This window comes from Triticum urartu, chromosome 5A, assembly GCF_056163025.1.
Source record: "Triticum urartu cultivar PI428250 chromosome 5A, HENAU_Tu73, whole genome shotgun sequence".
Taxonomy (NCBI): Eukaryota; Viridiplantae; Streptophyta; class Magnoliopsida; order Poales; family Poaceae; genus Triticum; species Triticum urartu.
In genome coordinates this window covers 424,838,996-424,910,768 of record NC_141877.1, presented here as the reverse complement: position 1 = coordinate 424,910,768, position 71,773 = coordinate 424,838,996, and the positions used below count along the sequence as shown (strand labels likewise).

The 71,773-nt window shown below is 48.7% G+C and overlaps 3 protein-coding genes across 3 annotated transcripts; 2 read left to right on the top strand and 1 right to left on the bottom strand.

Annotated features, from left to right (window-relative positions):
- The first annotated feature begins 36,997 nt into the window (after positions 1-36,997).
- LOC125543471 (glutamate receptor 2.8-like) lies at positions 36,998-44,269 on the top strand. The gene is made up of 3 exons (XM_048706837.2): positions 36,998-37,406; positions 37,520-38,832; positions 42,688-44,269. Exons 1-3 carry the CDS (start codon positions 37,139-37,141, stop codon positions 43,969-43,971), a joined length of 2,865 nt encoding a protein of 954 aa, XP_048562794.2. The 5' UTR covers positions 36,998-37,138; the 3' UTR covers positions 43,972-44,269.
- An 848-nt stretch (positions 44,270-45,117) lies between these two features.
- LOC147971714 (uncharacterized) lies at positions 45,118-50,982 on the bottom strand. Its single transcript, XM_087522838.1, has 3 exons — positions 50,646-50,982; positions 49,247-49,465; positions 45,118-45,257 (listed from the first exon to the last, which is right to left on the bottom strand). Exons 1-3 carry the CDS (start codon positions 50,980-50,982, stop codon positions 45,118-45,120), a joined length of 696 nt encoding a protein of 231 aa, XP_087378964.1.
- Positions 50,983-54,426: 3,444 nt separating this feature from the next.
- On the top strand, positions 54,427-59,918 carry LOC125543472 (glutamate receptor 2.9). Its single transcript, XM_048706838.2, has 4 exons — positions 54,427-54,891; positions 55,649-56,934; positions 57,576-58,283; positions 58,969-59,918. The coding sequence occupies exons 1-4, from the start codon at positions 54,585-54,587 to the stop codon at positions 59,575-59,577; spliced, it is 2,910 nt and encodes a 969-aa protein (XP_048562795.2). The 5' UTR covers positions 54,427-54,584; the 3' UTR covers positions 59,578-59,918.
- Positions 59,919-71,773: the final 11,855 nt, after the last annotated feature.

The following is a 71,773-nucleotide window of genomic DNA, read 5'->3' as shown; positions in this document are numbered from 1 at the left end:
AAACATCTTCTTCTCTCGACGAAGCAATTGACTGCACTGGTCTCTCTCCCATGGCTAGGGACGCCCACATTTGCTTCCTCCTGGTATGCTTCATTGCCTCCCTTGTGTTGACCTCGCGGCCACACCGACGGAGGTCAAAGTGGGGCTCCCAAATATGAAAACATTTTTAAAAGTTTGGAACATTTGAAAAAACACTCAGAGTTTTAAAACGCAAACATTGTTAATAGATTTTTTATCATTTTTAAAAGTCAAGCATTTTTTTGAAATTCCCAAATATTTTATGAACTAACTTTTCTTGAATAATTGTTTTAAGCTAAAAAAGAATTTTGAACTCCTGAACAGTTTTTGCAATCATGTTTTTCTCTATAAAAAGTAGCCTGATTTTTTAGTATTTTTGAATTTTTATTTTATTTTTTGGAAAAGTAAAGATAAAACAATATAGAGAAAATAGCAAAAACGGTCAAAAAAAAGTTCCCAAAACCGCCAAGAACCCTCTAGAAGATTCCTCAAACCGGGCACGTGTGCTACCTTATGGGGCGTGCCATATTCCTGTTCAGTTGTGTCACCCATCTTTATAGAAGTTGGAGATCTAGCTAGCGCTTTATTTCTTTTGTTATTTAACATGTAATATGACCAACTATGGTTTGCACATATCTATGCTAAGCATGTTTGTACGATTGCCGTGACCGAAAGATTGATCAGTGAGACCCCTGGCTGCCAGGTGGCTGACTGCCCAACAAATGCTTTCAGTTGAATAAAGCTCACAATTTTCCTTGCAAAAAAAGTCTCAGCGCCGTTTCTACGATAATTTGTCACAAAGAGTGTCAAATGGAGAAACATAAATATGCGGCTTGGAAAATTGAGAGTAACAAACTGAGGGGTACCCTTTTGCGGGAGCCCTTCGAGGGTAATTTTTTATGGGCTGCGTGCACATCACTTGGCACCCTCAGCCATCGCCATGTGTCTTGTGCCGGACGCTCACTCCGGATTTTAATTTTGTACGTATTTTCTGGTTTTAGATGTGTTTTTTCCTTTTTTGGGTTTCCGGTTTTCGCCAGCTTTCCCTAGATTTTGAAGAAAAAATCTGACTTTTTTTGCACGAAAAAACCCATTTTATTTCTTCCCGCAGAGGCACATATTTGCTTTCGCTTGTAAAAAAATATAGTTTTTTTTCTTTCATGAGAGACATAGGTTTGCTTTTTGTGAAGGCACATATTTGCTTTCACGAGAACCACAAACTTACTTCTCGTGAAGACATAGATTTGCTTTCGCGATAGTCATATATTTGTTTCTCATGAAGGCAGAACTATGCCTCTCGAAAAAAACGAAAAATTTGATGAGAGGCACATGCTTGTTTTTTGTGGAGGTACATATTTGCTTCTTGTGGAGGCACATGTGTGCTTCCACGAGAGGCACCGTGTCTCTCGAAAAAGGAAACAGAACACGTTTTTTTTGTTCCACGAGAGGTATAGATTTCCTTCTGTGAGAATCATAGTTGTGCCTCTCGGAAAGGGAGAAAAAGTAAAAAAAATGTTTCTGACAATGACTTTTTCCTATCGGTTCTTTTTGGGTTTTTTCATGAATAAATGTTCCTCAAAACCTATTAAAATGGACATATAGTTCTCAAGATCTCGACGTGAATGCACATATTACCTTCTGTGAGAATCATAGTTGTGCCTCTCGGAAAAGGAGAAAAGGTAAAAAAAGGAATGTTTCTGACAATGACTTTTTCCTATCAGTTCTTTTTGGGTTTTTTCATGAAAAAATTGTTTCTCGAAACCTATTAACATGGATATATAGTTCTAAAGATCTCAACGCGAGGAATCCAACGGTGAAGATGATTTGATATTTTGACACACGGTTCAAGAGATAATATGTTTTAAGAAACGATTCTACAATAAATGAAAAAACTCACAGTCACAGGTTGCCACTTGTCAGCACCTGAGGAGGTTGGAGTGGCCTTTGCAAGGGATACCCCTTACTCGAATCCTATTTGACCGGTTAGCGCCAAATAGTGTGTACTTGGTACCGGGCGCACACCCCCCTGCTCACTAGATTAAATGGGCTGCCGACCCATTTCTCCCCCGCACCGGTTTTTGTTTAGTTTTCTTTTTTTCCTTTATATTTTCTTTTTTGCTTTTTTCCATTTTCATGACCTTTCTACATATTCGTGAACCTTTTTCAAATTCGCTTCAAATTTATGAATATTTCTTAGATTCATGAAAAAAATTTCACATTCATGACCTTTTTCAAATTCATGTACTTTTTTATTTTGAATTTGTAAAACAATTGCGTTCGTTATCTTTTTTAATATTTTTTTTCTAATTCATGATTTTTCCATATTCGTCAACTTTTCTTTGTTTTTCATGAATTTTCTTTTAAGTTCGCAAACTTTTTCCATCTTTTCAAATTCATGAATGTTTTCAAAAAATTTAATTCCTGTTCAAATTTATGAAAAAAAATCAAGTTCATGAAACCTTTTTAGGAAAAGCTTACCTTCAGCCGACCGATCCCACGCGAGCGTCCGCAGCTTTGTGTCCGTCCGATCGACTGTTGATCAGACGAACGAGAGCAACCCGCTCGTGCACCCATGTTTTCTGCAACTAACTAGGCTCTTGTTGCTTTTCCTGCACCACAACAAAGTGGTTAGTTGTAAACCTGGACCTACTCCCCCGCCGCACGTCCTTTCTCCCTTTCCTTCCCTTTCTCTCATCTCCCCATCTCCCTCTCGCACGAACCACCACTCGAAACCGCCATGGCCACCGCGGAGCACCAACATGGACTCGCCGAGCAGCCGAGGTACCGCCGCACCGCCACATCTAACTACGCCGCCCCTGTGAGGTCACCGGTGCTGGGTTGCTGGCCCGAAGCTCCACGGAAAGGATCGGGCCCGTCATCGCCGGACTCCACCACCGCCACCGAGCTTTGCATGGCCGTCGCTGCCCAATCTGCTCGTCCCCAACCCTTCTCCACACCGCGTCTGTCGGAGTAATGGGCCACGGGTAGGCCAACCCGAAGCCCACAACCTTTCAAGACATCGGGGCAGGCTGCGCCCCTCAAGACCACAGGGCGAAGAGCCGCCTCCTGGGGAGTCTACGGCAAGACGGCCGACTGCCCGCTCACGGCCGAGTCCCAGGGGCGACTTCCAGAGAAGCTGGCTTTGGGGAGTCGGCCGGCGACTCCAACAGACCGTGACCTCATCGAGGGGGACGGGGCAGGGGCGTAGCTACAATGAAGCCCACTCCCCGCCCCTTACCAAGGGCAGGCATGGCTATAGCGCGTCGTACTAGGGAAGATCTCCCTGCGGCGTGGCACTGTTGCCCAGCCGGCCCTGACATCAGCATCATTGCACCTGGTCCTGCGCCCACGATGGCTTGTCTGTACGGCCTGGAGGCAGCAGGGCCCACCAGTCAGCGAGACCTCGGGAGACGGCGGGAGAACCGCCAGTCGGACCCGTCGGGAGTCGGCGCGGGGGAGTCGGCCGAGCCCTCCCCGGGGCCCACACGCCATTAATCAAGAAGAGATGGGGAGTGGCCACAGTGATCGCCCGCCAGGCGGCGGGGCTGTTGCCACAACCCCATGACCGAGCTTGCGTCATCAGGAGCACGGCTACAGTAATCAGCAGCCGGCAAGACCCGCCCGCGGCGGACGCGGCCTGTCGGCTCCGTACCAGACCAGTCGGCGGGCCCCAGCAGTCGGCGGAGAAGCCGGAGGTCGGAGGCACTGACGGCTGGGGCCGCGCCCAGTCGAATTACCATTGTACCCCTGGGGGGTAGGCCTATATAAACCCCCCAGGGCACCCATGCAAAGGGTTGGATCCCAGTAGTTCTATACCACACAAGATAGAGGGAGAGAGCTAGCCTTGCCCTCTCCCACCACCAGACCCAGCTCAAGGAGCAACCGTGTAAACACTTGACCATAGTGATCATGCGGAGACCCCGTAGAGCAGCAGTAGGGGTGTTATCTCCCCGGAGAGCCCCGAAGCTGGGTAAGATTCGCCGGCGTGCATGTCTTCATCTCATCCCGTTTCCAGGCACCGGTGACATTCTACTCGCCCCCACCATGATAAGCCATCCATTGGCATATGTCGCACCCAACCCCCGACATTTGGCGCCCACCGTGGGGCCTGGTGCACCGTCGTCCGGGGATCTGTTCTGGACAGGAACCCTTTTCCTCCCTGGCGAGCGCAGCCAGCCAGGCATGATGGGGAACGTAGCAATAATTCAAAATTTTCCTACGTGTCACCAAGATCTATCTATGGAGTCATCTAGCAACGAGGGAGGAGTGGATCTACATACCCTTGTAGATCGCGCGTGGAAGCGTTCAAGAGAATGGGGTTGATGGAGTCGTACTCGTCGTGATCCAAATCACCGATGATCCTAGCGCCGAACAGACGGCACCTCCGCGTTCAACACACGTACGGAGCAGCAACGTCTCCTCCTTGTTGATCCAGCAAGGGGGAAGGAGAGGTTGATGGAGATCCAACAGCACGACGGCGTGGTGGTGGAAGTAGCGGGATTCCAACAGGGCTTCGCCAAGCGCTGTGGGAGGAGGGAGATGTGTCATGGGAGGGAGAGGGAGGCGCCAGGGCTTAGGTATGGTTGCCCTCCCTTCCCCCCACTATATATAGGGCCAAGGGAGAGGGGGATGGCGCAGCCTTGCCCCTTCCTCCAAGGAAGGGTGCGGCCAAGGGGGGGAGGAGTCCATCCTCCCCAAGGCACCTCGGAGGTGCCTTCCCCCTTTAGGACTCTCCCCTCCTCTTGTCCCTTTGGCGCATGGGCCTCTAGGGGCTGGTGCCCTTGGCCCATATAGGCCAAGGCGCACCCCCTACAGCCCATGTGGCCCCCGGGGCAGGTGGCCCCACCCGGTGGACCCCCGGGACCCTTCTGGTGGTCCCGGTACAATACCGGTGACCCCGAAACTTGTCCCGATGGCCGAAACAACACTTCCTATATATAATTCTTTACCTCCGGACCATTCCGGAACTCCTCGTGACGTCCGGGATCTCATCCGGGACTCCGAACAACTTTCGGGTTACCGCATACTAATATCTCTATAACCCTAGCGTCACCGAACCTTAAGTGTGTAGACCCTACGGGTTCGGGAGACATGCAGACATGACCGAGATGACTCTCCGGTCAATAACCAACAGCGGGATCTGGATACCCATGTTGGCTCCCACATGTTCCACGATGATCTCATCGGATGAACCACGATGTCAAGGACTTAATCAATCCCGTATGCAATTCCCTTTGTCTAGCGGTACGATACTTGCCCGAGATTCGATCGTCGGTATCCCGATACCTTGTTCAATCTCGTTACCGGCAAGTCTCTTTACTCGTTCCGTAACACATCATCCTGTGATCAACTCCTTGATCACATTGTGCACATTATGATGATGTCCTACCGAGTGGGCCCAGAGATACCTCTCCGTTTACATGGAGTGACAAATCCCAGTCTCGATTCGTGCCAACCCAACAGACACTTTCGGAGATACCTGTAGTGTACCTTTATAGCCACCCAGTTACGTTGTGACGTTTGGCACACCCAAATCACTCCTACGGTATCCGGGAGTTGCACAATCTCATGGTCTAAGGAAATGATACTTGACATTATAAAAGCTTTAGCATACGAACTACATGATCTTGTGCTAGGCTTAGGATTGGGTCTTGTCCATCACATCATTCGCCTAATGATGTGATCCCGTTATCAATGACATCCAATGTCCATGGTCAGGAAACCGTAACCATCTATTGATCAACGAGCTAGTCAACTAGAGGCTTACTAGGGACATGGTGTTGTCTATGTATCCACACATGTATCTGAGTTTCCTATCAATACAATTCTAGCATGGATAATAAACGATTATCATGAACAAGGAAATATAATAATAATCATTTTATTATTGCCTCTAGGGCATATTTCCAACAGTCTCCCACTTGCACTAGAGTCAATAATTTAGTTCACATCGCCATGTGATTAACACTCACAGGTCACATCGCCATGTAACCAACATCCAAAGAGTTTACTAGAGTCAATAATCCAGTTCACATCACTATGTGATTAGCACTCAATGAGTTCTGGGTTTGATCATGTTGCTTGTGAGAGAGGTTTTAGTCAACGGGTCTGAACCTTTCAGATCCGTGTGTGCTTTACAAATCTCTATGTCATCTCCTAGATGCAGCTACCACGTTCTATTTGGAGCTATTCCAAATAACTGTTCTACTTGGAGCTATTCTAAATTGTTGCTCCATTATATGTATCAGGTATCTCTACTCAAAGCTATCCGGATAGGTGTTAAGCTTGCATCGACGTAACCCTTTACGACGAACTCTTTTACCACCTCCATAATCGAGAAAATTCCTTAGTCCACTAGTTACTAAGGATAACTTTGACCGCTGTCTTGTGATCCATTCTTGGATCACTCTTGTACCCCTTGACTGACTCATGGCAAGGCACATTTCAGGTGCGGTACACAGCATAGCATACTGTAGGGCCTATGTCTTAAGCATAGGGGACAACATTCGTCCTTCCTCTTTCTTCTGCCGTGGTCGAGCTTTAAGTCTTAACTTCATACCTTACAACTCAGGAAAGAACTCCTTCTTTGACTGATCCATCTTGAACACCTTCAAGATCATGTCAAGGTATGTGCTCATTTGAAAGTACCATTAAGCGTTTTGATCTATCCTTATAGATCTTGATGCTCAATGTTCAAGTAGCTTAATCCAGGCTTTCCATTGAAAAACACTTTCCAAATAACCCTATATGCTTTCCAGAAATTCTACGTCATTTCTGATCCATAATATGTCAACAACATATACTCATCAGAAATTCTATAGTGATCCCACTCACTTCTTTGGAAATACAAGTTTCTCATAAACTTTGTATAAACCCAAAATCTTTGATCATCATCAAAGCATACATTCCAACTCCGAGATGCTTACTTCAGTCCTTAGAAGGATTGCTGGAGCTTTGCATACTTGTTAGCATCTTTCAGGATTGACAAAACCTTCCGGTTGTATCACATACAACCTTTCCTCAAGAAAATCGTCGAGGAAATAATGGGTTTTTGACATCCTATCTGCAAGATTTCATAAATGATGCAGTAATCGCTAATATAATTCCAACAGACTCTTAGCATCGCTACGAGTGAGAAAGTCTCATCGTAGTCAACTCCTTGAACTTGTCGGAAAACATCTTAACGACAAGTCGAGCTTTCTTAATGGTGACATTTACCATCATTGTCCGTCTTCCTTTTAAAATCCATATGTACCTAACAGCCTTACGACCATCAAGTAGTTTTCCCGAAGTCTACACTTTGTTTTCATATATGGATCCTCTCTCGGATTATATGGCCTCGAGCCATTTTGGAATCCAGGCCCACCATCGCTTCTCCATAGCTCGTAGGTTCATTGTTGTCTAGCAACATGACTTCCAAGACATGATCACGTACCACTCTGAAGTAGTACGCATCCTTGTCATCCCACGAGGTTTGGTAGTGACTTGATCTGAAGTTTCATGATCACTATCATAAGCTTCCACTTCAATTGGTGTAGGTGCCACAGGAACAACTTCCTGTGCCCTGCCACACACTGGTTGAAGAGACGGTTCAATAACCTCATCAAGTCTCCACCATCCTCCCACTCAATTCTTTCGAGAGAAACTTTTCCTTTGAGAAAGGACCCGATTCTAGAAACAATCCCTTATTGCTTTCAGATCTGAGACAGGAGGTATACCCAACTGTTTTTGGGTGTACTATGAAGATGCATTTATCCTCTTTGGGTTCGAGCTTATCAGCCTGAAACTTTTTCACATAAGCGTCGCAACCCCAAACTTTTAAGAAATGACAGCTTAGGTTTCTCTAAACCATAGTTCATACGGTGTCATCTCATCGGAATTACGTGGTGCCCTATTTAAAGTGAATGTGGTTGTCTTTAATGCCTAACCCATAAACTATCGTGGTAATTCGATAAGAGACATCATGGTATGCATCATATCCAATAGGGTGCAGTTATGACGTTCGGACACACCATCACACTATGGTGTTCCAGGCTGTATTAGTTGTGAAATAATTTCCACAACGTCTTAATCTGTGCCAAACTCGTAATTCAGATATTCATCTCTATGATCATATCATAGATATTTTATCCTCTTGTCACGACGATCTTTCAACTTCACCCTGAAATTACTTGAACCTTTCAATAATTCAGACTCGTGATTCATCAAGTAAATATACTCAACATCTACTCAAATCATCTGTGAAGTAAGAACATAACGATATCCACTACATGCCTCAGCACTCATTGGATTGCACACATCAAAATGTATTACTTCCAACAAGTTGCTTTCTAGTTCCATTTTACTGAAAACGAGGCTTTCAGTCATCTTGCCCATGTGGTATGATTTGCATGTCTCAAGTGATTCAAAATCAAGTGAGTCCAAACGATCCATCTGTATGGAGTTTCTTCATGCATATCTACCAACAAACATGGTTCGCATGTCTCAATCCTTTCAAAAACGAGTGAGCCCAAAGATCCATCAACATGGAGCTTCTTCATGCGTTTTATACCGATATGACTTACGTGGCAGTGCCACAAGTAGGTGGTACTATCATTACTATCTTTTGGCATGAACATGTGTATCACTACGATCGAGATTCAATGAACCATTCATTTTAGGTGCAAGACCATTGAAGGTATTATTCAAATAAACAGAGTAACCATTATTCTCCTTAAATGAATAACCGTATCAGGATAGACATAATCCAATCATGTCTATGCTCAACGCAAACACCAAATAACAATTATTTAGGTTTTAATACCAATCTCGATGGTAGAGGGAGCGTGCGATGCTTGATCATATCAACCTTGGAAACACTTCCAACACATATCGTCAGCTCACCTTTAGCTAGTCTCCGTTTATTCCGTAGCTTTTATTTCGAGTTACTAACACTTAGCAACCGAACCGGTATCTAATACCCTGGTGCTACTAGGAGTACTAGTAAAGTACACATTAACACAATGTATATCCAATATACTTCTATCGACCTTGCCAGCCCTCTCATCTACCAAGTATCTAGGGTAATTCTGCTCCAGTGGCTGTTCCCCTTATTACAGAAGCACTCAGTCTCGGGTTTGGATTCAACCTTGGGTTTCTTCACTAGAGCAGCAGCTGAATTGCCGTTTCATGAAGTTTCCCTTTGTTCCCTTGCCCTTCTTGAAACTAGTGGTTTCACCAACCATCAACAATTGATGCTCCTTCTTGATTTCTACTTTCGCGGTGTCAAACATCGCGAATATCTCAAGGATCATCATATATGTCCCTGATATATTATAGTTCATCACGAAGCTCTAGCAGCTTGGTGGTAATGACTTCGGAGAAACATCACTATCTCATCTGGAAGATCAACTCCCACTTGATTCAAATGATTGTTGTATTCAGACAGTCTGAGCACAAGCTCAACAATTGAGCTTTTCTCCCTTAGTTTGCAGGCTAAGAAAATCGTCGGAGGTCTTATACCTCTTGACGTGGGCACGAGCCTGAAATCCCAATTTCAGCCCTCGAAACATCTCATATGTTTCGCGACGTTTTAACACGTCTTCGGTGCCCCAACTCTAAACCGTTTAACTGAAATATCACGTAGTTATCAAAATGTGTATGTCAGATGTTCGAAACATCCACAGACGACGTTCGAGGTTCAGCACACTGAGCGGTGCATTAAGGACATAAGCCTTCTATGAAGCAATGAGGACAAACCTCAGTTTACGGACCTAGTCCGCATAATTACTACTATCAACTTTCAACTAAATTTTCTCTAGGAACATATCTAAACAGTAGAACTAAAGCGCGAGCTACGACATAATTTGCAAAATCCTTTTGACTATGTTCAGGATAAACAAGTTCATCTTATGAACTCCCACTCAGATAGACATCCCTCTAGTCATCTAAGTGATTACATGATCCGAGTCAACTAGGCCGTGTCCGATCATCACGTGAGACGGTCTAGTCAACATCGGTGAACATCTTCATGTTGATCGTATCTTCTATACGACTCATGCTCGACCTTTCGGTCTTCTGTGTTCCGAGGCTATGTCTGTACATGCTAGGCTCGTCAAGTCAACCTAAGTGTTTGCATGTGTAAATCTGTCTTACACCCGTTGTATGTGAACGTCTGAATCAAACACCCGATCATCACGTGGTGCTTTGAAACAACGAACTGTCGCAACGGTGCACAGTTAGGGAAACACTTTCTTGAAATTATTATGAGGGATCATCTTATTTACTACCGCCGTCGTTCTAAGCAAATAAGATGTATAAACATGATAAACATCACATGCAATCAAATAGTGACATGATATGGCCAATATCGTATTGCTCCTTTTGATCTCCATCTTCGGGGCTCCATGATCATCATCGTCACCGGCATGACACCATGATCTCCATCATCATGATCTCCATCATCGTGTCTCCATGAAGTTGTCTCGCCAACTATTACTTCTACTACTACAGCTAACGGTTAGCAGTAAAGTAATTACATGACGTTTATGTTGACACGCAGGTCAAACAATAAATAAAGACAACTCCTATGGCTCCTGCCGGTTGTCATACTCATCGACATGCAAGTCGTGATTCCTATTACAAGAACATGATCAATCTCATACATCACATATCATTCATCACATTCTTCTTGGCCATATCACATCACATAGCATACCCTGCAAAAACAAGTTAGACGTCCTCTAATTGTTGTTTGCATGTTTTACGTGGCTGCTATGGGTTTCTAGCAAGAACGTTTCTTACCTACGCAAAAACCACAACGTGATATGCCAATTGCTATTTACCCTTCATAAGGACCCTTTTCATCGAATCCGATCCGACTAAAGTGGGAGAGACAGACACCCGCTAGCTACCTTATGCAACTAGTGCATGTCAGTCGGTGGAACCACTCTCACGTAAGAGTACGTGTAAGGTCGGTCCGGGCCGCTTCATCCCACAATGCCGCCGAATCAAGATTGGACTAGTAACGGTAAGCATATTGAACAAAATCAACGCCCACAACTACTTTGTGTTCTACTCGTGCATAGAATCTACGCAATAAACCTGGCTCATGATGCCACTGATGGGGAACGTAGCAATAATTCAAAATTTTCCTACGTGTCACCAAGATCTATCTATGGAGTCATCTAGCAACGAGGGAGGAGTGGATCTACATACCCTTGTAGATCGCGCGCGGAAGCGTTCAAGAGAACGGGGTTGATGGAGTCGTACTCGTCGTGATCCAAATCACCGATGATCCTAGCACCGAACGGACGGCACCTCCGCGTTCAACACACATACGGAGCAGCGACGTCTCCTCCTTGTTGATCCAGCAAGGGGGAAGGAGAGGTTGATGGAGATCCAACAGCACGACGGCGTGGTGGTGGAAGTAGCGGGATTCCAACAGGGCTTCGCCAAGCGCTGTGGGAGGAGGGAGATGTGTCATGGGAGGGAGAGGGAGGCGCCAGGGCTTAGGTATGGTTGCCCTCCCTTCCCCCCACTATATATAGGGCCAAGGGAGAGGGGGATGGCGCAGCCTTGCCCCTTCCTCCAAGGAAGGGTGCGGCCAAGGGGGGGAGGAGTCCATCCTCCCCAAGGCACCTCGGAGGTGCCTTCCCCCTTTAGGACTCTCCCCTCCTCTTGTCCCTTTGGCGCATGGGCCTCTAGGGGCTGGTGCCCTTGGCCCATATAGGCCAAGGCGCACCCCCTACAGCCCATGTGGCCCCCGGGGCAGGTGGCCCCACCCGATGGACCCCCGGGACCCTTCCGGTGGTCCCGGTACAATACCGGTGACCCCGAAACTTGTCCCGATGGCCGAAACAGCACTTCCTATATATAATTCTTTACCTCCGGACCATTCCGGAACTCCTCGTGACGTCCGGGATCTCATCCGGGACTCCGAACAACTTTCGGGTTACCGCATACTAATATCTCTATAACCCTAGCGTCACCGAACCTTAAGTGTGTAGACCCTACGGGTTCGGGAGACATGCAGACATGACCGAGATGACTCTCCGGTCAATAACCAACAGCGGGATCTGGATACCCATGTTGGCTCCCACATGTTCCACGATGATCTCATCGGATGAAACACGATGTCAAGGACTTAATCAATCCCGTATGCAATTCCCTTTGTCTAGCGGTACGATACTTGCCCGAGATTCGATCGTCGGTATCCCGATACCTTGTTCAATCTCGTTACCGGCAAGTCTCTTTACTCGTTCTGTAACACATCATCCCGTGATCAACTCCTTGATCACATTGTGCACATTATGATGATGTCCTACCGAGTGGGCCCAGAGATACCTCTCCGTTTACACGGAGTGACAAATCCCAGTCTCGATTCGTGGCAACCCAACAGACACTTTCGGAGATACCTGTAGTGTACCTTTATAGCCACCCAGTTACGTTGTGACGTTTGGCACACCCAAATCACTCCTACGGTATCCGGGAGTTGCACAATCTCATGGTCTAAGGAAATGATACTTGACATTATAAAAGCTTTAGCATACGAACTACATGATCTTGTGCTAGGCTTAGGATTGGGTCTTGTCCATCACATCATTCTCCTAATGATGTGATCCCGTTATCAATGACATCCAATGTCCATGGTCAGGAAACCGTAACCATCTATTGATCAACGAGCTAGTCAACTAGAGGCTTACTAGGGACATGGTGTTGTCTATGTATCCACACATGTATCTGAGTTTCCTATCAATACAATTCTAGCATGGATAATAAACGATTATCATGAACAAGGAAATATAATAATAATCATTTTATTATTGCCTCTAGGGCATATTTCCAACAAGGCACGCCAGACGAAGTTTGCGTCGACGTGCTGCATGGCGTTGAGATCGCCTGCGCCGCCAGCTCCTTGGCCGAACTTGTCGGCGAGGTCTGCCTTTCCGACGAACCTGCGTCCGACGCAGGCACGGGCGGCCCCGAAAACCTCCTCACGGGCCTCCTCGATCAACTCCACGTTTCCGGTGAGCCTGCCGTAGACTTGGAGTCCGTAGGCTCCACCGACCCGATGCTGGTCGACTCCGACTGAAGGAAATATGCCCTAGAGGCAATAATAAAGTTATTATTTATTTCCTTATATATCATGATAAAAGTTTATTATTCATGCTAGAATTTTATTAACCGGAAACATAATACATGTGTGAATATATAGACAAACAGAGTGTCACTAGTATGCCTCTACTAGACTAGCTTGTTAATCAAAGATGGTTATGTTTCCTAACCATGAACAAAGAGTTGTCATTTGATTAACAGGATCACATCATTAGTTGAATGATCTGATTTACATGACCCATTCCATTAGCTTAGCACCCGATTGTTTAGTATGTTGCTATTGCTTTCTTCATGACTTATACATGTTCCTATGAATATGAGATTATGCAACTCCCGTTTGACGGAGGAACACTTTGTGTGCTACCAAACGTCACAACGTAACTGGGTGATTATAAAGGAGCTCTACAGGTGTCTCCAAAGGTACATGTTGGGTTGGCGTATTTCGAGATTAGGATTTGTCACTCCGATTGTCGGAGAGGTATCTCTGGGCCCTCTTGGTAATGCACATCACATAAGCCTTGCAAGCATTGCGACTAATGAGTTAGTTGCGGGATGATGGATTACGGAACGAGTAAAGAGACTTGCCGGTAACGAGATTGAACTAGGTATAGGATACCGACGATCGAATCTCGGGCAAGTAACATACCGATGACAAAGGGAACAACGTATGTTGTTATGCGGTCTGACCGATAAAAGATCTTCGTAGAATATGTAGGAGCCAATATGAACATCTAGGTTCCGCTATTGGTTATTGACCGGAGACGTGTCTCGGTCATGTCTACATTGTTCTCGAACTCGTACAGTCCGCACGCTTAAGGTTACGATGACAGTTATATTATGAGTTTATGCATTTTGATGTACCGAAGTTTGTTCAGAGTCCCAGGTGTGATCACGGACATGACGAGGAGTCTCGAAATGGTCGAGACATAAAGATTGATATATTGGAAGCCTATATTTGGATATCGGAAGTGTTCCGGGTGAAATCGGGATTTTACCGGAGTACCGGGAGGTTACCGGAACCCCCCAGGAGGTATATGGGCCTTAGTGGGCCTTAGTGGAAGAAGAGTAGAGGCGGCCAGGGCTGGGCCGCGCGCCCCTCCACCCCTAGTCCGAATAGGACAAGGAGAGAGGGGGTCGGCGCCCCCCCTCCTTGTCTCTCTCTCTTTTCCCACCTCACGAATCCTATTCCAACTAGGAAAAGGGGGGGAGTCCTACTCCCGGAGGGAGTAGGACTCCTCCTGGCGCGCCCTATGATGGCCGGCCGGCCTCCCCCTCTTGAACCTTTATATACGGAGGCAGGGGCACCCCATAGAGACACAAGTTGATCCACGTGATCATATTCTTAGCCGTGTGCGGTGCCCCCTTCCACCATAGTCCTTGATAATATTGTAGCGGTGCTTAGGCGAAGCCCTGCGATGGTAGTACATCAAGATCGTCACCACGCCGTCGTGCTGACGGAACTCTTCCCCGACACTTTGCTGGATCGGAGTCCGGGGATCGACATCGAGCTGAACGTGTGCTAGAACTCGGAGGTGTCGTAGTTTCGGTGCTTGATCGGTCGGGCCGTGGAGACGTACGACTACATCAACCAAACGCTTCCGTTGTCGATCTACAAGGGTACATAGATCATACTCTCCCCTCTCGTTGCTATGCATCACCATGATCTTGCGTGTGCGTAGGAAATTTTTTGAAATTACTACGTTCCCCAACAGTGGCATCCGAGCCTAGGTTTTATGTGTTGATGTTATTTGCACGAGTAGAACACAAGTGAGTTGTGGGCGATATAAGTCATACTTCTTACCAGCATATCATACTTTGGTTCGGCGATATTGTTGGACGAAGCGGCCCGGACCGACATTACGCGTACGCTTACGCGAGACCGGTTCTCCCGACGTGTTTTGCACATAGGTGGCTTGCGGGTGACAGTTTCTCCAACTTTAGTTGAACCGAGTGTGGCTACGCCCGGTCCTTGCGAAGGTTAAAATAGCACCAACTTGACAAATTATCGTTGTGGTTTTGATGCATAGGTAAGATTGGTTCTTGCTTAAGCCCGTAGCAGCCACGTAAAACTTGCAACAACAAAGTAGAGGACATCTAACTTGTTTTTGCAGGGCATGTTGTGATGTGATATGGTCAAGACATGATGCTAAATTTTATTGTATGAGATGATCATGTTTTGTAACCGAGTTATCGGCAACTGGCAGGAGCCATATGGCTGTCGCTTTATTGTATGCAATGCAATCGCGCTGTAATGCTTTACTTTATCACTAAGCGGTAGCGATAGTCATAGAAGCATAAGATCGGCGAGACGACAACGATGCTACGATGGAGATCAAGGTGTCGCGCCGGTGACGATGGTGATCACGACGGTGCTTCGAGGATGGAGATCACAAGCACAAGATGATGATGGCCATATCATATCACTTATATTGATTGCATGTGATGTTTATCTTTTATGCATCTTATCTTGCTTTGATTGACGGTAGCATTATAAGATGATCTCTCACTAAATTTCAAGATAAAAGTGTTCTCCCTGAGTATGCACCGTTGCCAAAGTTCGTCGTGCCCAGACACCACGTGATGATCGGGTGTGATAAGCTCTACGTCCATCTACAACGGGTGCAAGCCAGTTTTGCACACGCAGAATACTCAGGTTAAACTTGACGAGCCTAGCATATGCAGATATGGCCTTGGAACACTGAGATCGAAAGATCGAGCGTGAATCATATAGTAGATATGATCAACATAGCGATGTTCACCATTGAAAACTACTCCATTTCACGTGATGATCGGTTATGGTTTAGTTGATTTGGATCACGTGATCACTTAGATGATTAGAGGGATGTCTATCTAAGTGGGAGTTCTTGAGTAATATGATTAATTGAACTTAAATTTATCATGAACTTAGTCCCTGATAGTATCTTGCTTGTTTATGTTAATTGTAGATAAATGGCCCGTGCTATTGTTCCGTTAAATTTTAATGCGTTCCTTGAGAAAGCAAAGTTGAAAAATGATGGTAGCAATTACACAGTCTGGGTCCGTAACTTGAGGATTATCCTCATTGCTGCATAGAAGAATTACGTCCTGGAAGCACCGCTGGGTGCCAGGCCTGCTGCTGGAGCAACACCAGATGTTATGAACGTCTAGCAGAGCAAAGCTGATGACTACTCGATAGTTCAGTGTGCCATGCTTTACGGCTTAGAATCGGGACTTCAACGACGTTTTGAACGTCATGGAGCATATGAGATGTTCCAGGAGTTGAAGTTAATATTTCAAGCAAATGCCCGGATTGAGAGATATGAAGTCTCCAATAAGTTCTATAGCTGCAAGATGGAGGAGAACAGTTCTGTCAGTGAGCATATACTCAAAATGTCTGGGTATAATAATCACTTGATTTAGATGGGAGTTAATCTTCCAGATGATTGCGTCATTGACAGAATTCTCCAATCACTGCCACCAAGCTACAAGAGCTTTGTGATGAACTATAATATGCAAGGGATGAATAAGACTATTCCCGAGCTCTTCGCAATGCTGAAAGCTGCGGAGGTAGAAATCAAGAAGGAGCATCAAGTGTTGATGGTCAACAAGACCACTAGTTTCAAAAAAAAGGGCAAAGGGAAGAAGAAGGGGAAGTTCAAGAAGAAAAGCAAGCAAGTTGCTGATCAGGAGAAGAAATCGAAGTCTGGACCTAAGCCTGAAACTGAGTGCTTCTACTGCAAGCAGACTGGTCACTGGAAGCGGAACTGCCCCAAGTATTTGGCGGATAAGAAGGATGGCAAGGTGAACAAAGGTATATGTGATATACATGTTATTGATGTGTACCTTACTAGAGCTCGCAGTAGCACCTGGGTATTTGATACTGGTTTTGTTGCTAATATTTGCAACTCGAAACAGGGACTACGGATTAAGCGAACACTAGTAAAGGACGAGGTGACGATGCGCGTGGGAAATGGTTCTAAAGTCGATGTGATCGCGGTCGGCACGCTACCTCTACATCTACCTTCGGGATTAATATTAGACCTAAATAATTGTTATTTGGTGCCAGCGTTGAGCATGAACATTATATCTGGATCTTGTTTAATGCGAGACGATTATTCATTTAAATCAGAGAATAATGGTTGTTCTATTTATATGAGTAATATCTTTTATGGTCATGCACCTTTGAAGAGTGGTCTATTTTTGATGAATCTCGATAGTAGTAACACACATATTCATAATGTTGAAGCCAAAAGATGCAGAGTTGATAATGATAGTTCAACTTATTTGTGGCACTGCCGTTTAGGTCATATCGGTGTAAAGCGCATGAAGAAACTCCATACCGATGGACTTTTGGAACCTCTTGATTATGAATCACTTGGTACTTGCGAACCGTGCCTCATGGGTAAGATGACTAAAACACCGTTCTCCGGTACAATGGAGAGAGCAACAGATTTGTTGGAAATCATACATACAGATGTATGTGGTCCGATGAATGTTGAGGCTCGTGGCGGATATCGTTATTTTCTCACCTTCACAGATGATTTAAGCAGATATGGGTATATCTACTTAATGAAGCATAAGTCTGAAACATTTGAAAAGTTCAAAGAATTTCAGAGTGAAGTTGAAAATCATCGTAACAAGAAAATAAAGTTTCTGCGATCTGACCGTGGAGGAGAATATTTGAGTTACGAGTTTGGTCTACATCTGAAACAATGCGGAATAGTTTCGCAACTCACGCCACCCGGAACACCTCAGCGTAATGGTGTGTCCGAACATCGTAATCGTACTTTACTTGATATGGTGCGATCTATGATGTCTCTTACAAATTTACCGCTATCATTTTGGGGTTATGCTTTAGAGACGGCCGCATTCACGTTAAATAGGGCACCATCAAAATCCGTTGAGACGACACCTTATGAACTATGGTTTGGCAAGAAACCAAAGTTGCCGTTTCTTAAAGTTTGGGGCTGCGATGCTTATGTGAAAAAGCTTCAACCTGATAAGCTCGAACCCAAATCGGAGAAATGTGTCTTCATAGGATACCCAAAGGAGACTGTTGGGTACACCTTCTATCACAGATCCGAAGGCAAGACATTCGTTGCTAAGAATGAATCCTTTCTAGAGAAGGAGTTTCTCTCGAAAGAAGTGAGTGGGAGGAAAGTAGAACTTGACGAGGTAACTGTACCTGCTCCCTTATTGGAAATTGGTACATCACAGAAACCTGTTTCTGCGACACCTACACCAATTAGTGAGGAAGCTAATGATAATGATCATGAAACTTCAGAACAAGATACTACTGAACCTCGTAGATCAACCAGAGTAAGATCCGCGCCAGAGTGGTATGGTAATCCTGTTCTGGAAGTCATGCTACTAGATCATGATGAACCTACGAACTATGAAGAAGCGATGGTGAGCCCAGATTCTGAAAAATGGCTTGAAGCCATGAAATCTGAGATGGGATCCATGTATGAGAACAAAGTATGGACTTTGGTTGACTTGCCCGATGATCGGCAAGCAATTGAGAATAAATGGATCTTCAAGAAGAAGACTGACGCTGACGGTAATATTACTGTCTACAAAGCTCGACTTATCGCAAAAGGTTTTCGACAAGTTCAAGGGGTTGACTACGATGAGACCTTCTCACCTGTAGCGATGCTTAAGTCTGTCCAAATCATGTTAGCAATTGCCGCATTTTATGATTATGAAATTTGGCAGATGGATGTCAAAACTGCATTCCTGAATGGATTTCTGGAAGAAGAGTTGTATATGATACAACCGGAAGGTTTTGTCGATCCAAAGGGAGCTAACAAAGTGTGCAAGCTCCAGCGATCCATTTATGGACTAGTGCAAGCCTCTCGGAGTTGGAATAAACGCTTTGATAGTGTGATCAAAGCATTTGGTTTTATACAGACCTTTGGAGAAGCCTGTATTTACAAGAAAGTGAGTGGGAGCTCTGTAGCATTTCTGATATTATATGTAGATGACATATTACTGATTGGAAATGATATAGAATTTCTATATAGCATAAAGGGATACTTGAATAAGAGTTTTTCAATGAAAGACCTCGGTGAAGCTGCTTACATATTAGGCATAAAGATCTATAGAGATAGATCAAGACGCTTAATTGGACTTCCACAAAGCACAAACCTTGACAAGATTTTGAAAAAGTTCAAAATGGATCAAGCAAAGAAAGGGTTCTTGCCTGTGTTACAAGGTATGAAGTTGAGTCAGACTCAATGCCCGACCACTGCAGAAGATAGAGAGAAAATGAAAGATGTTCCCTATGCTTCAGCCATAGGCTCTATCATGTATGCAATGCTGTGTACCAGACCTGATGTGTGCCTTGCTATAAGTCTAGCAGGGAGGTACCAAAGTAATCCAGGAGTGGATCACTGGACAGCGGTCAAGAACATCCTGAAGTACCTGAAAAGGACTAAGGCTATGTTTCTCGTATATGGAGGTGACAAAGAGCTCATCGTAAACGGTTACGTTGATGCAAGCTTTGACACTGATCCGGACGATTCTAAATCGCAAACCGGATACGTGTTTACATTAAACGGTGGAGCTGTCAGTTGGTGCAGTTCTAAACAGAGCGTCGTGGCGGGATCTACGTGTGAAGCGGAATACATAGCTGCTTCGGAAGCAGCGAATGAAGGAGTCTGGATGAAGGAGTTCATATCCGATCTAGGTGTCATACCTAGTGCATCGGGTCCAATGAAAATCTTTTGTGACAATACTGGTGCAATTGCCTTGGGAAAGGAATCCAGATTTCACAAGAGAACCAAGCACATCAAGAGACGCTTCAATTCCATCCGGGATCTAGTCCAGGTGGGAGACATAGAGATTTGCAAGATACAAACGGATCTGAATGCAGCAGACCCGTTGACTAAGCCTCTTCCACGAGCAAAACATGATCAGCACCAAGGCTCCATGGGTTTTAGAATCATTACTGTGTAATCTAGATTATTGACTCTAGTGCAAGTGGGACACTGAAGGAAATATGCCCTAGAGGCAATAATAAAGTTATTATTTATTTCCTTATATATCATGATAAAAGTTTATTATTCATGCTAGAATTGTATTAACCAGAAACATAATACATGTGTGAATACATAGACAAACAGAGTGTCACTAGTATGCCTCTACTAGACTAGCTTGTTAATCAAAGATGGTTATGTTTCCTAACCATGGACAAAGAGTTGTCATTTGATTAACAGGATCACATCATTAGTTGAATGATCTGATTGACATGACCCATTCCATTAGCTTAGCACCCGATCGTTTAGTATGTTGCTATTGCTTTCTTCATGACTTATACATGTTCCTATGACTATGAGATTATTCAACTCCCGTCTGCCGGAGGAACACTTTGTGTGCTACCAAACGTCACAACGTAACTGGGTGATTATAAAGGAGCTCTACAGGTGTCTCCAAAGGTACATGTTGGATTGGCGTATTTCGAGATTAGGATTTGTCACTCCGATTGTCGGAGAGGTATCTCTGGGCCCTCTTGGTAATGCACATCACATAAGCCTTGCAAGCATTGCGACTAATGAGTTAGTTGCGGGATGATGGATTACAGAACGAGTAATGAGACATGCCGGTAACGAGATTGAACTAGGTATAGGATACCGACGATCGAATCTCGGGCAAGTAACATACCGATGACAAAGGGAACAACGTATGTTGTTATGCGGTCTGACCGATAAAAGATCTTCGTAGAATATGTAGGAGCCAATATGAACATCCAGGTTCCGCTATTGGTTATTGACCGGAGACGTGTCTCGGTCATGTCTACATTGTTCTCGAACCCGTAGGGTCCGCATGCTTAAGGTTACGATGACAGTTATATTATGAGTTTATGCATTTTGATGTACCGAAGTTTGTTCGGAGTCCTGGATGTGATCACGGACATGACGAGGAGTCTCGAAATGGTCGAGAAATAAAGATTGATATATTGGAAGCCTATATTTGGATATCGGAAGTGTTCCGGGTGAAATCGGGATTTTACCGGAGTACCGGGAGGTTACCGGAACCCCCTGGGAGGTATATGGGCCTTAGTGGGCCTTAGTGGAAGAAGAGTAGAGGCGGCCAGGGCTGGGCCACGCGCCCCTCCACCCCTAGTCCGAATAGGACAAGGAGAGAGGGGGCCGGCGCCCCCCTCCTTCTCTCTCTCTCTTTTCCCACCTCACGAATCCTATTCCAACTAGGAAAAGGGGGGAGTCCTACTCCCGGAGGGAGTAGGACTCCTCCTGGCGCGCCCTATGATGGCCGGCCGGCCTCCCCCTCTTGAACCTTTATATACGGAGGCAGGGGCACCCCATAGAGACACAAGTTGATCCACGTGATCATATTCTTAGCCGTGTGCGGTGCCCCCTTCCACCATAGTCCTCGATAATATTGTAGCGGTGCTTAGGCGAAGCCCTGCGACGGTAGTACATCAAGATCGTCACCACGCCATCGTGCTGACAGAACTCTTCCCCGACACTTTGCTGGATCGGAGTCTGGGGATCATCATCGAGTTGAACGTGTGCTAGAACTCGGAGGTGCCGTAGTTTCGGTGCTTGATCGGTCGGGCCGTGGAGACGTACGACTACATCAACCAAACGCTTCCGTTGTTGATCTACAAGGGTACGTAGATCATACTCTCCCCTCTCGTTGCTATGCATCACCATGATCTTGCGTGTGCGTAGGAAATTTTTTGAAATTACTACGTTCCCCAACACCGACACCGCGTCGGTCGACGCGTTCCCCACCAACGTGGTGGTCTACGACGAACCCCTCCCCAACGTGGAGAGCGACGGAAGCACCGTCACCGAGGTGCTGGTCATCAGTCATGACGAGTTCCCTGGCGGAGGGGCGCCTGACTCGCTCGGCGCGGCGCTGCAAGACCTAGTTGCGCCCATTCCAGAAGATGCTGACACAGAGACGTTAGAAGCGCGCCGCCTTCAGCTTGTTGAAGGCGTGAAGAAGCTGGCTAGCATGAGACGCTTGTCAGAAGCTTACCGGCGGGAGATGGATCGCGCTGTTGGCGGCTCGCCGGCCCCGGCAGGGCCCAACCGCCTTGGCGCGGTTCAGCAGCACGGCGTAGCCATCGCCAGCCTGTTTGGGGCTAGCCGCCCCGTGTATGCCACGCCAGCGAAGAACATCCAAGCCGCTCAGGCAGCGGCGGATGAGCTGGACAATTTCGAGGGCGAAGAGCGCCGCCTCATGATGGAGCGAGTCCAGCGGCTCCTCGACGCGGCCGCCACGCAGAACGAGGCCAGCTGCCGCACGGAGGCGCCGCAACGGCCAACCGACGACCCGCGCCGAGATCAAGGCGCGATGTCTCGGATGCCGATTGGCGGTGCCCGAGAAAGAAAGGACAAGGAGCCGGCTGTCAGCCACAGTCGAACTCGGATTACCATAGAGCGCGACCGAGACGGCCGCCCGAGAGCAGTGGAACGACGGGATGACTGTCCACCTCCTCCTCCCCGCAAGGAGAGGCGAGTCTCCCCGCCGCCTGTTGACCATCCGACTCTCGGTGACCGCCTTGGCCGCCGAGAGGAAGTTGGAGAGAATGACGCCCGCCACCGGATCGACCGACTTCACCGGTCCCTGGCGCTGGAAGAAGAAGATGAGCTGGGTCCGCCTTGTTTCGGGCCCTGCATTCGGGACGAGCCCTTTTCCAGAGGGTTCACGCTCCCAAGAGACACGTCCAAGTATACCGGCTCCGTGAAGCCGGAAGACTGGCTAGTCGACTACTCCATGGCTGTCAGCATAGCAAACGGCAACAAGCGTGTCGCCGTAAAGTACGTTCCGCTCATGCTCCAGGGCACAACCCGGACATGGCTGAACAGCCTAAAGCCCCGCAGCATCAATAGCTGGGTCGACTTCACTGAAGCATTCATCCGCAACTTCACCAGCACGTACAAGCGTCCTCCCAAGCCTCATCAACTCTCCTTGTGCGTGCAAGGTCCTGATGAGTCAACTCGCGACTACCTCATGCGTTGGGCTGAGCTTCGAAACTCCTGCGAGGGCGTGCATGAGGTGCAAGCCATCGAGTACTTCACAGCCGGGTGCCGAGAAGGCACCCTCCTCAAGCACAAGCTCCTCTGCGACGAGCCAGAAACCCTCGACGAGCTGCTGATCATAGCGGACAAGTACGCTACGGCCGACTCCTCCATGAAGACGAAAATTCAAATCAGCACGACTGGCAAAGTAGCTCCTCCGGCTCCAAGAACTCCGGCGGCGGACGCCGGCCGGCGACAACAAGCGCAAGGCCCCGCAGCCAGCTTCCAACAGCCGGCAGGTCGCGACCGTTGAAGCCCAGCAGCCAGAAGAGCAGCTTCCGCCCAAGCGACAGAAAGGCGGCAAGCCGAACTGGTTGCTGGCCTTCTCCTACGAGCAGACCTTGGATGGACCTTGCAAGTTCCACAGCGGCGCGAAGCCGTCGAATCACACCACCCGGAAGTGCCACTAGCTCACCAGGATCGCCAAGGGAGACGGCCTCCTGCCACCCCCGCCTGCTGGGCAGGCGCCTCCGCCTCCGCCCCAGCAGCCGGCAGTCGGGCCAGTCGGCGCAGTACAAGACGAATACCCTGAAGAGCACGGAGTCTACGTGGTGTTCACCAGTGTGGTTGATGATCGACGCAGAAGGCGGCTGCAGCGACAAGAGGTGAACGCAGTAGCCTCAGAGACGCCAGAGTTCATGCACTAGTCTGAGAGGCCCATCAGCTCGAGCAGGGCTGACCACCCAGAAGTGATGCCGAGTCCGGGCTCCTACGCCTTGGTCCTGGACACCACCTTTGCCACGGACAAATGGGCCGCGCGTTTCTCGTGAGTTCTGATAGATGGGGGCAGCAGCATCAACATCCTGTACAAGGACACCATGGAGAAGTTAGGAATCAAGCAGAGACAGCTTCAGAACAGCCGGACTGTGTTCCACGGCATTGTTCCTGGGCTTTCCTGCTCACCAATCGGCAAGATCCTGATTGACGTCCTCTTTGGGGACAAAGATCACTTCCGAAGAGAGTCTGTTTGGTTTGAGGTAGTGGACCTTGAGAGCCCATACCATGCGCTACTTGGCCGGCCCGCCTTGGCCAAGTTCATGGCGGTCCCCCACTACGCCTACCTCAAGATGAAGATGCCCAGTTCCAGGGGAATTCTGACTGTGGCCGGCGACTACCGGAAGTCGTCCGCTTGCGCGGCCGAGAGCAGTCGGCTGGCCGAGTCCCTGGTGATTGCAGCCGAGAAGCGACTCCTTGAGCGAGTTGTGGCGATGGCCGGCAAGCAGCCGGAGATATCGCCCGACCCAAAGGAGTCGGAAGCCGAAGGTTCGTTCAAGCCGGCCAAAGAGACAAAGAAGATACCCTTGGAACCGGAGCACCCAGAGAGGTACGCCGTCGTAGGTGCAAACCTCGACAGCAAATAGAAAGGCGAGCTCGTCGATTTCCTCCATGAGAATCGGGACATCTTCGCATGGTCTCCCAAGGACATGCCAGGTGTACCGACGGATTTCGCCGAGCACAAGTTACACGTCCGATCTGATGCAAAGCCGGTCAGGCAGCCCCTGCGCCGCTTATCAGAAGAGAAGAGAAGAGTTGTCGGAGAAGAGATAGCCCGACTCCTAGCAGCCGGCTTCATTATGGAAGTTTTCTTCCCGGAGTGGCTGGCAAATCCCGTCCTGGTGCTAAAGAAGAACAAGCAATGGCGAATGTGTATTGACTACATGAGCCTCAACAAGGCCTGCCCCAAGGACCCGTTTGCTCTGCCGAGAATTGATCAGGTGATAGACTCCACAGCCGGATGCGAGCTGTTGAGTTTCTTGGATGCATACTCAGGATATCACCAGATCAAGCTGAACCCGGCTGACAGATTGAAGACCGCCTTCATCACGCCGTTTGGAGCATTCTGCTACCTCACCATGACGTTCGGCTTGAGGAATGCCGGCGCCACCTTTCAGCGTTGTATGCAGAAGTGCCTCCTCAAGAAGCTCGGCAGGAACACCCACGTTTACGTGGACGACGTGGTGGTGAAGACGGAAAAGCGAGGAACATTGCTGGAAGACCTCAAGGAGACCTTTGAGAACCTGCGCCGGTTCCAGATCAAGCTCAACCCTGAGAAGTGTGTCTTCGGAGTACTAGCCGGCCAGCTGCTAGGTTTCCTGGTCTCTGAATGCGGCATAGAATGCAACCCAGTAAAAATCAAGGCCATCGAGAGAATGGAGGTACCTAGCCGACTGCTGGATGTGCAGAAGTTCACCGGCTGCTTGGCGTCCATCAACCGATTCATCAGTCGCTGGGCGAGAAAGCTCTCCCCTTATACCAAATCATGAAGAAGACCACTTTTTTGAGTGGAACCATAAGGCGGACGAAGCTTTCCACCAGTTGAAGAAGATGCTGACTACTCCACCCGTCCTGGCGGCTCCGACTCCCAAGGAACCTATGCTCCTGTACATCACCGCCACCAGCCGAGTAGTCAGCACAGTCATTGTAGTAGAGTGCAAGGAGGAAGGCAAGGCGCTACCTGTCCAGAGACCAGTATATTACCTGAGCGAGGTACTGTCGACCTCCAAGCAGAACTACCCCCACTACCAGAAGATGTGCTATGGCGTGCACTTTGCTGTCAAGAAATTGAAGCCTTACTTTCAAGAGCATCCAATCACGGTGGTCTGCACGGCTCCACTTGCCGAGATCATCGGTAGCCGAGATGCCTCTGGTCGAGTGGCCAAGTGGGCCATAGAGCTGGCTCCTTACACCATCTACTACCAGCCCCGCACCGCCATCAAATCACAAGCACTGGCCGACTTCCTCGTCGACTGGGCCGAGACCCAGTACCTGCCTCCAGCGCCTGACTCCACCCATTGACGGATGCACTTCGACGGCTCCAAGATGCGCACCGGCTTGGGAGCCGGCGTCGTCCTCACCTCTCCCAAAGGCGACAAGCTCAAATATGCACTGCAAATCCATTTTGCCGCCTCCAACAACGTGGCCGAGTACGAGGCGCTCATTCACGGGCTCCGGCTTGCCAAAGAACTTGGCATCCGCCGGATCTTGTGTTATGGCGACTCGGACTTAGTGGTCCAGCAGTCATCTGGTGACTGGGACGCGAAAGACGCGAACATGGCGAGCTACCGTTTCCTCGTGCAGCAACTCAGCGGGTATTTCGAAGGGTGCGAATTCCTCCATGTGCCAAGAAACGACAACGACCAAGCAGACGGCTTGGCACGAATCGGCTCTACCCGCCAAGCAATACCATCTGGCGTCGCCCTTCAACGCCTCCTCAAGCCGTCCGTCAAGCCTTCACCAGAATCAGACTCCATTTTTGTGCCGGCTCCTCCCGAAGACGGCAGATCTAACTCCAGAGTTCCGGCAGTCGGAACGGGGACTTTGGCGGGCGACTCCAAAGCTACCACAGTCGAGCCCGGCCCGGGGACTGCGGTGACGGACTCGAAGATTCCAGAACTCGGCCCAAGGACCGAGCCAGTCGGCCTAGGGACTTCATCAGCCCAGCAAGTGGCTGTTGACTCCAGCCCGCCGCCTCCCAGCCCAGCCGCCCTCGTCCAAGTCGCAATTCTGGTAGTCGAAGAAATAGCAGCACCCTCATGGGCCCAGCCCATCCTCAAATTCCTGGTGAACAAAGAGCTACCAACTGATGAGACCTCAGCTCGACAAGTACAACACCGGGCAGCGGCCTATACCATAATCAACAGAGAGCTGGTCAGGCGCAGCATCACTGGTGTCTACCAGCGCTGCATAGAGCCAGAGCAAGGCCAGGCGATCCTCAAAGACATCCATCAAGGCGAATGTGGCCACCATGCGGCTTCAAGAGCACTCGTCGCCAAAGCTTTTCGGCACGGTTTCTTTTGGCCGACTGCCTTGGAAGAGGCCAAGGAGTTGGTCCAAAAATGCAAAGGGTGCCAGAAGTTCAGCTCCAAGCCGCACCAGCCGGCTTCCGCGCTCAAGACCATCCCCATTGCTTGGCCTTTCGCAGTTTGGGGTCTAGACATGGTGGGACCATTCAAAACAGCACGAGGTGGTCTAACTCACCTACTTGTCGCAATGGACAAGTTCACCAAGTGGGTGGAAGTGAAGCCAATTAAGAAACTGAACGGTCCGACTGCCGTGACCTTCATCACCGATATCACAATTCGGTACGGCATACCACACAGTATCATCACCGACAATGGCACAAATTTTGCCAAAGGCGCCTTGGCCCGTTTCTGCGCAACACAGGGCATCCGACTGGACCTAGCGTCCGTCGTCCACCCGCAGTCAAACGGCCAAGTGGAGCGAGCAAATGGCCTCATCCTGTCCGGCATCAAGCCTCGGTTGATCGAGCCTCTGGAGCGCTCGGCTGGCTGCTGGCTCGACGAGCTGCCAGCCGTCCTTTGGAGTCTACGCACGACTCCAAACAAGTCAACCGGCTTCACGCCCTTCTTCCTCGTCTACGGTGCCGAAGCCGTCATCCCAACGGACATAGAGTTCGACTCCCCACGAGTCACCATGTACACCGAGGAGGAAGCAGAAGACGCATGACAAGACGGCGTCGATTTGCTGGAAGAGGGCCGGCTGTTGGCACTCAGCCGGTCCAGTATCTACCAGCAGAGCCTGCGCCGATACCACAACAGGAAGGTCAGGCCAAGATCTTTCCAAGAAGGCGACCTTGTACTCCGGCTGATCCAGCAAACAGCCGGCCAGCACAAGCTGTCGCCGCCTTGGGAAGGCCCTTTCATCATCAGCAAAGTACTAGGCAATGACTCCTACTACCTGATCGACGCTCAGAAGCCCCGAGCACGCAAGAGGGACGACTCCGGCAAGGAGACAAAGCGGCCATGGAATGCAAATCTTCTCCGAAGATTTTACAGTTGATGCAGTATGTACCACGCTACCTTTTGCATTAAAGTACCAAGACTCCGGGCCCACCGAGACGAGCTCGGGGACTGCCCTCTTTTGTTTGTATGATAAAAGTTATGCCTACAAGTATGTTACTCTTTGTCATGCCGCTTGGCACCAGGCTCGACAAGTCGGCCCGGGGACTTGCCGCCTTGCACTATGAAATGCTTCCTGCAGCCGGACAAGTAGTGTGTAACACCTAAGCCGTCTTCTGTCAGAAGCCGCAGCTCGCAGAGCGACTGTACGGTGGGCAGAGGTAAGGTAGAATGGGTGCTCGCACAAAAAATGGCTAAGGACTCAAAGCGTAAAACATAGCTCAAGACGGCTTCCAGCCTTTCTCGCAAACTGACTCTCGGACAGTCGGATTGTCGTTTTCTATCCAATTTGCTCAAACAATCTTGAAATCGGCCAAGTACTTGCTTTCCCAAAGTAGCCTAGCACTTGACCCAGCAACAGTCCGCAAAAGCGGCTGTCCGATTGGCAAGACAGGCAACTAAGAGAAAGCGGCAAAGGGAAACAGCCAAAAGAACAATGAGCAAGAAAAGATATATATATATATATATATATATATATATATATATATATATATATATATAACATAGGCCCTTGGCCGAATTGTCGAGTAGAGGTTCAAAATACACCCCGCGGGTGGAATTGTGCGAATTAACAAATTCTTCAAAAGACTACTGAAGCAGATAAAACAAAAGACACAGCGGTAGCTTAGGAGGCGGTAGACGGATTCGGGGGGTCGGAGAAGGCGCCAGCGTCAGGCGTCGGGGCGGTCGGCCGACTAGTCTCGGCTTGATCGCCTCCGGCAGCAGTCGGGTCGGTCGCACGCGGCTCGTTGCTGGAGGCGCGGTCGGGCTGAGGCTGGCCGTCTGCTCCATCTTCTGGTGCCTCCGCCTCGCCCTCATCCTCCGCCTCGTCCTCCTCCTCGACGCTGGAGCCAATCACCTCCGCCGAGTCTTCGTCGTAGTCTAGGTTCATCCCAAACCACTCTGGCGGTACCTCCTCGCCGTCTTCAGACCGCTCGGGGACGAAGATGCTCGTGTCGGTGTACTCGGCGATCGCCGCAGCACGCTTGACGAGGGCGTCTTCCACAGCCGCCAGCTCCGGCTAGGCCTCCGACCGAAGTGTGGCCAACCGGTCTAGATCCAGCCCCGGGTACCACGCCTTGACGAACTCCAAGGCCCGGCGCGCTCCAGCCCGGGCCGAAGAGCCCTTCCAGGCCTCGAGGTGACCAGCCGCGACCTCCAACCAGTTGGCCGTCAGGCTGGGGGTGCGCGGAGCCTGCATATCTGGCCAAAGGGCGGAAATCGCCTGGGCACCGATGCGCTGAAGCCGGCGCAGCATCCGGTGAGCCGGCCGAAGGCGAGCCTCGATACTCAAGATGTGCTCATCAAGAGTCCGGGGGGCATCGACGGCGATCTCCGCGCCCTCCGCCCTCCGACTTTCGCGATCGGCCTCGATGGCCTGGATAGCAGCCTGCGACTGCCCAGGGAAGAAGTCTGCAAAAGAAACGAAGAAACGAAGAAGCAAGTCAAAAACCAGGAATCGGCATGATCTAAGTCGGCAGCTCGAAGAAAGAAAATAAAGAGACTCACCATCAACGATGTCTTCAATCTCGTGGAAGTCGGAGGACAGCAGCGCCTCCTTGTCAGACCAGGAGGAGCGCTCGCTCGCGAACTCGGCCAAGAGGGCGGTTTCTGTCTCCTCCGCCTCCCGCTGCGACTTCGCAAGCAACTCCTTCTGCTCCGCCAACTGAGTGGCCAGCAGATCGCGCTCTGTGGCGAGCCTGCTGCACTCCTCCCCTTTGGCGAGCAGGGCAGAGTTGGCTTCGCTCAGCTGCTATTGAAGAGCAGCATTGGCTCCTGAAGGAAAAAAAGAAAGGCAACAGTCATCAATAAAGAAGGTCGCCGGGGAGATCCGGCCCTACTGCTTAGCAGTCGGCCTGAATCTCGGGGACTACAGCCCGCGGGTGCGCTAGCGCGCCCTCGCAGAGAAGAAAAAAGAGGGAAGTACTTACTCCGGCTCTCTGCCAAGTCGGCGGTCCGCTTGCCCAGCTCTTCAACATTACGGTTGAAGGCAGTGACGCGGAGGTTGTGGGAATCCTGCAACAAGCATTTTAGACAAAGTTAGTACCCATAAGTTCATCAATTGGAGTTCCGGGCCGCCTGCTCAGCAGCCGGCCCGAAACTTGGGGACTACACCCAGTGGGTGCGCTGGCGCGCCCCCACAGAGAGGAACAAGAAAAACAAAGGCCCAAAGAAAAGACATACCCGGACGGCTGCCCGCGACGCTAGGAACGCCTTGGTGCAGCTCTGGAGGGCGTCGCCCTCAGCGCGGAGCTTCGCCTGGACGTCCAGGAGTGCCCGGTTCAGCGGCCCTGTGCCGCCTCCCCGCACCCACCCAACAGGCGCGGCGCTCGTCGCTTCGGCGTCTGGAGCCGCCGAGCTGGCGGTGCCGGCTTCCAGGGGGCGGGGTGCCGAAGTCGCCTTCTCCAGGCGACGGCGCACTGGCGAGCCGGCCTGGAGGAGTAGCCTCGCCACGGCCTCGTCTTCGGTCAGCGGCACCGGAGGATCCGCTGGCTGCTCGCCTTGCACGCCTTCAGACGGCGGCGGAGGCGGCGGTGGAACGTTCACGCCCGGAGTAGAGGGCTCGCCGCCTTCCCTCTCCTCGACGAGGTTCTCCCCGCCGGCTTCTCCAGTCTGCCCCGTGAACTCCGGGGGTGGCGGCGCAGAGTTCAGCGGGGTAACAAGCAAGGCCGACTGGCAGCGTGCGGCTTCTTCAGCCCGCCGCTTTGCCGCGGCGGCGGCTTCGGCCTCTGCTAGTTTTTTCTTAGCGGAGGCCTCCACCCTGTCGGCCTCCGCTTTCTCCAGGCAGAGGGCTTCGTCTTCGTTGCGCTTCTCCTGCGCATTTCGCTCTGTCGCCTCCCGGAGGTCGGCTGCGGGGTCTATCCGCCGAGTGGTGGCGGGCGTCTCCGCTGACCCCATGACGGAGGCGACGGCGACCCGCTCAAGAGAGAGGGGAGCCCTGAAGAAAGAGGGGCGAGCAGAGACTCAGACAAAACACGAAGAAAGAATAAACTTTGAAGTCAGAATACTTACGCAGAGACCAACGGCGGCTTCTTCACTTCCTTACGGAAGCGGATGGCCTTCGCGGCCGCCTCGTTCCGCCGGGTCGCCGTAGCCGGGCCCTTGGGCTTCTTCGGCCGGCTGCCAAACAAAGTCGGCGCAGCCCGGCGCTTCTTCCTGCCGCCTGGAGCGCCTGACGCACCAGAAGAGCCCACGCCCGGCTGGCTGGCTCCTGGCCGATGGCGAGGGGCGACTCCTCCCTCGGCGTCGTCTTCAGGCCAGTCGGCGAAGGTAGCCGAGGGCCTGAAGTCGCCTGTCGTCCCTCCTCCTCCCTCGGCGTCGTCTTCCAGAGCCGCCGCCCCAGATCGGGGTCGTCGACGTCGCTCTCCGCCCGATCGGCGACGAACTCACGGGCCGGCCCCGAGGTGCCGGCTGGTGGGTGAAGAAGGGGATTCTAACCAAAAGCAGACTGATCAGAACAAAAACTCGGCAAGAAGAAGACAATCCAAAGAAAGAAAAGAAAGGCGACTCACCACGGGCGGGGGGTTGGCGCGGGAGTATGGCTCCTTGCCGAATCGCCAGTCCACCGGGAGCCTGCTGTCCGAGAGGTAGTTCACCATAAGGGCCACCTCTCCATGAGGCATGTCCTTGGTGCACATCCGACTCGGGTCGCGGCCCCCGCTCATCTGGCATATTAGGTGAGGACGGCCTTGGAGTGGGAGAACTCGGCGCGAGACGAAGGCGGACAGCAGGTCCGGACCAGTCAGACCCTCCGACTGCATCAGCACTCGGAGTCGCGTGATGCCGCCGGCCCCTGCAGGCGTCAGCGACCTGGCCCGATACGACCAGTTGGGCAGTCTGCCAGCCGGCGGGCCGGCTTCGAAAGCCGGCAGATTGACCCAGTCGCCCCTCGTGGCGACGTTCCTGACGTAGAAGTAGGACCGCTGCCACATCTTCACCGACTTCAACAGCGCGATGGAGGGGAAGTGATTGTTGGCTCCTGTCCTTCGCACGGTGATGAAGGCGCCGCACTGAGCCGGCACGCCCGCGGCCTGGGTGCCGAGCTTGGAGAAGAAGAACTCCCCCCCCAGAGCTCGAGGGTGTGGAGGACTCCGAGGAAGCCTTCGCACAGAGCCACGAAGGCGGACAGCAGCACCACTGTGTTGGGGGTGAGGTGGTGCGGCTGGAGTCCGTAGAACTCCATGAACGACCGGAAGAAGCTGCTCGCCGGCAGCCCCAGCCCGCGCAGGCAGTGCGAGCGGAAGATGACCCGCTCGCCCTCCTGCGGGGCGGGGGAAATCTCCCCCTCCGGCGCGAGACGCACCTGCACGCGGTCCTCGCCGGGAAGCCGACGGGTCCGGCGAAGAAACTCGATGTGGTCTTCATGGACTTCGGAACCGTCCCAGGTGCCGAAGCGCACCGAGGGAGGCGCGGCCGCAGAGGAAGAGCTCATCGCGAGCTGTCGCTGCGGTGATCGCCGGAGCTTGGGCGTGCGGTAGGGCGAAGAAGAGAAGAGGAAGTAGGAGAGCGAGGAGCTGTGAGGAGGAAGAAAGCAAGGGGTAGTGGGAAGGAGGGGCGCGCGTGCCCCCCTCTTTCCCCTACTTATAGCCCCATGGGCTGCGAAGCCGAGGGGGCGGACGTGGGGATTTACTGTGCCCGCAACCCCACGCCCCCCACGATTCACCTAAAGTTACTGTGCGCAGTAACTTCACGGGAATCCCAACCGTCCACCGGGCCGCAGCGGATCCGCTCGGGCGCCGAGGCACGGTAGTGGCGGGCCCCGCCTACGGGCCTGTCCCGTCACGCGCGTGGGCTGGCAGGATGGCCTGGCCACGTGCCTTCGCGTGACAGGCCAAGAATGGGCGGCAGCCTGGAAGCTTAGCTAGCACGCCACTTGAAATCCCGCCGAGACGTTCGAACTACCGAGCAAGTCAGAATTGAGTGAGTCCGAGTTGGGCGAGTCCGACTCCTTCTAGTCAGCCCGGCAGAAGTCAATCAAGACCGTGTGTTGAGCACCCGGAAAGAGAAACTGCTGAGGCTTCTCGGCCGATCGTCCGCGGCGCCTCACCAGCTTCGGGGACTACTGTCGGAGTAATGGGCCACGGGTAGGCCAACCCGAAGCCCACAACCTTTCAAGACATCGGGGCAGGCTGCGCCCCTCAAGACCACAGGGCGAAGAGCCGCCTCCTGGGGAGTCTACGGCAAGACGGCCGACTGCCCGCTCACGGCCGAGTCCCAGGGGCGACTTCCAGAGAAGCTGGCTTTGGGGAGTCGGCCGGCGACTCCAACAGACCGTGACCTCATCGAGGGGGACGGGGCAGGGGCGTAGCTACAATGAAGCCCACTCCCCGCCCCTTACCAAGGGCAGGCATGGCTATAGCGCGTCGTACTAGGAAAGATCTCCCTGCGGCGTGGCACTGTTGCCCAGCCGGCCCTGACATCAGCATCATTGTACCTGGTCCTGCGCCCACGACGGCTTGTCTGTACGGCCTGGAGGCAGCAGGGCCCACCAGTCAGCGAGACCTCGGGAGACGGCCGGAGAACCGCCAGTCGGACCCGTCGGGAGTCGGCGCGGGGGAGTCGGCCGAGCCCTCCCCGGGGCCCACGCGCCATTAATCAAGAAGAGATGGGGAGTGGCCACAGTGATCGCCCGCCAGGCGGCGGGGCTGTTGCCACAACCCCATGACCGAGCTTGCGTCATCAGGAGCACGGCTACAGTAATCAGCAGCCGGCAAGACCCGCCCGCGGCGGACGCGGCCTGTCGGCTCCGTACCAGACCAGTCGGCGGGCCCCAGCAGTCGGCGGAGAAGCCGGAGGTCGGAGGCACTGACGGCTGGGGCCGCGCCCAGTCGAATTACCATTGTACCCCTGGGGGGTAGGCCTATATAAACCCCCCAGGGCACCCATGCAAAGGGTTGGATCCCAGTAGTTCTATACCACACCAGATAGAGGGAGAGAGCTAGCCTTGCCCTCTCCCACCACCAGACCCAGCTCAAGGAGCAACCGTGTAAACACTTGACCATAGTGATCATGCGGAGACCCCGTAGAGCAGCAGTAGGGGTGTTATCTCCCCGGAGAGCCCCGAAGCTGGGTAAGATTCGCCGACGTGCATGTCTTCATCTCATCCCGTTTCCAGGCACCGGTGACATTCTACTCGCCCCCACCATGATAAGCCATCCATTGGCATATGTCGCACCCAACCCCCGACAGCGTCACCGGCGTGCCTGCCGCCACCGTGGACCAATTCGTCGCCTCGCACTACTTGAGCCCCTGCATCACTTGCAGCTGGGAGATGCCACCGCCCCCTGGGCTGCCTCCTCACCTGGTAAAAAAAACCGCAACATCACCTTTATTGCAAAAAAAAAAATCACAAGAAGACTTCTGTTGTAAAAAAAATCCGCAACAAGTCCTCTGTTGCAAAAAAATATTATTGCAAAACATTTCTGTAACAAGATCTTTGTTGCAAAAAAAATCTACAACAAGATCTTTGTTGCAATAATGAAGACGTCAATCAGTTGCACGATCCGCTAGATCTGACGCCTCGCAACCGGTCCGATCTTTTAGAAAGATCGATCGGTGGACGCGTAGCACGCCCCAACCTTTTTCTCTCAAATTTATGAACTTTTTTCGTATTCGTCAATTTTTTTTCAAATTCACAAACTTTCTTTTCATGATTTTTTCTCCAAATTCATGAACTTTGTAAAATTCTTGCACTCTTTTATCTTTCATGAACATTTTTTTAATTTCATGAAGGTTTTGAAATTCATGAACTTTTTCAAATTCATGAACTTTTCTGCAGTCATGATTTGCTTTTTTCCATGAACGTTTATTAAGGGTTGGTTTTTTTCAAAATTGTGAGCATTTTTTTCTTCATGAACTTTTTTCAAATTCCTGAACTTTTATTTATCAAATTCTTGAAAAAATCAAATTCACATTTTTTTAATTTTAAAAGCCAACATTCAACAAGTCAAATGGTTTGTTGTCAAGGTCAACCGAGCAATCAGATGAACAGACTGAGCATGCGATCGGAGCGAGCGTTGTGCTTTAATGGGCTGGCCTATGTGACCATGCGTATAGGCGCCAATAAGTTTAACCGGCGCTTAAGGCGCCGTGTAGGAGCTCTCTGGACCTTCTAGCGATTTCAAGGAAAATCAGGAAACTTGAGATGGGATGGGAACGCGTCACCTAGTGTGTTTTTAGCTGCTGTCACATGTCGCGCTCCAGGCGCTTCCTCTGGATATTTTTTATTTTTCGTAATGCGTTTTCAACTTTTATATGTTTGTTTTTTAAAAAAATTGGCTTTTCGTAGGTTTTGGACCCTTTCTTTTTTTTTTGGAAAATACGCATTTTTCTTCTTTAGCGATAGGCGCGGATTTACTTCTCGTTGAGACACGGATTTGTTTTCGCGAGAGGCACTTGAAAAAGAAAAAAAAAATACATTATCTTTTTTATTTCTTTCATGAGAGGTATGACCGTGCCTCTCGAAAAAGGAAAAAAACCTCTCGCGAGCCTCCGCGTCTCTCATGAAAGAAAAAAATGCATTTTTCTTTTTTTTCTACCACAAGAGGCATTTATTTACTTCTTGTGAATGCACGAATTTGCTTTCACGAGGCACGGCGTGTCTCTGTGAAAATGAAAAAAAAACACATCTTTTTTTCTTTCGTGAGAGGTACGGATTTACTTCTCGTGGAGACACGAATTTACTTATCCGAGAGGCATGACCGTGCCTCTCACAAAAGAAAAAAACGTGTTTTCTTCTTTTCCTTCCTTAGGAGGCACAAATTTACTTCTCGTGGAAGCACGTATTTGCTTCCGCGAAAGACACGATTATGAAAAAAAATGTGCTCCCACTTCTCGTGGAAAAAACATGCTCCCACTTTGATTTTTTTATTAAAAATTAGTTCTTCGCGGTGTTTTGGCTCCTAGGTGCATATGCACTCATTGTCTAAATACACATTTTGAAAAGTTGAAAAATTCAGAAAAAAATCCCACGGATATACCCGGACATTCTATGTGCATGCACAAAGTTTCGGTGAAAAATGATGTTTTTTGTGGCTTGTGTAAAAAAGATAAAGAAATGCAAAATGAATAGTTGTAATGAAGCATCAGAAATTGTCTTTTTACACAAGCCACAAAAAACCTCGTTTTTCACCGAAAACTTTGTGCACGCACATAGAATGTCCGGATATACACGCGGGATTTTTGTTAGAAAATTTTCAACTTTTCAAAATGTGTATTTAGACAATGGGTGCATATGCACCTAGGAGCCATTGCCAATTTCCGAAAACTTATCAATATGAGATCTAGTTTTGATGATTTCGAGCGAGGAATCCAATGGTAAAAACGTTCAAGACATGAACATGCGGTTTGAGAGATAAAATATTTTAAATAAATGAACGTACGAAAAAAGAAAACTCCATGGTAGCGACAAATGGCGCACATACAATGTGACACTTGTCACAACCCGGAAAGGTACAAGTGACCTTTGCAAAGAGTACTATTTTTCTTTCATGGGAAGGCCTCGTAGATATTTTAAAATTCTTAAATCAAATCAATTAAGAACTAAATCAAATTCACATAACTTTATTATAAAACTGAAACAATGCTTACATCGTCTGCTAAAAATTTAGCAATAAAAACCGGAGGTGCATCCACCATTTGCACACCCCCACTCAGTTAGCTCATGAGCAACAACATTAGACTCTCTCATGTAAAAAAAACAATATTAGACTCTCTGTTACAATGCTCAAGGTAACCTCCCCGAGCTCTCTCAGTAACTTTCTGTGATCATCTAAAACTGGAGCCCATCGTAGCCCTTTCAGCAACATCTTTGACCCTTCTCTAGTTCAGGCCCTATTAGCGTGTTGACGACCACTTCCAAGTTTCTGTTCCACCCAATTGCCTCCCGTAAGTGTAGGATTTTTGTTGCCCAACTTGCACGCGCGCAAATCAGCATCCGATCCAACCAAAAAGAAACGAGGCTCTCTACACATGTGGTGACTATACAAAGCTGCCACGCAGCGCAGGGCGTCCGTCTTCGCGGACCAAACAATTTCTTCCCACGACGAAGCAGTTGACTGCTCTGATCCCTCTCCCATGGCTGGGCTTGGGGACGCCCACGCTCGCTTCCTCCTGGCATGCCTCGCCGCCTCGATCCTGTTGACGTCGCGGGCGCAGCCGACCACGCCGACGGAGGTCAAGGTGGGGTTCATCGTCGACGCCGGCTCGCCAGTCGGCAAGATCGCCACCACCACAATCCCCATGGCCCTGGAAGACTTCTACGCCGCCTACCCCAACTCCTCCGTCCGGGTTCGGATCCTGCAGCACGACTCCGGCGGAGACGTCGTCGCCGCCGCGTCCGCCGGTATGGACCGACAACGCTTCTGAATTCTGATCCTCTCCACGCTCCACGCACCAGAGCGTTTCCGCGGTCGTTGTTCTGACGCCGCGTGTTCTTGCCTTGCTGCGTGCGTGCAGCGCTGCAGCTGATGACGGTCCAGGGAGCGCGCGCCATCCTCGGCCCGCAGTCGTCCGTCGAGTCGGCCTTCGTCGCCGGCCTCGCCACGCAGGCGCAGCTCCCCGTCGTGTCCTTCTCGGCCACCAGCCCGTCGGTGTCGCCTGCCACGGCGGCGTTCTTCGCCCGGGCCGCGCTGAGCGACGCGTCGCAGGCCGACGCCATCGCCGCGCTCGCCACGCACTTCGGCTGGCGCCGCGTCGTGCCCATCTACCAGGACGACGACTACGGCGCCGCCTTCGTGCCCTTCCTCGTGGACGCCCTCACCGCCGAGCGCACCGAGGTCCCCTACCGCTGCGCGCTCCCGGCCGCGGCGACCCACGACGCCATCGCCGCGGCGCTGCTACGCATGCAGTCGGAGCAAACGCGCGTCTTCGTGCTGCACACGCGCCCCGGGCTCGCGAAGAACGTGTTCGCCGCCGCCGTGGACACCGGCATGATGGCCGAGGGCTACGTGTGGGTCATCACCGACGGGCTCACGGGCCTCCTCGGCTCCGTCGACCCGCCGCAGGGCGTCATCGGGCTGACGCCCCACGTGCCACACACGACGCGGCTGCGCGACGTCAAGAAACGATGGGCGCACCGGTACATGCGCGACCACCGGGACGCCGAGCCGGCGCAAGCCGTGATGGGCTGCTACGCTCTGTGGGCGTACGACGCCGCGTGGGCCGTCGCGTCCGCGGCAGAGCGGCTCAGCCCCGGCGACTTATCGTCGCCGCCGGGGCTGGTAGGCGGCAAGGGCGGCCCCACCGACATCGCCGGGCTCGGCAAGTCAAGATCGGGCCCCAGCTTCCTCCGAGCTATCAACGATACGAAATTCGACGGCCTCGGAGGCAAGTTCGAGCTCGTCAACGGCGAGCTCGCCGTGCCGGCGTTCCAGGTGGTGAACATCATGGACAGCGGAAGAGAGAGGATCATCGGGTTCTGGTCGGCCCGGCACGGGCTGAGCCGGCAGGTGGACAGCGGATCCAACGAGTCGAGCGGCGAGCTCCGGCCGGTGATCTGGCCGGGAGATTCGACGGTCCGGCCGACGGGGTGGGTGCAGCCGACGAGCGCGCGGAAGCTGCGGGTGGCGGTGCCGGGGAACGTGTCGGACAGCTACAAGCCGATCGTGCGGCTGGAGGTGGATCCGGCGACGAACCAGACGACGGCGAGCGGGTTCGTGATCGAGGTGTTCGAGGCGGCGGTGCGGCTGCTGCCCTACGCGCTGCCGTTCGAGTACGTCAAGGCGGCGTCCATGCCCTACGACGACCTTGTACAAGCCGTTGGCAATGGGGTAAGTCGCACTCCTTAATCATCACATGTTTTTTTAAGTTCTGCAAGTAGTACTACTACTATAGTCGTTCTTAAGCAGCACATCACTTCAATTAGCCACCATTTTCTATCCTGACGTGATGATATGCAAGTTACACGTTACGTAAAATAAAATTTGGATCACTGCTCCATGCTGGTTCCAACTATTTTAGTGTACCAAATATAAACGTATATCATGCACAGATATGCTAGTACTTATAAGTGTCAAGATATTAGCAAGGGTCAACTTGATAACAAGAGTAGTGTTTTCGCCGTTGGTATTCTTTCCGATCTCAATGCATTTCACTGCTCCACCGGAAATTCCATCTGCCCCTACCGTACTCCTGCTTGGTAGTTTCCACCGCCTGTCCAAGGTTGAGCCATGGGATTTGACTATCCTTTTTGTGAGAGAAAAATAGGTGTGTGGGCCAGCATAGACTAGACTACACACCATGCAGTACATGTGTGGTTGGGACGAGAGTTTTTGGACATACCTTGTTCAAGTTTCTTTGACGAATATTTTGACTTGAATAATATTCCTAGCCATTAAGCCAGTTGACCGTTTTGTTTTTGCGGAGTTAGGCCAGTTGACCATTGAATGCCAGTATACCATTGCTATCAAGGTTTCCTGTTCCCTTTGAAAACGTCAGTGTTATCAATAAGTTGTTGGTTAACATCCATATCCATGGACCGGAGACATGTCAATCTATATACTACCTCCATTTTAGAATATAAAGTGTACTGATTTTCATGCAAGTCAAACTTGTGTATGTTTGATCAAGATTACTCCCTCCGTCCCATAATGTAAGGGAGTATGAAATTAAGTATCGATATTTACAATATAAAATCACAAATTATGAAAAAAAATTCTTGATGGATCTAATGTACAAATTTGATATTGTAGATATTGATATATTTTTTCTAAAACCTTGATCCAAACATTCACATGTTTGACTTTTAAAAACCCCAGATATACCTTTTGAAACTGAGGGAGTACGTATATGCCATAGAAGTAATAGACCGTTGGTCCTCTTACGTATATGGATTCATTATATATTTTATTATTTTCTATCTTACTACTCCCTCCTATTCAAAATAAGGGTCATAGTTTTGAACTAAGATTAGTTCAGCCTTAGTTTAAAATTACGACATTTATTATGAATCGGAGAGAATAGTATTTATTAAATACCTACGCGGTAAAAACAATGTGTTCATTTATTCATTAGATAACTCACAATGACTTTCTTGAAAAACAATGTGTCGATTTAGTGTACTCCCTCCAATCCGTATTACTTGTATTAAAGTTATACTAAAGCAGCAACAAGTAATATTAATTGGAGCAAGTACTATATTGTTTGTATATATGTTTTTTGTACGTAAAATGGGAATATTGCAAAAGCAAAGGTCTATAATGATGGTTTTTAAACATTGCAACACGTATTAGGAAAACTAGTGCACGCTAGAGCATTTATTACCAGTGCCTCATGATCTAGTGCCTGAAACCTAAACAACCTTTCACCCTTGTTAACTCGTACTCCTTCTATATCAAAATATAAGCTGTTTGTTGATACAAATGGAGTCTAAAAAAAGTCTTATATCTTGATACAAGTGAATATTTGTTATGCAAGTTGTTGCTAAAGGGTGCTCTTTTTTTATAGAGAATGATAAAAAAGTACTCTCTCTCCTTTATAAGAAAGAAAAACCGTATCAGCAATAGCTTAAACTTTCAATTTGGGTAGTTTTAAGTCGTCTGATGACGGCTTTGTGATTTATGAGATGGAGAGAATTTAGATTAGGTGGCTAGCACTCCCTTAAATTTTGTACTCCCTCTGTTCACTTTTATAAGACCTTGAAGACATTTCAGACAATGTGCAAAACAGCCTATTTTGAATTGTCTGAAACGACTTATAAAAATGAAGGGAGGGAGTAGCAACAATCCTACATCTATGTAAAAGCTACTTAAACCTACGTAATCTTTTTAACAACTTTGCTTTTTTTCCCTGATTTTCAAAAGGGTGGGCCCTTCCATCCCCATCGAATCAATCCCTTGTTTCCACGTTTTTTTTACGTTAAAACCATACATTAGTTTTACGTGGGTGTAACATTACTCATTTTGTAGTACCACATCTGTAGTTTGGAACCTAGCAAGGCATGATGTGTGCCCTGCTAACGTGAGCCCAGTATGTCACGATTGACGACATCACATCCCACACTTCCACGTCGTCTGAGAAGATTGGGATCTGCACTGGAATCTGTAGTCGTGTACCCACGCGCAGTGGGTGGCCGCGGCTGCTTGTTTTGGGAATCGAATCCTGCTCGGGTGATCTCCTCTGGCGGTAAGCGATTAAGCAACTGATGATGATTATATACTCTGCTTAAATTAGCAACAACTCGTTGCAGTTTTGTATAGTAGCACGAGAGGTCCTTGTCATCCTACTAGGCCACTAGGAATATATAGGACCCTGCTTCGCTGGTCCGGGTTCCATTTAGCGTAGAAAAAGTCGTGCATGTGTGAAACATGTATGCACTCTTTTCCTTTTGTTTTTGTTTGGATTTGGAGGAGGTGACACGCCAAAGACCGCTACCGTCTCCGAAAACGATGGGCAACCACGCCGAACATGCATTGGATATAACTATAAAATAAAAAAAATGAGATCTAGCACTACAGAAGAAGGATCATCCCGATGAGATCGTGTAAATTCGCTTCCGACATGAGTCGAACACGGGTCAATAAGGCTGATTGTAATATGAAGTATCATATACTAGTATCATGCATATGATACTACCTCTTTAAGACTAGTTATAGTGGGAATAACTTAGATAGTAACATAACGCATTTCGAGAAACTTTTGCTGATGTGACATGTAGTTAATGAGAAGTGGTAACATAATATGTTACTGTAACATAGCGCTTCCCAAGATAAGATGAGTCTACAAGCCATTAAATGAAGCCACATATGACACTACTAGTATGTTACTTTTTTTAGGGATACTAGTATGTTACTTTGCACTGTGAAGGTGGTAACTTAGAATAGTGTCATATGCATGGCACTAGTATAAGTTACTCCCCACTATAATCAGCCTATCATATGTTAATATCATGTAGTTCTCTATTGATTGCCTTGTATGACATAAAGTAGTATAGCATTTATTATGATACGGTATTATAATATGATACTCCACCATCTCTTTCTTCATTTAATGCTATGACACCTTATCAAAATTGTCTAGTTGGCATGCATGATACTAGATACTCCCTCCATTCCAAAATATAGTGCGTCCGTGCTTCCCGAGGTCCAACTTTGACCATAAATTTAACCAACGGGACCAACTGCGGCGGGAGAAAAAATTATATAATTGAAAACTTCTTTTGAATACGAATTCACTGATATAATTTTTGCTCCCGCCGCAATCGGTTTTGGTAGTTAAATTTACGGTCAAAGTTGAAGCACGGGAATAAAGGAAGCACTACATTGTAAAATAGAGGAAATATGATAGTACCATTACGACCAGCCTAAGGATGCACCACTATCACCTTGCCATTGGGCTGCTGCCCAGTTCTCAAGATGCATGGATAACTCATATCGGCTGCATTGCCGGGCGTATTGGTCGTATCGGTCGCTGTTTTTAGGCTAAACAAATGACTCGGATGCTGGATGTTTTAATATGAACTGCATACCATATCATTATCAATTATCAAAGCTATATTTGTTGTGAATAAGAGGCCTTTCAGATTATGTGTAGACCCATCAATTTTCACATTACATGCCAAAGATTTCTTTCAATTGAGCAAATTTTTGATCAATTAATCAGCCTTGTCGACCCGTCCTTTTCTGCAGACGTTCGATGCGGCGGTGGCGGACATCACCATGACGGCGAACCGGTCGAACCACGTGGACTTCACGCTGCCTTACGCGGCGACGGCCATCGCCATCTTGGTGCGGGTGCGCGACCAGCGGAGCAACAAGCGGACGTGGGTCTTCCTCAAGCCGCTCCGCTACGACCTCTGGCTCGTCAGCGCCGCCTTCTTCCTCTTCACCGGCTTCGTGGTCTGGGCCATCGAGCACCGCGCCAACCTCGAGTTCCGCGGGCCGGCCTCCTACCAGGTCGGCACGCTCCTCTACTTCGGCTTCTCCACCCTCGTCTTCGCCCACAGGGAGACGCTCAAGAGCAACCTCTCCAGGTTCGTGGTGCTCGTGTGGGTCTTCGTGGTGCTCATCCTGCAGTCCAGCTACACGGCGAGCCTCACGTCCATGCTCACGGTGCCGCAGCTGGAGCCGGCCGTGGCCGACTACCGCGAGCTGCAGCGGGGCATGGAGATGGTCGGGGTCATGAACAACTCCTTCGTGCTCAGGGCCATGATGGCGTCGGGTTTCCCGCAGGGAAGGCTCGTGCGGTACCCGAACTCGCAGACCATCCATGAGTGCCTGCTCAACGGCACCATTGGCGCCGTCGTAAATGAGACGCCCTACCTCAGGATCTTCCTCAAGACCTACCGCGACAACTTCACCATGACGGGACCGCTCAACAAGACCGGCGGGTTCGGGTTCGCGTTCCCCAAGGGGTCGCCGTACGTGACGGACCTGTCGCAGGCCATCCTAAAGCTCACCGAAAGCGATGAGATGAACATGATCGAGCGTAAGTGGTTCGGCGACCCCAACGACGATGGTGCTACGCAGGATAGCGGGCCGTTCACGTCCAACAGCCTCAGCTTTAACAGCTTCTGGGGTCTGTTCCTCATCACCGGCGCCACCTCGCTCCTCTGCTGCGTCGTCCACCTCGCCACCTTTGTCGCGGCCAACCGACGGGAGCTCCCGCCGCACTTGTCCTGGAAGGACTGGCTCTCGAGTTTGTTCAAGCTCTTCGACGACAAGGACCCCTCGTCGCACACCTTCAGGGTCAAGGACGACGGCAGCACCGTGTCTGTCCGGAACGACACGGTTGCCTCCCCTCTTGCCGCGCAGAGTGAACTCGGCAGCCCACTCAGCGCGCCGTACACGAGCGAGTGGTCGGGGACGGCAAGCCCAGCAACCGGTGAGATCGAGCTGGCCGCCGGTGGACAGGAGGGGGATGAGGTGGCTCCCAATCCTGTCGACTCTGGAGAGAATGGCAGAGGCCAGTAGCTGATCAACTGCCGTTCGATCTCCGACTTATTTCTCTTCGTAGCGAACCGATGATTAATGATTGTTCCGAGGGAATTGCCATGGTGATGAAGAGATTGATGGCAGTGAGTAGTTGGGGAATTAGTGTACATTGTAGTAGAAAGGAAGAAGAAAGACAATCGCAACTGTAAATTGTATGTAAAAACCGTGCAAGGGAAGAAAGGAAGAAGAAAGAGGTGTAATTCCTCGGGATAAAAATGCTTCGAAAGAGTTGTAATTTCTTGGGATAAAAAAGGAAGAAGAAAGACGTACATTTTTTACTGTATAATTGATCAATTTTTCACTCTACTAGTTTTCTCGGCTAAAAAAAAATCCTCTACTAGTTGCAATATAAAAGAAGAAATGCCACACCAGATAGTACATGCTAGTTTTCCAATGGCTCCCTGGCCGTCATGTTGCAATGTTGCAGTTACATGTCCCAGGACATCACATTGCAGTTTTGTCAAAGTAGTCTCGTCTTTTAAACCTCATGAAACATTTCCTTTGAGTAAATATCATGATGGTGCCAACTAAACCTAGCCTCCCGGGCCACTGGTATATGGCACGAACCGGAACCTCTCGCCGCCCTGCTTCACACCATTGTCGGTACTAGCACTCCACTAAGCGCCACGCGCGCCACTGGCCTAGGACTCGCAGATCCAAACCACAGGTGAAAGAGCCTCGTCGTCGCCATTGGTCGTACAGGCTTTACCTTTTTTTTTCCAATCGGGCTCACACCCCTTTCCATTAATTTTGCAATCAACGGAAATACATCAGTCTGTAGTAACCAAGTCTGTTAAAGTATCATGCTAACCATTTCATTAAGGAAAACCAGACCTAGAGATAAGACCGACTGCAAAAGCTAAATGAGACTGAAAGGGGGGAGCGAGCTGGTGCATCATCAGGAAACCCACCGCATGATGACTCTCGAGCGAGCCATTCGCCATGGGGCGAAAACCTGATGACACAAATAAGCCACAACCCAAATAAAAACATCTGTTCCCAGGAAGAGACTATCCGACTATCTCAAAACGACTAGCCAAAACACGACCATGAGACAAATATCCAGCGGGCATCAAACCCCAGTGGACCATAAGACTTAAAAGGAGACCCAAGCAGCAGATCCAGCTAGCCAATCTGGATCCCATCCCTGTCATCCAAGAGAAGCCTGTCGCGAGTGAAGGGCCTGTCCGCCAGCGTAGCAGCCACGTGAGCCAACCTCTTCACTCCAGCTTGGAATTTCGCCTTGTCTTCAGCTTTAAGCAACCCTGCCCAATACAACATAAACGAGCAGGCAGTGAAAACAGCCTTCAGGGGAGTGCGAGCTACATATTTATCAAAGGTAACTTTGTTGCGGAGACACCAGATACCCCAACATATTGCCGCAATAATCATCATATAGAATTGATTTCCTCCTGGAAAGAACCTATAGAACCAGGCAAAACTTTGCCAAAGCGATCGGGGACAACAAGAGACCCAACAGTCATACCCAGTACACCCCAAACTGTACGAGCAAGAGGGCAAGTAAAGAACAAGTGATTCGCAGTTTCTATATCTGTACAAAAGGAACACATAGGATTTCCAGGCCACTTCCTATTGCGCATATTGTCTCGCGTAAGCACAGCATTCTGAAATAACTGCCATAAGAAAATTTTAATCTTCAATGGAACGGGGGCTTTCTAAACCCACTTATAATTGGGGCCAGCCAGGTTTCTTTCCAGCCATTCATACATCGATTTAGTCGTAAACTTCCCTTTACTACTAAATGCCCAGGAGATATTATCTGAGGAATTACTCAGCGAAAGTTTTTTAGCCTCTGTAACCATCCAAGCCCACTGTTCGCCCAACACCTGATAATCTGTGTCTGAAGTTTAGCTCATGGTTACTCGCTACCCAGGATGCCAGAGTACTCTCCTGATCATGGCAAATGCTGAACAGATCAGGGAACCGATCTTTCAATATAATGTTCTCTACCCAAGGATCATGCCAGATCCTAGTTAGGTTACCACTTTCGATGGTGATTTTCCTACCAGCCATATATGAGTCCTTGACTTTCATAATAGCTTTCCAACAAGGGGAGTCGGAGAAACGACCTCGTATATTTGCTACAATCTTATTCTTAAAGTATCTAGCTCTGACTATACGTTGCCACAACCCATCGCTGGTTTCAAGTTTCCACCACCATTTAACAAGTAGAGCAACATTCTGTTTATGAAGATCCTTAATACCCAACCCCCCTATTTTCTTAGATCGACAAATTCTTGTCCATCTAACCATATGATACCCGTGTTTCTTATTCTTCCTCCTCCAAAAGAATCGTCTATGATGTTTGTCCATCTTTTCAATAAAGGTTTTATTGAAAAGGAACATCGACATGAGATAGGATGGAATCCCATCAAGACTAGAACCCAATAAAGTGAGTCTGGCCCCGGAGGAGGCCGCATAGGCCACCCAGGCGTCAAGCTTTTTAATCATTTCCCATCCAGGAAATCTAGATCCACATTCCTGAGAGTGGAGTATGTTACTGGGACTCCAAGGTATTTCATAGGTAGGGTACCCACTTGGCAACCAAACATATCAGCGTAAACTAAATCTATATCGTTATCTCCTCCGATACCAAAAACCTCACTCTTCTCAAAATTGATTTTTAAACCAGACATGAGTTCAAAAAGATAGAGCAAGAGCTTGACATTGATGGCTTTGTCGATATCATGTTCAAAACAAAGCACCGTGTCATCAGCGTATTGTAGGATGCCCACCCTCAATAAGATCAGCAGCCAAACCTTTAATAAGACCATTCTTTTATGCAGTCAACATCATCTTAGTTAGGCACTCAGCCGCCAGATTAAAAAGGAAAGGGGAATGAGGATCGCCCTGCCTCACCCCCTTGGAACTTTGTATATAAGGCCCAACCTCATCATTAATCTTGACGCTGACCGTGCCATTCATAAGAATTTGAGAAACCCACCCACACCACTTAGAATTAAACCCACGTTTCACATGACAATCGAGTAAAAACTCCCAATTAACGTTGTCATAAGCCTTCTCGAAATCAAGCTTAAGTATTACCCCCACTTGCTTTTTAATATGAGTATAGTGCAGCACCTCATGCAAGGATAGTATGCCGTTAACTATATGCCGCCCTTTAATGAAAGCATTTTGTTGTATACTGAACAACTTGTGCGCGTATTTGCTAGCCCTAATATCCATGGCTTTGGTGAGTAATTTGTAGGGACAACGTAACAAACAAATGGGCCTATATTGCTGAATTCTATTGGTGTCTGATGATTTAGGCAGTAGAGTTATAATGCCATAGTTCAGCCTCTGCACATCTAATTTGCCCTCATAGAACCACTCAAACAAGCGCATCAGATCCGGAGAGACAATTTCCCAGCAATGTTGATAGAACTCAACAGGGATGTCATCCGGTCCAGGGGCTCGGTTAGATTTCATATCAAACAAAGCCTTTTTGATCTCCTCAAGAGAGAAAGGACGAGTCAAGTCATCATTATCTTCAGGAGAGATATTTTCCTCCCGAGACCATAATGTTGCATCTATTTGACAAAGATTGCCAGGGGCCGGTCCAAAAAGGTTTCTGTAATATTCCGTGGCATGGGCTAATAAGTTCTTGATACCTTCTATGGTCACAGATCCACATTCGAGGGAAATCATGGAATTTTTTCTACGACGCCCGTTAGCTACCTTGTGGAAGAAATCAGTGTTATTGTCCCCTTGCAAAAGCCACCTCTCATTAGAAAATTGGTGCCAATGCAGCTCCTCTTCTACATACATCTCATTAAGTTCTACCGGGATAGCAAGCTTCCTAGTGTAGGCTTTCCCACAAAGTCCAACCTCCTCCTCCAGTTTTTCCAATTTCTGAAGTTCAAGCTTAATAATCCTCTTTCTAATTTTGTTATGACCAAACAAATTGGACCACCACCCTTTGAAGAATTTTTTAAACCTCTTCAGCTTAATGTTCAAAGAGTCGATGGGATTGATAGTGTAAACTGGCCTTGACCAGATCTCAGATACCAGGGGAAGGAAATCTGGATTCTTAAGCCAAGTGTTATCAAATCTGAAGCACCTGTTACCTGGTGCTCTAGATGAGGCTCCCCCACCATCCAACAGTAAGGGGTTATGGTCAGAATTCTCTTTGACTAACTTATTTACTGATGCAAGGGGGTATAAATCCTCCCAATCAGGGGACATCAGGACCCTATCCAATTTTTCCAAAGTTGGGTTTTCTTGTTTATTAGACCAGGTATAACAACCACCTGTCATGTGAATTTCTCTCAACCCAAGCAGGTGTGTGACAGAATTAAACACATCAGAGAAGTGTGAAATGGCTGTTTTTTTATTCTTCTCCCCACTGTGTCTAATGATATTAAAATCTCCCCCACCAGATAAGGCATGTTAGTATTATGGCACATAGAAGACAACTCCGCGATGAACTCAGGTTTATGTTCATCATGAGCAGCACCATAAACAATCAGCAAAGACCACCTACAATTCTTGACTTTATCAAACAGATCTAACTGCAGGATGTACTTACCATGTTTAGTTATAAGGATATCAAAATTATCTTTACTAATCCCACAAAGAATTCCTCCAGATTTTCCCCTAGAAGGAATCCACTCCCAATGAAATTTTTGGTTCGGGTCAAGCTTCCTAAAAAAGGATAGCTTATATGTCTCTTTCATAGTTTCTTGAAGACCAATAAAATCAATCTCATTGGCATTAATCATATCCGTGAGGCAGGTAGACATGCCCTTCTTACCTGCCCCCCTGCAATTCCAAAAAATGCCTTTCATTTATATCGTTCGGGTTTATCCCTAACTCTGGTAGGTCTGCCAGGGTCCATAGCAGCCCTACCCTCTCCTTTTCTCATTTGACTTCTTGTCATAGGCCCGACAGGTTTATTAGGTGATATAACCACCACTAATTTTTTGCGACGATACTTCTTTTTCTTTTGTCTAGACTGAACAAGGATAAAAGGATCTTCACTATCCTTACTGTCATCGTCCCAGGTTAAAGACAGGGGTACCTCATTTCCTAACCCATCACCAATGGTCATCTTAGGGGGATTCACCTCAATATTTTTATCATGCAAAAGATTTCTAGAGAGTTCGAGTTCACGTAGAATATCTATAGCAGCAAAATCATCATCTGGGATTTGCACTCCCATTAATGAAGCACGCAATATAATGGCAGAATCAGACAGCAGAAAACTGATTTTTTGAGTTGGGTGTTCTCATACATTTTGAATCTCTCTTCCTCATTCTGTTGGTGGCCACGCCCTCCACTTTTTCCAGCTTCTGCATCTGTCTACGTGGAGCATATTCCTCATAGATCACGCTATCTTGAGTTGGGGACCCAGATGGAGACTCAACTGTATAAGTACTACAGTTCTCTCCCCCTTCCATAGACCCTTCCTCAAGTGGAACAATGTGAGGCAGGGATGGCCATGCAACATAATCTGTCAAAGGAGGAAAAATACTCCCATAACTAGTATCATCATAATGCAGATATAGAGGTGAGGGGGGAACAGGAGTCAAAATTCCCCAAGCACCTTTATGCATATCAACATCATGGATGGGAGATCCTGTTATCACTTCCATTTCCAGCCCATCATGGACTTTCTCCTTAGAAACATCACCACTGTGAGGATCACAATATGTCATTTTTTTCAGTATCATGCTCTCTAGCCATGGTTTCGATAAGCAGTTCTGTATGGTTGCCCTCGTCACTTTCCTCTTCTTCTTCACTCTCAGCAACAACAGCCAACCTCTGCCCCCCTTTATCATAATTCTGGGATGAGTAGGTACCAACCATGGAAGCACTCGTTTCCCCTTGCCCAGTAGAATAAGCAGGATATGTTTCCATCCTTGCTTTCTTGGGGAAGGAAGGAGATGCACTGCTATCAACCGCTATGGAGGACTGGTTTTTGTCAGCCCCCAATTCCACAACTTTCTCAACTTCATAAAAGAAGTCATAATATTGCTCCCCAAGCATCCCTTCAGCCGAGGGGGGAATTCTCTCCACCTCTCTGCATCCGAGTAAAATTCTGACATACTCAGGTTTATGTATAGTAGTTTCATCTACTTCTAGTGTTATCCCTACCAGAGCCCCAGCATAAGCAGCATGTTCAGTGCACCTTTTTTCGATAGGGATATTACGAACCCTCACCCAAGCTTTTTCCATAATTCCCTTGGCCCCTATAGATGCAGTCCAAGGTGTAATGCAAACCACAACAGCCCCCTCCATCAAAGGCATACGTTTCCCATAACAACATGCTCTCTCAACTTCACTAGCATTAGGAAAACGCATCACAAATTTAGCAAGACCAATGGAACGGGCTGTACATCGCCACTTCTTCTTACCAGGCTTTTTAGCAAAGATGGCATTAAATTCATGTTCAATCTCTTTAACAGATGCAACTCCCTCCACTATAGTGATCACAACATTGTTCGTTTTTTCTACGCTCTGTTTAGCGGCACACATGTCAGGAATATAGAAGAAACCCTGGCCAGGCGACTGGAATCCGCACATGAGAGGAACACATTCCCAGGGCCTCAGAGTTTGACATAGTTGAGCCATATGACCTAGCTTGTTGCATTTCTCACAACGGATAGTAGGGCAGCGAGGAGCGAAATGACCTGAGAGGGAGCAGTTGATGCAGATCTCGTTGGTGCCCTTGGTCGCAGCTTGTCCAGTCGGTGGAGGTGGAGGTGGAGGGTGTGGAGGAGGCTCCTTGGCGCCCGTCGTCGTCTCCTTGGTCGCCCCGCTCATGGCCCGCGCGGCAGCTTCCCATCTGTCTCCGACCTCACCACCTCCAGATCTCGAACCACCAGCCGCCGGCGGCGGTGGAACTGGCCGCTGCCACACCATATGGCGAGTCTGATTTGGCAGTGGAGCCTTGCGCCCTCCGCCAAATCCACCCCGCGCCATGTTGTCCCTCCACCCTCCAGATCTCCCCCCACCATGCTCTCCCATCGAGTCCCGCCGCACGCCACCGGGCCGCTCCGCCGCAGCGACCTGGGCGAAGGAGCGGTCGTCGCCGCCGGCCTTGCCGGGCCACCAGCCGAAGGATTCGTGTGGGGAGTAGATGGGGGTGGGGGAAACCCTAGCTCGCTCCCACAGATGCCCGAAGAGGAAGGCGAGATGCGCGCCTCGTGCGGTAGTGGCAGTAGGTGGGGAAAATGATGCGTCCCCCTTCCTCCCCCGCTCCATATGGTTCCGCCCCAGGGTCGGGGTGGGGTCCCTCATGGCGATCTGCTCCCACGTGTCACCCATCCGCCATTGACGGGCGGTGGGTGGGGTTCTGGACACCCTCGACACGAGTCGAAGCACATACCTGAGGGTCCGCATGCCTCCCGTGTACCGCGCCACGGTCCGGGCCGTACGCCGTGCTCGCTGGGGACGGCCACGTCGTCGGTAGTCGATCCCGTATCTTCGCAAAATGGCACGGCAGAGAGATGATGTCGTCGATGTCGATGCGTTCCCCCACGCGAAGGAATCGCGCGTCAACCGTAACCCCGCGCCCGTCGATCAACACGAGGTGGAGCGCGTCTCGTCGGAGAATCAGCTCACCGTCGCGGAACGTGAGCGTATGTGTCTGCAGATCGGCGGCATAGGATACGCGCCATCGCTCGTTCGTCGTACGAGACGAAGACGCCATAGTCTTCAGGGAAATTGACAAGCCTCGCCGCCGCTTCCTCTGGGCCGGCGACAAGGAGCTCACTCTCGTTTGGAAAGATGATGGCGTAGTGGTACATGCTTTACCTAGAGGCGTCTTCCGACAATGGTGATGATATTGAGAGGAAAAACGGAGCGGACGGAGCTAGGGGAGGAGGCAGTGGGTGACCTGCTGTGTCATCAAGGTGAATATGCGGGGGTGGTAGCTTGGAGCATCTCCAGCCGCGTCCCCAACAAGGCCCTCCAGGCGATTTTTCGGCCGCCGGCGCCAAAAAATCGGCCCAGTCGCACCCCCAAGGGCCCAATTTTCGCCGGCTCAGGCCGAAATTGACGCCGACGGACCCAACCCGAACTCAGCGCGCTGGCGGCGCCGGGCGAATTGTTTTTGGCACGAAAGAGCTGCGGGCCCTCCTTGCCAGCAACTCGTCTCGCTTCTCGCCGCTTCGTCGTCCTCATCGCCTCGTTTCCCGCGGCGAATCAATGCCAAAGCTGCCGCGCGCTGCCGCGCCGGCCAGCCTCCGCTGTTGATGCCTCACGAGCGGCGCAGTGAAGGCGTGACGACACGCGTCCCCGCGCATGCCACGCGTAGACGGGGCTGCCACGCATGCTCGCGCCGCCTCCGCCTATATAAGCCGACCCCAGCGCGCCGGTGGCACGCACAGAGTCTCCACCGCCGACGCGCCCTATCTCCCCTTCCTCCCTCTCCCCTCGCCGTCCCAGTTCGTAGAAATGGCCGAACGATTCCCAGGCGATGGCGCGGCGGCGAACGGCTTCGGCCGCCGCCACCTTCACGAAAACGAAGCTCGGCTCCTCTATGAGGCCGAGTACCCGGTCCCACCGGACATGCGGGTGCCCGGGGCATGGAGAATCAGCGCCGGCGGGGTCCCGGTGCCACCACCGCCCACCGGGGCAGCGCGTCGTGCGGAGATCGCGCGTATTCGCACCTCTCTGCCGCGGGCGGCGAGGGAGGGGCCGCGCTACGTCCCCGACAGCCTACTCTGGGAGCACTACTTCCGCCGCCGTCACGCCGAGCAGCTCGAGGTCACCAACGGCGTCGTGCCCTCCGGCAGGCTCAACTCCGAGGGGCGGCACCGATGGTGGGGCATGCCCGGCCGCACGCTGGAGGCCGTCCTCGAGTACATCGAGGGCGGCAACACGCCGAGGCTGGAGTACCCCTCCCCGCCGTCCTTCTCTCGCCGCCGTGGGAGCTCGTGGACGCCGAGGCGCATGGACCCCGGGGCGTCCTCCTCCTCGTCCGGTCGGTCGACCGGCTCTCCCTGCCTCCGCCCCGTCAAGCCGGAGCCCCAGGAGCCACAGGACACGCCTGTCAGCCGGCGCACCCGCAGCTCCGTTATCCGCATCGCCGACTCCACCCCCGCTTCCGGGCGCCTCGTCCTCGTCGCGCCCAAGCCGGAGCCCAGTCTCCCCCCGGAGTACGAGGTGATAGCCCGGCGCGGCTTCTCCGACGTGGACGCCCTACGGTGGGCGCGCGACGACTACCTCCGGACGGAGATGACCCGGCAGACCCGGGGCCTGGAGGAGATCGCCGCCCGCAAGCGTGGGCGCGAGGACGAGCACGGCGTCGTGATCCTCGACAGCGACGACGGCGAGGACTCCGCCGGACCGTCCAACCCGCCACGCCAACCGGGGGAGGGTTGCAGCAGGGACGACAGCCACGACGGAGGCGACGGCGACGACGACGGCGGCGGCGGCGACTACACGCGGTTCTACAGCCTCCTCAGCATGTAGAACTGCAAGGGCGGCGGCCGGCGAGGAGCGGCGAGGCGAGCGAGACGGCAGCGGGCCTAGTAGTATTTTTTTTGTAAAATACTTTAAATATGTATGAGCGGGCGTGTTTGTGCCGTGTTTGGTCGAATTTGGTTTGAAGTCGCCGAAATATGCATGAACTCGCCGTGCTTGCGCCGTTCAAAAATATCCCGTGGGCGTCGCGACTGGATGGCATCACGCCCCCAGGGCGCGTTTTGCGCCGGTGCGCCTCAGGGGCGATTTTTAGCGCCTTCTGGGAAGTCAACGGCTGGGGATGCTCTTAGTATAAGTTCATGTGCGTATGTGACAGAGGCAGACTGATTGACTGACTGTTGGTCCAAATGAGGCACTTACTTGTACGTACCCACGCGATAGCTAGAGGAGACATATGCTTCATTTCCCTCCACACATCCCTGCTCTGCAATTTCCAACAGGTACGGTAGACATTAATTAGCCGTCGTTCTCGAGCCGAGCTGGCTTGTTTCTTCCAGAAAGATTCTCGAACGAGCTTGTTTTGGCTTGTTGCCATGACTTTCATTTAGCACGTTAGTTTTACAAAGATCTCGAGTTCTCACTAGCAGATCGCTGCTGCGGAAAACTCCAGTTGCAGGAACAGTGCGCACGCCCACCGTAGAAAGCTGACTTTCAACGGCCAGCCACGGCAAAATCTGGAGGGAGACCGACCTAGACCACCAGTGTGGTCACCGACTTTGACCCCGCACCGTCCACACGCGGCTCCATCGCACGTCGCTGCACTCTGGAAGGCCGGAGATGCCATGGATTGTTTCAGTTAACCGTACGTAGCAGAAGCGGCCACGCGTGCACGTTTGGTTAGCTTGACCGTGCCACGTCTACTGATCAGCTAAGTTGCGATCGACATGTATACAGATCGGGAGAATTCCATGCCTGGCGCCAAGTAATTCTGGTAGTCGTACCATTACACAATCAGCTGAGTGTGAGCTTGGAGAGAGAGAGAGAGAGAGAGAGAGAGAGAGAGAGAGAGAGAGAGAGAGAGATGTTTGGCTGGTCAATGAAATGAACTGGCTGGCGTACCACCACAAACTCATGGATTCACGTACGTACCAAAAAGGCTAAAGTACTACCACAACCACAATCCTTTGTCACGGCCGGTTATGGGAGCTGTGACGCTTCTCCGGGTGGCCACGGCCACGGCAGTCCTCCTCGCTCTCGTGCTCCTCGTCGGAGCTTCCAGTGTCACAGCGCAGGGGGGTGGTGTGGCTCCTCCTCGGCGGCGGCGGCAGGTGGTGGACGTGGGTGTGATCTTGGACAGGTCGACATGGGTGGGGAACATCAGCTGGACATGCATCGAGCTGGCTCTCGAGGACTTCTACGCCGACGCTAGATACGCCGGCTACCGCACCAGGCTGAAGCTCCACCTCCGGGACACCGGACTCGGCGCCGTCGAGGCTGCCTCCGCAGGTACGTGCCCGCTGCACAGCCTCCCCGAGTCCCCGTTCCACTGCTCCACGAGCAGTACTCGCTTCTTTTTTTTTTGAGACATACGAGCAGTACTCGCTAGGATAGGATGACGGGCACATGGGCCGAATGATCTTCTGACAATATATGGGCCTTAATTTTTTGGGTGGGCCGATCATTGGCCTTGAGCAGCTAATAAGATCAGCCTAGTTTGCCCCATGACCCCTAAAAAAAAGCGGGGGTGGCGCGGTTGCCCTGCCCTGTTCTACCTTTTTTCGCTTCCCATGTCGCCGGCGGCCGGCGCCGCCCTCCCAGGCGCGCCCTCGGCTTGTTTCAACACCGTCGCGCCGCCCTCCGAGGTATAGATAGAAGGTACACCCTGCTTCTCCGCCCCCAGCTCGTCGAGCCAAGTAATTTCGGAAGCCCTCGATTTGGAACTGAAGTAGGAGTATGTGAGTTGAAAAGCTAGAGGTACTCTCAAAAGTTGTTATTTAAGTCTGTTTATTATTCGAGGGAAAATATGTTTTTATTTATTGTGCTTTCTGTTATGGTATAAAAGTATAAAACCGACCTCGTGTATACCGAACCTTTTATACTTCACATTTTACACCAATTTAATCATATGCCAGTGAATAGAGCCACCGAAAAGCTTAGGTACTGCTATGTGCTGTACCTATGCATGTTTTCCTTGCATGTGTTTGATAGTGACCCTTAATTTGCTGTAAAATATACTGTATGTTTTAAAGTAGTATCATTGCAGGTATTGATCTACTGAAAAATGTCCGCGTGCAAGCCATCGTTGGGCCGCAGACGTCAGCTCAGGCTAAATTTCTTGCGGAGCTTGGGGAAAAATCATCGGTTCCAATCATTTCATTCTCTGCAAATTGCCCGACGCCATCTGGACAAACTCCATACTTCATCCGGACGGCATGGAACGACTCCTCTCAAGCGGAGGCTATTGCCGCACTTGTTCAGAAACACAGTTGGAGGGAAGTCATCCCTGTATTTGAGGATGACGATTCCAATACCAGGTTCATTCCTGATCTTGTTGACGCTCTCAGACAAGTCGACACTCATGTTTCATACAGGTGCAAGATCCATCCTTCAGCCACAGAGGATGATATAAAGAGTGCTATCTCCAGCTTAAAAGGCAATTGGACAAGTGTATTTGTTGTGCGTATGTCTCATACTTTAGCCCGTAACTTTTTCAAGCTTGCTAAAGATGAAGGGATGATGGACCGGGGCTTTGTCTGGATTACTGCATATGGCTTGACAGATATCTTTGATGTGGTTGGTTCGCCAGCACTTGATGTGATGCGAGGAGTTCTTGGGGTGAAACCTTATGTTCAAGATACAGTGGAACTTCATAAACTTAGTCAGAGATGGCGCAAGAAATACCAGTTGGAAAATCCTGGAATTTCAGTAAGTATTCCCGCAGTGTATGGTATCTATGCTTATGATACCATATGGGCATTAGCATTAGCAGCAGAGAAGGCTGGATATGTGAATTCAGACTTTGGGCCATCTGTAACAAACAATGGGTCCACTGACTTTGACAGAATAGATACTTCAAAGGCTGCTGAAAAATTGCGAGGCTCACTCTTGGACATCAAGTTCATGGGTATGAGCGGGAACTTCAATATTGCAGACATGCAGTTAGTATCAGTCAATTACACGATAATCAACATTATTGGTCAGGAGAGAATAGTAGTCGGTTATTGGACTCCAGGATCTGGCATCTCTGGCAGTCTAAATGTGAAGGCCGATCTTGGCACCATTGTATGGCCAGGAGATAATGAAAATGTGCCTAGAGGTTGGCTATTGCCAATGAATAAAACTCTCCAAATAGGCATACCTGTCAAACCTGGGTTTGACGAATTTGTAAAATTTGAAAATGGTAAACCCAAAGGGTTCTGCATAGATGTGTTTGAGGCAGTAATTAATGCATTATCCTACGATGTACCCCGTCACTATAAGCCGTTTGCAGACGAGAAAGGAAATAGTAAAGGAACTTATGACGATCTTGTCTACAGTGTTTATCGTAAGGTATGCATGGACTTCTTTTTGTTCCATTTTTCTCCTTTTTATGATCTCTCCTACCCCAGAGGTATATTTGGAGCTAAAACTGGCAAAAATGAAATAAATTCGTGAGATTATCAAAATGTCCTATCCACAATACGATTTCATTGTTTTTTTCTCAAATATAAGGTATACAAAGAGTAGAGTGTAATGATCTAATTGACCATTGGTCATTAGTATAGAGACGCGTAAAATCATATATCTGCACTCGTTCATGAAGGTTTTCTTTATTGTTGCTTCTTTAACCCGTGCACAAACAAGGAAAAAAACAGTCTACTTGACAAATTGTACAGTTCCTTTCTTTTTCCTGATTGTATTACATTTTTTGTACAATTTACCATTCATGAGAATTTTCGAGATTTAGTCAGACTCTTCTTCTAGATGATTTTGATTAATTGCTTGCATTTTGTCTTATCTGCATTATTTTAATGGTGTATCAATATGAATACGCCCAGTTGAGGGTTGTCTCCCAGTTCTTATTTTAATTAACAGTTATAAGTACTTTGCATATGTTGTACTCTTCTAAAGCCTGTAAGGTTAAAAGGGGAATTGTAGACTTTTAAAGCCATCGGAAGTTTCTCAACTCACTTTATATGTGTTGCTGGCAGGAATATGATGTGGTGGTAGGTGATATAACAATCTTGGCCAACCGTTCTCTATATGTGGATTTTACTCTTCCTTACACAGAGTCAGGGGTGCGCATGCTGGTTCCAGTCTGGGACCAGAGGCAGAAGACTGCATGGACATTCCTAGATCCTTTGACAGCTGACCTATGGTTAGGAACTGGGGCCTTCTTTGTCTTCACAGGTTTTGTAGTCTGGTGTATTGAGCATAGAACAAATAAAGATTTCAGAGGGCCCCCAGGCAGTCAAATTGGATCGGTCTTCTACTTCTCCTTCTCAACACTCGTGTTTGCTCATAGGGAGAGGATACTGAACAACTTATCAAGAATTGCAGTAGTTGTTTGGCTTTTCGTGGTGCTGATATTGCAGCAGAGTTATACTGCAAGTTTAAGCTCAATTCTCACAGTGGAACAACTTCAGCCAACAGTCACCGATTTAGAAGAAGTTATCAGGAACGGGAGCTATGTCGGCTACCTCAATGATTCTTTCTTGCCTGTTCTTTTGAAAAGGTTGAAAATTGATGAATCAAAGATGATTGCCTTCGACTCTCCTGAGCAATACAATGAAGCCTTAACATCTGGAAGAGTTGCAGTCATTATTGATGAGATACCATACCTTAAGGTGTTCCTTAAACAGTATTGCCACAACTACACTATGGTTGGACCAACCTACAAGCTCGATGGATTTGGTTATGTGAGTACCAGTTTCCTGTTTTTGTATAGTAGCACATTTTCCGCTTTCTGAATCCTAGATGCTGAATCAATTTCTGCTGCTACTTTGCTGTAGGATCATGCTAGTAGCTCAAATTTGTATATATTTATAGGCCATCAGACTATCTCCAGAAGAAACGTTATTAGAGTGAACTGTTGGTTAAAATTATAGTTTTAGCCAATCTTTGAATTGTACTTTAAAATTCCTGATTTGTCACATGTGAACAAGCTAATGAAGGACGAACTTAAGATTAGATATTTTCATTGTCAAGAACCTAAAAATGCTTGATCATGTTCTGTGGAAAGTGGTGCCATATTATTTGTTTTCAATTGGGAAATAGAATGCTTGCTTGCTTCTTGAAGTGTTGAATGACATGATAAATCTACTTAATAAGGTCTTCATTTTGTTTGCTTTAACTTTCTGTTTGTATTACACTAAGCTGTATCAAGTATATCGAGTTTAATTTCAGTTAGATCATTAGCCATTCTGAGAGCGAGCATTATGATCAATCACCTTACCAAGGGCTTGCGTGAATGACCAATATAACTGCCTTGCTTTATTTTGGGCTGGTGGAAATTGATAATTTAATAACTGGCTCAGCACTATGCCTGGCATGTATACCACCAGTGAAGCCTGTTCTGATCCTCATTGTGTGCTAACTCTGCAGGCATTCCCTCGAGGCTCTCCACTCACACCTGATATTTCGAGGGGAATACTGAAATTCGCATCAGATGACAGAATGGTTAATATGCAGAAAGAATTGTATGGCGCTACGTCATGCCTTGACAAAGATGACTCCCAAACTTCAAGCAGCCTTACATTGCACAGTTTTCAGGGGTTGTTCATCATCACTGGAACATCTTCAGTGCTGGCATTAATCATGCACGCTGTCATAACCATTTATAACAACCGACATGAATTCAGCAGTGACGGCAGTCAGAGTTCATGGCCCAGATGGCCTGCCGTTCTCTCTAAGCTCTTCCATGAGGGCGATAATCCATCTAATACTCCAGTTAAAGACGAGCCCGCAATAGAAAATGTTGGTGGTGCAATGGAGAGCCCACTAAACATAACTAATCACATTATTGAGCACCTCACAGACATGGATACAGGAAGCCCACCAGAAGGAGAAGGAACACCAGGCAGGGAACTTTCAGTTCAGGACACGGAACCACTGTCATTTGCATACATGCATTCTGAGAGGGGGCATAATGGAGCAGCTTCTTTGTCTCGTAATGGGAGCTCTATCCGGAGGAGACAGATAAGCATGGAATGACACACGTGGTGAGCGTGTAATTACTGATAACTGTAATTTAGGCATTCATTTAGCTCTCTCTGTGTTTACAGTTTCTCTCTTTTGGAACACATAGCTCGATGTGCATTGCCACATTGGAAATTAATGGTAGCTGTGAGGAGCAACCGGTTCAGATGCTTGTGGTTTCGATAAAAAGGAAATTATTAGCCTGCATATTGGTTTTCCAGGAGCTGTTCGTCTTGTAAGGTGCCACCTGATGCTATTTTCCAGGAGCTGTTACATACTAATATATGGAACGCAAAATATGTACTCCACATGCAAAGTATACATAAATATGCAACATGTACTGTTTTTACTTGTTTGCTCCTGAACTTTTTCTAGCATTCTGGCATTCTCGCTGCTTGCTTTTCTTGAAGTAAAATCGAACAACTTTCTTGAACTTGTTCTAGCATTCTCGAGATCGAAGCCTTTTACTTCTCGCCGGATATCACCGTGCGCCATCAGCAGAACAACTTCAAGATGACCTTGTATACAGCCCCACAAATTACTCTTGCTTAACATGTGTTGCCGAGTACATTTGCATCATTGTGTTGATTTCAAAAATTAAAAATCCAAGAAATATTACATAGTATAGGCCTATCTCGCTTTGCAATGTGTTATACAAGATTTGCTCTAAGGTCCTAGCTAATAGACTGAGGGAGATTCTGGACGAGATCATTTTGGAGGAGCAAAGCGCGTTTGTGCCGGTCAGATTGATCATGGACAACGTAATCACATCATACGAATGCATTCACTCAATGAAGCGGAAGAAAGGAAAGACATGGTGGTGTGCTGTGAAGGTGGATATGATGAAAGCATACAATTGCGTGGAATGGGCCTATTTGCAGGGGATCATGCAGAGACTGGGCTTTGCAGAGGAGTGGGTCTCGTTGATCATGCAATGTGTATCCTCTGTTAGTTTTCAGGTGAAGGTGAATGGCGAGTTATTACCGTCATTTCGACGGTCCTGCAGAATCCTTTAAGGAGATCCTATCTCCCCATATTTATTCCTGCTTTGTGGTGAAGGACTTTCGTGCTTGTTAAAGAATTACGATGCAGGTTGGGTTGATCGAGGAATTTGTGTAGGAGCGAGGGCACCATGGATCTCGCATCTGCTTTTTGCGGATGATTGCCTTATCTTCATAAAATCTGATGGAAGAAGTGCTTCTCGGCTTAATAATGAAATATTGGAGGCAGCTATGGGTCAGGACATGAATAAGCAAAAGAGCTCAGTATTCTTCAGTCCAACGGCTGCGGGCAAGAAATGTGTTGCAGATCTTTAGAGAAGCCTTCTCTGGAAAATATCTTGGCCTTCCGACGGCTGCGGGCAAGATTACAGAGCAACTTTTTGTACACATAGTGGAGCAGTCACGTTCGAGGGTGCAAGGATGCTGTGAGAAAATGATGGCACGTGCAGCAGAAGAGGTACTTTTGAAGTCCATTATTCAGGCCTTACTGACCTACTCTATGAGTTGTTTTAAACTCACTAAGGGGTTATGCAAGAAAATAACGACAATTATTTCAAAATACTGGTGGGCTGAATCTTTGGATAAAAGAGGTATACATTGGCAATCTTGAGAGAAATTGTTGGTGTCAAAATTCAGAGGTGGCATGGGGTTTCGGGACCTTGAGCTTTTTAATGATTGCATGCTAGCGAAACAAGCATGGCAACTACTGGATAACCCGGAGAGCCTTTGTGCTCGGGAGTTGAAGGGTAGGTACTACCCTAACTGTGACTTCCTTGCTGCGGACTGCTGGAATAACGCCTCACGAACATGGAAAGCTATCATACAAGGGAGAGAGGTGCTGACGGCATGTTTCATCAAAAGGATTGGAGATGGGCGTACTATAGAGATTTGGCATGATCGGTGGATATCAGGAACAACATCTATGAAGCCAGTGTGTCGCTTAAGTGATGCACCAGTTCAATTGGTGTATGATTTGCTGGAGGAAGGAATTTGTAAAAGATCGTGAATGTCGCCTAGAGGGGGGGGTGAATAGGTGTTTTAAAATAATTACGGTTTAGGCTTGAACAAATGCGGAATAAACCTAGCGGTTAATTTGTCAAGCACACAACCTAAAATAATTAGGCTCACCTATGTGCACCAACAACTTATGCTAAACAAGATAAGCAACTATGAGATAGCAAGATATATGACTAAGAACAATATGATTATCACAAAGTAAGGTGCATAAGTAAAGGGCTCGGGTAAGAGATAACCGAGGCACGCGGAGATGACGATGTATCCTGAAGTTCACACCCTTGCGGATGCTAATCTCCGTTTGGAGCGGTGTGGAGGCACAATGCTCCCCAAGAAGCCACTAGGACCACCGTAATCTCCTCACGCCCTCGCACAATGCAAGATGTCGTGATTCCACTAAGGGACCCTTGAGGGCGGTCACCGAACCCATACAAATGGCAACCCTTGTGGGCGGTCACCGAACCCGTACACTTTGGCAACCTTGGGAGCGGTCACCGAAACCATCAAATTGCTCGGGGCGATCTCCACAACCTAATTGGAGACCCAGACGCTTGCCCGGAGCTTTACACCACAATGATTGAGCTCCGAACACCACCAACCGTCTAGGGCGCCCAAGCACCCAAGAGGAACAAGCTCAAGGGTACCAAGCACCCAAGAGTAATAAGCTTCTCAACTTGTAACTTCCACGTATCACATGGAGAACTCAAACCGATGCACCAAATGCAATGGCAAGGGCACACGGAGTGCCCAAGTCCTTCTCTCCCAAATCCCACCAAAGCAACTAATGCTAGGGAAGAAAATGAGAGGAAGAACAAGAAGGAGTACACCAAGAACTCCAAGATCTAGTTCCAAGGGGTTCCCCTCACATAGAGGAGAAAGTGATTGGTGGAAAAGTGGATCTAGATCTCCTCTCTCTTTTCCCTCAAAAACTAGCAAGAATCCATGGAGGGATTGAGAGTTAGCAAGCTCGAAGAAGGTCAACAATGAGGGAAGAACGCAAGCTCAAGGGATAAAGTTCATTGGGGAAGAAGACCCCCTTTTATAGGAGGGAAAAAATCCAACCGTTATGCTGACAATCCGCACAGAGCGGTACTACCGCTAGGGCAACAGAAGCCCAATGAAACAACACTGCAAAGGGGTAACAGGGCGGTACTACTGCAGGAACGGTACTACCGCATGCCCTTGCGGTACTACCACACGACCACGGATGAAAAGAAAAACTGCCGCGCCTACAACCGCTGGTGCTAGCTACGAGAAAAAGTCGGCACGGTACTACTGCTCACAGGGAGCGGTACTACCGCGTAAGGGCGGATGTAAAAAATTACATCCGCGCCTACTACCGCATGCAACAGCGCCAGGACACGAGGCAGCGGTACTACCGCTCACCAGGAGCGCTACTACCGCGTAGGGCGCGAAAGTAAAAAATTACTTTCGCGCCTACTTCCGTGCGCGTCAGCGTTCTGGGCTAGAGGCAGCGGTACTACCGCTCACTAGGAGCGGTACTACCGCTGGCCCCTGCGGTACTACCGCTCCCTTAAGTAGTACTACCGCACGCCACGGAGGCTTTAGCACTTGGATGCCTTCAAAACGCAGCTAAAGACAATAGATGGATCCAATAAAACCAGAACTGTCATAACTTCTGCAAATGAGCTCTGAATTGAGCAAACTCAAGCTTGTTGGATACAAGACGACGAGTAGCATCAAAACAGCGAAACCTCCAACAGAGAAGAATGGGCATAACCTCCAACATCGAAAACATCATAGAAGATGTAAGTGAACTCCGTTTTCGATGAACTCGAGCTTGTCATCAAGATGACCATAAGCTCCAAAACTCACAAAGAGAACCAAACAAGAACCAAGAAAGATGATGCAAGGATGCAATGGTTTGATCTCTCTACGAATGATACGATCAAGCTACTCATCGAGATCCCCCCTTGATAGTACGGCAATCGATCCTATAACCCGGTCTCCCAACTACCACCATGAGACCGAAAAAATAGAAAACCTATCAAGGGCAAATCTTTGCCTTGCACATGGTCCACTTGAGCTAGATGATGACAATCTTGACTCCCTCAAGTTGGACCACCTTTCTTGATTGCGTTGGCTCGATGAAGACTAGTTGATTGCTCCCCCATACTCCACTATGGGTGAGCCACTCTTCCACACATCTTCACAAATCCATTGTTACCACAATGGACGGCAAGCTTCAAGCATTTGATCTCTTCATGATGCTCCACTTGAACTTGCACACCGCAACCTAACCCCACAAAGAACTCTCACGAAGACCATGGGTTAGTACACAAAGCGTAATTGATAATGCTTACCATACCATCGGATCACTTGATCCCTCTCGGTACATCTTCTATGCTTTGTGAGTTGATCAACTTGATTCACTCTTTGACTTAGTCTTGATCAACCTCTCACAAGACCAATCTTTAGGTAATTCCTTGAATAGCACCTTGGTCGACACAAACTCTCCTTGAAACCAACACATGTACTTCAAGAAAAGCCTATGGACAAAACCTTAAAATATAACTCAAGGCAACCATTAGTCCATAGAGATTGTCATCAATTACCAAAACCAAACATGGGGGCACCGCATGTTCTTTCAACTGGGAAATGGAACAAGGATCTGGTGTAACAACTATTTATCCCGTCGGATGCTGAAGCAATAATGAGTTTGCCTAGGCCTCGGGCTGCCATGGGAGATTTCTGGGCATGGGAGCGGGAAACATCAGGGATATTTTCAGTCCGGTCTGCCTACCGATAGGTGATGGAAAGAAGGTGCCAAGCAGGGTCTGTACTGAACAGCTCGTCAGGAGGAGAGGACATCTGGAAGGCGTTGTGGAAGCTCGGAGTGCAGCCAAAAATTTGGGTCTTGTGGTGGCGCGTGCTTAAGAACATGTTGTCTAATGGGAGCTCCGGCGGAGACATGTTATGGAAACATCATTCCGTCTGATGTGTGGACAGGAGGATGACACATTATTTCATGTGCTCACTCAGTGTGATCATGCAAATATTTTTTGAGATGCAACATATGATTTCTTTGGCATTGAGATGTGCTACCTCTTGAGCACTGCGTTGGATTCCCCCGAAGAGGAAGGGATGATGCAGCAAAGTAGCGTAAGTATTTCCCTCAGTTTTTGAGAACCAAGGTATCAATCCAGTAGGAGGCTACGCTCGAGTCCCTCGTACCTACACAAAAACAATAGCTCAATGCAACCAACGCGCTTAGGGGTTGTCAATCCCTTCACGGTCACTTACGAAAGTGAGATCTGATAGAGATGATAAATAATATTTTTGGTATTTTTGGTATAAAGATGCAAAGTAAATAAAGTAAAAGCAAAGCAATAATAAAGTGATGGAGATTGATATGATGAGAAAGAGACCCGGGGGCCATAGGTTTCACTAGTGGCTTCTCTCAAGAGCATAAGTATTCTACGGTGGGTGAACAAATTACTGTTGAGAAATTGATAGAATTGAGCATAGTTATGAGAATATCTAGGTATGATCATGTATATAGGCATCACGTCCGAGACAAGTAGACCGAAACGATTCTGCATCTACTACTATTACTCCACTCATCGACCGCTATCCAGCATGCATCTAGAGTATTAAGTTAAAAACAGAGTAACGCCTTAAGCAAGATGACATGATGTAGAGGGACAATTTCATGCAATATGATAAAAAACCCATCTTGTTATCCTCGATGGCAACAATACAATACGTGCCTTGTTGCCCCTTCTGTCACTGGCAAAGGACACCGCAAGATTGAACCCAAAGCTAAGCACTTATCTCATGGCAAGAACAACCAATCTAGTAGGCCAAACCAAACTGATAATTCGAAGAGACTTGCAAAGATAACCAATCATACATAAAAGAATTCAGAGAAGATTCAAATATTATTCATAGATAGACTTGATCATAAACCCACAATTCATCGGTCTCAACAAACACACCGCAAAAAGAAGATTACATCGAATAGATCTCCACAAGAGAGGGGGAGAACATTGTATTGAGATCCAAAAAGAGAGAAGAAGCCATCTAGCTACTAGCTATGGACCCGTAGGTCTGAAGTAAACTACTCACACTTCATCGGAGGGGCTTGATGATGATGTAGAAGCCCTCTGTGATCGATGCCCCCTCCGGCGGAGCTCCGGAACAGGCCCCAAGATGGGATCTCGTGGATACAAAAAGTTGCGGCGGTGAAATTAGGTTTTTGGCTCCGTCCCCGATCGTTTGGGGTACGTGGATATATATAGGAGGAAGAAGTACGTCGGTGGAGCTTCGAGGGGCCCATGAGGCAGGGGGCACGCCCTAGGGGGGGCGCCCCCTACCCTCGTGACCACCTCGTGGCTTCCTTGACGGAGGGTCCAAGTCTCCTGGATCTTATCTGATGAGAAAATCACGTTTCCGAAGGTTTTATTCCGTTTGGACTCCGTTTGACATTCCTTTTCTTCGAAACCCTAAAAAACGCAAAAAAACAACAATTCTGGGCTGGGCCTCCGGTTAATAGGTTAGTCCCAAAATAGTATAAAAGTGGAAAATAAAGCCCAATAATGTCTAAAATAGTAGATAATATAGCATGGAGCAATCAAAAATTATAGATACGTTGGAGACGTATCAAGCATCCCCAAGCTTAATTCCTGCTCGTCCTCGAGTAGGTAAATGATAAAAACAGAATTTTTGATGCGGAGTGCTACTTGGCATAATTTTAATGTAATTCTTCTTAATTGTGGTATGAATATTCAGATCCGAAAGATTCAAGACAAAAGTTCATATTGACATAAAAATGATAATACTTCAAGCATACTAACTAAGCAATTATGTCTTCTCAAAATAACATGGCCAAAGAAAGTTTGATGACCCACAAGTATAGGGGATCTATCGTAGTCCTTTCTATAAGTAAGAGTGTCGAACCCAACGAGGAGCAGAAGGAAATGATAAGCGGTTTTTCAGCAAGGTATTCTCTGCAAGTAATGAAATAAGTGGTAACAGATAGTTTTGTGATAAGATAGATTGTAACGAGCAACAAGTAACAAAAGTAAATAAAGTGCAGCAAGGTGGCCCAATCCTTTTGTAGCAAAGGACAAGCCGGAACAAACTCTTATAATAAGAAAAGCGCTCCCGAGGACACATGGAAATATCGTCAAGCTAGTTTTCATCACGTTCATATGATTTGCGTTCGATACTTTGATAATTTGATATATGGGTGGACCGGTGCTTGGGTGCTGTTCTTACTTGAACAAGCATCCCACTTATGATTAACCTCTATTGCAAGCATCCGCAACTACAAGAAAAGTATTAAGGTAAACCTAACCATAGCATGAAACATATGGATCCAAATCAGCCCCTTACGAAGCAACGCATAAACTAGGGTTTAAGCTTCTGTCACTCTAGCAACCCATCATCTACTTATTACTTCCCAATGCCTTCCTCTAGGCCCAAATAATGGTGAAGTGTTATGTAGTCGACGTTCACATAACACCACTAGAGGCTAGACAACATACGTCTTACCAAAATATCAAACGAATACCAAATTCACATGACTACTCATAGCAAGACTTCTCCCTTGTCCTCAGGAACGAACGTAATTACTCACAAAGCATATTCATGTTCATAATTAGAGGGGTAATAATATGCATATAGGATCTGAACATATGATCTTCCATCAAATAAACCAACTAGCATCAACTACAAGGAGTAATCAACACTACTAGCAACCTACTAGCACCAATCCCGGACTTTGAGACAAGAATTGGATACAAGAGATGAACTAGGGTTTGGAGATGAGATGGTGTTGGTGAAGATGTTGATGGCGAGTTCCCCTCTCCCGATGAGAGGAGCGTTGGTGATGACGATGGTGATGATTTCCCCCTCCTGGAGGGAAGTATCCCCGGCAGAACAGCTCCGCTGGAGCTCTAGATTGGATCCGCCAAGGTTCCGCCTCGTGGCGGCGGAGTCTCGTCCCGAAAAGTTCCTTCCTATTTTTTTCTCATCGAAAGACCTCATATAGGAGAAGATGGACGTCGGAGAGCCACCAGGGGGCCCACGAGGTAGGGGGAGCGCCCTCATGAGCAGGGTGTGGGCCCCCTGGCCTTCATCTTTGGCGAGGATTTTTCTTTATTTATTTTAAGATGTTCCGTGGAGTTTCAGGACTTTTGGAGTTGCGCAGAATAGGTCTCTAATATTTGCTCCTTTTCCAGCCCAGAATTCCAACTGCCGGCATTCTCCCTCCTTATGTAAACCTTGTAAAATAAGAGAGAATAGCCATAAGTATTGTGACATAAAGTGAAATAACAGCCCATAATGCAATAAATATCAATATAAAAGCATGATGCAAAATGGACGTATCAACTCCCCCAAGCATAGACCTCGCCTGTCCTCAAGCGAAAAGCCGATAACAATAAATATGTCCTCATGTTTAGAGGTAGAGGCATCGATAAAATAAAATAAAATACGGACATGAAGGCATCATGATTATTCTCATAACAATAACATATATAGATTTTGTCATATGATTACTTATATTCAAGTGATGATCTATTCACAATGCAAAAGTATAAATCATAAACCTTATTGGGCTCCGACAAACTATAATCTCAGTCATTGAAGCAATTGCAATTTATCATAACATCGGAAAGAGTCTATGTCAGAGCTAAAAAGCAAGTCCACATACTCAACTATCATTTAGTCCTCCATAATTGCTAACACTCACGCAATACTTGTGGTTACGGAGTTTTAATCAGACACAGAGAAAGATAGGGGCTTATAGTTTTGCCCCACAACCTTTTACCTCAAGGGTAATGTCAACAATAATGGTTCATGCTCCCCTACATCCAATTAGATATATATATATATATATATATATATCATGTTCTTTCCAACATGCTGAGCTTGCCAAAGGATAAAATGAAAAAGAAAAGGTGAAGATGTTGGAAATATGCCCTAGAGGCAATAATAAAAGCATTATTATTATATTTCCTTGTTCATGATAATTGTCTTTATTCATGCTATAATTGTGTTATCCGGAAATCGTAATACATGTGTGAATAACAGACACCAACATGTCCCTAGTAAGCCTCTAGTTGACTAGCTCGTTGATCAACATATAGCCATGGTTTCCTGACTATGGACATTGGATGTCATTGATAACGAGATCACATCATTAGGAGAATGATGTGATGGACAAGACCCAATCCTAAACATAGCTTAAAGATCGTATAGTTCGTTTGCTAGAGTTTTTCCAATGTCAAGTATCCTTTCCTTAGACCATGAGATCGTGTAACTCCCGGATACCGTAGGAGTGCTTTGGGTATACCAAACGTCACAACGTAACTGGGTGACTATAAAGGTAGACTACGGGTATCTCTGAAAGTATCTGTTGGGTTGACACGGATCAAGACTGGGATTTGTCACTCCGTATGACGGAGAGGTATCACTGGGCCCACTCGGTAATGCATCATCAAAATGAGCTCAAACTGACCAAGTGTCTGGTCACGGGATCATGCATTGCGGTACGAGTAAAGTGACTTGCCGGTAACGAGATTGAACAAGGTATTGGGATACCGACGATCGAATCTCGGGCAAGTAACATACCGATTGACAAAGGGAATTGTATACGGGGTTGCTTGAATCCTCGACATCGTGGTTCATCCGATGAGATCATCGAGGAGCATGTGGGAGCGAACATGGGTATCAAGATCCCGCTGTTGGTTATTGACCGGAGAGTCGTCTCGGTCATGTCTGCATGTCTCCCGAACCCGTAGGGTCTACACACTTAAGGTTCGGTGACGCTAGGGTTGTAGGGATATGTATATGCAGTAACCCGAATGTTGTTCGGAGTCCCGGATGAGATCTCGGACGTCACGAGGAGTTCCGGAATGGTCCGGAGGTAAAGAATTATATATAGGAAGTGCTATTTCAGCCATCGGGACAAGTTTCAGAGTTATCGGTATTGTACCGGGACCACCGGAAGGGTCCACCTGCCCCGGGGGGCCACATGGGCTGTAGGGGGTGCACCTTGGCCTACATGGGCCAAGGGCACCAGCCCCAAGAGGCCCATGCGCCTAGGGTTCACAAAAGGGAAGAGTCCCACTAGTGGAAGGCACCTCCTAGGTGCCTTGGGGGGGAGGGAAACCTCCCTTGGCCGCCGCCCCCCTAGGAGATTGGATCTCCTAGGGCCGGCGCCCCCCCCCTTGGCCCTCCTATATATAGTGGGGGAAGGAGGGATTTTCATCCACGCCTTTGGTTGCCTCCTTCTCCCTCTCCAACACCTCCTCCTCCTCCATAGTGCTTGGCGAAGCCCTGACGGAGTACTGCAGCTCCATCACCACCACGCCGTCGTGCTGCTGCTGGAGCCATCTTCCTCAACCTCTCCTTCCCTCTTGCTGGATCAAGAAGAAGGAGACGTTACGCTGACCGTACGTGTGTTGAACGCGGAGGTGCCGTCCGTTCGGTGCTAGGATCTCCGGTGATTTGGATCACGTCGTGTTCAACTACCTCATCCCCGTTCTTTGAACGCTTCCGCTCGTGATCTACAAAGGTATGTAGATGCATCCGATCACTCGTTGCTAGATGAACTCATAGATGGATCTTGGTGAAACCGTAGGAAATTTTTTGTTTTCTACAACGTTCCCCAACAGTGGCATCATGAGCTAGGTTTATGCGTAGTTCTTCTTGCGCGAGTAGAACACAATTTGTTGTGGGCGTTGATGTTGTCAACTTTCTTGCCGCTACTAGTCTTATCTTGCTTCAACGGTATTGTGGGATGAAGTGGCCCGGACCAACCTTACACGTACGCTTACGTGAGACCGGTTCCACCGACTAACATGCACAAGTTGCATAAGGTGGCTGGCGGGTGTCTGTCTCCCCTACTTTAGTTGGAGCGGATTCGATGAAAAGGGTCCTTATGAAGGGTAAATAGAAGTTGACAAATCACGTTGTGTCTTTCACGTAGGTAAGAAAACGTTCTTCCTAGAACCCTACTTCAGCCACGTAAAACTTGCAACAACAATTAGAGGACGTCTAACTTGTTTTTGTAGCAAGTGCTTTGTGATATGATATGGCCAAAGTTGTGATGAATGATGAATGATCTATATGTGATGTACGAGATGTTCATGCTATTGTAATAGGAATCACGACTTGCATGTCGATGAGTATGACAACCGGCAGGAGCCATAGGAGTTGTCTTTATTTTTGTATGACCTGCGTGTCATTGAGAAACGCCATGTAAATTACTTTACTTTATTGCTAAACGCGTTAGCCATAGTAGTAGAAGAAATAGTTGGCGAGCAACTTCATGGAGACACAATGATGGAGATCATGATGATGGAGATCATGGTGTCATGCCGGTGACAAGATGATCATGGAGCCCCAAGATGGAGATCAAAGGAGCTATGTGATATTGGCCATATCATGTCACTATTATTATTTGATTGCATTTGATGTTTATCATGTTTTGCATCTTGTTTACTTAGAACGACGGTAGTAAATAAGATGATCCCTCATAATAATTTCAAGAAAGTGTTCCCCCTAACTATGCACCGTTGCGACAGTTCGTTGTTTCGAAGCACCACGTGATGATCGGGTGTGATAGATTCTAACGTTCACATACAACGGGTGTAAGACAGATTTACACATGCAATACACTTAGGTTGACTTGACGAGCCTAGCATGTGTACAGACATGGCCTCAGAACACAGAAGACCGAAAGGTCGAGCATGAGTCGTATAGAAGATATGATCAACATGAAGATGTTCACCGACGTTGACTAGTCCGTCTCACGTGATGATCGGACACGGCCTAGTTAACTCGGATCATGTTATACTTAGATGACAGGAGGGATGTCTATCTAAGTGGGAGTTCATTGAATAATTTGATTAGATGAACTTAATTATCATGAACTTAGTCTAAAATCTTTACAATATGTCTTGTAGATCAAATGGCCAACGTAGTCCTCAACTTCAACGCGTTCCTAGAGAAAACCAAGCTGAAAGACGATGGCAGCAACTACACGGACTGGGTCCGGAACCTGAGGATCATCCTCATAGCTGCCAAGAAAGATTATGTCCTACAAGCACCGCTAGGTGATCCACCCGTCCCACAGAACCAAGACGTTATGAACGCTTGGCAGACACGTGCTGATGACTACTCCCTCGTTCAGTGCGGCATGCTTTACAGCTTAGAGCCGGGGC

Excerpts from the sequence above, each read along its gene's own strand:
- LOC125543471 (XM_048706837.2), top strand. The coding sequence starts at position 37,139 with ATGGCTGGGCTTGGGGACGCCCACGCTCGCTTCCTCCTGGCATGCCTC. Across the intron at positions 37,407-37,519 it reads CGTCGCCGCCGCGTCCGCCG|CGCTGCAGCTGATGACGGTC; the intron begins GTATGGACCGAC and ends GCGTGCGTGCAG. Across the intron at positions 38,833-42,687 it reads TACAAGCCGTTGGCAATGGG|ACGTTCGATGCGGCGGTGGC; the intron begins GTAAGTCGCACT and ends CCTTTTCTGCAG.
- LOC147971714 (XM_087522838.1), bottom strand. The coding sequence starts at position 50,982 with ATGGGAGAGCATGGTGGGGGGAGATCTGGAGGGTGGAGGGACAACATG. Across the intron at positions 49,466-50,645 it reads CATCAACTGCTCCCTCTCAG|ATTATGTTGCATGGCCATCC; the intron begins GTCATTTCGCTC and ends CTCCTTTGACAG. Across the intron at positions 45,258-49,246 it reads GAGGAAGAGAGATTCAAAAT|GGTTGCTTAAAGCTGAAGAC; the intron begins GTATGAGAACAC and ends TGTATTGGGCAG.
- LOC125543472 (XM_048706838.2), top strand. The coding sequence starts at position 54,585 with ATGGGAGCTGTGACGCTTCTCCGGGTGGCCACGGCCACGGCAGTCCTC. Across the intron at positions 54,892-55,648 it reads CGTCGAGGCTGCCTCCGCAG|GTATTGATCTACTGAAAAAT; the intron begins GTACGTGCCCGC and ends GTATCATTGCAG. Across the intron at positions 58,284-58,968 it reads AGCTCGATGGATTTGGTTAT|GCATTCCCTCGAGGCTCTCC; the intron begins GTGAGTACCAGT and ends CTAACTCTGCAG.